Source organism: Centroberyx gerrardi, chromosome 4 (genome assembly GCF_048128805.1).
Source record: "Centroberyx gerrardi isolate f3 chromosome 4, fCenGer3.hap1.cur.20231027, whole genome shotgun sequence".
Lineage (NCBI taxonomy): Eukaryota > Metazoa > Chordata > Actinopteri > Beryciformes > Berycidae > Centroberyx > Centroberyx gerrardi.
The window spans coordinates 29,553,205-29,606,828 of NC_136000.1; the positions used below are offsets into that span (position 1 = coordinate 29,553,205).

The 53,624-nt window shown below is 42.8% G+C and overlaps 4 protein-coding genes across 5 annotated transcripts; 1 reads left to right on the top strand and 3 right to left on the bottom strand.

Annotated features, from left to right (window-relative positions):
- The first annotated feature begins 273 nt into the window (after nucleotides 1–273).
- Nucleotides 274–9,195, top strand: ciapin1 (cytokine induced apoptosis inhibitor 1). Its single transcript, XM_078283286.1, has 14 exons — nucleotides 274–402; nucleotides 2,411–2,573; nucleotides 2,759–2,902; nucleotides 3,183–3,262; nucleotides 3,588–3,746; nucleotides 5,425–5,475; nucleotides 5,676–5,838; nucleotides 6,029–6,172; nucleotides 7,790–7,869; nucleotides 8,191–8,350; nucleotides 8,466–8,542; nucleotides 8,662–8,780; nucleotides 8,866–8,953; nucleotides 9,082–9,195. The coding sequence occupies exons 2-14, from the start codon at nucleotides 2,417–2,419 to the stop codon at nucleotides 9,190–9,192; spliced, it is 1,533 nt and encodes a 510-aa protein (XP_078139412.1). The 5' UTR covers nucleotides 274–402; nucleotides 2,411–2,416; the 3' UTR covers nucleotides 9,193–9,195.
- A 611-nt stretch (nucleotides 9,196–9,806) lies between these two features.
- prmt7 (protein arginine methyltransferase 7) lies at nucleotides 9,807–18,334 on the bottom strand. Its single transcript, XM_071911252.2, has 17 exons — nucleotides 18,113–18,334; nucleotides 17,161–17,197; nucleotides 16,619–16,768; nucleotides 16,270–16,378; nucleotides 15,894–16,006; nucleotides 15,508–15,737; nucleotides 15,226–15,406; nucleotides 14,967–15,094; nucleotides 14,676–14,814; nucleotides 14,490–14,573; nucleotides 14,304–14,351; nucleotides 13,421–13,510; nucleotides 13,162–13,323; nucleotides 12,919–12,993; nucleotides 12,342–12,502; nucleotides 11,785–11,881; nucleotides 9,807–10,882 (listed from the first exon to the last, which is right to left on the bottom strand). Exons 1-17 carry the CDS (start codon nucleotides 18,205–18,207, stop codon nucleotides 10,724–10,726), a joined length of 2,058 nt encoding a protein of 685 aa, XP_071767353.1. The 5' UTR covers nucleotides 18,208–18,334; the 3' UTR covers nucleotides 9,807–10,723.
- A 300-nt stretch (nucleotides 18,335–18,634) lies between these two features.
- exoc3l1 (exocyst complex component 3-like 1) lies at nucleotides 18,635–32,687 on the bottom strand. Of its 2 annotated transcripts, none has more exons than XM_071911254.2 (15): nucleotides 32,545–32,687; nucleotides 29,936–30,108; nucleotides 29,545–29,764; nucleotides 28,292–28,513; nucleotides 27,951–28,150; nucleotides 27,128–27,346; nucleotides 26,713–26,783; nucleotides 26,076–26,193; nucleotides 25,322–25,447; nucleotides 23,711–23,811; nucleotides 23,466–23,582; nucleotides 22,250–22,520; nucleotides 21,278–21,433; nucleotides 20,525–20,658; nucleotides 18,635–20,392 (listed from the first exon to the last, which is right to left on the bottom strand). In XM_071911254.2, the coding sequence occupies exons 1-15, from the start codon at nucleotides 32,585–32,587 to the stop codon at nucleotides 20,206–20,208; spliced, it is 2,358 nt and encodes a 785-aa protein (XP_071767355.1). In that variant the 5' UTR covers nucleotides 32,588–32,687; the 3' UTR covers nucleotides 18,635–20,205. The 2 variants fall into 2 exon arrangements, with proteins under 2 accessions (XP_071767355.1, XP_071767354.1); XM_071911253.2 differs by having other exon boundaries at nucleotides 29,936–30,114; nucleotides 32,545–32,672.
- Nucleotides 32,688–36,299: 3,612 nt separating this feature from the next.
- On the bottom strand, nucleotides 36,300–53,342 carry anln2 (anillin, actin binding protein 2). Its single transcript, XM_078283139.1, has 23 exons — nucleotides 53,261–53,342; nucleotides 52,378–52,477; nucleotides 52,067–52,234; nucleotides 51,845–51,940; nucleotides 51,226–51,410; nucleotides 50,301–50,393; nucleotides 48,676–48,763; nucleotides 45,197–45,537; nucleotides 44,839–44,933; nucleotides 44,335–44,464; nucleotides 43,378–43,513; nucleotides 43,034–43,222; nucleotides 42,491–42,617; nucleotides 42,161–42,209; nucleotides 41,945–41,998; nucleotides 41,826–41,858; nucleotides 41,674–41,689; nucleotides 40,835–40,944; nucleotides 39,870–39,923; nucleotides 39,197–39,283; nucleotides 38,151–38,258; nucleotides 37,805–37,953; nucleotides 36,300–37,697 (listed from the first exon to the last, which is right to left on the bottom strand). The coding sequence occupies exons 2-23, from the start codon at nucleotides 52,469–52,471 to the stop codon at nucleotides 37,532–37,534; spliced, it is 2,568 nt and encodes an 855-aa protein (XP_078139265.1). The 5' UTR covers nucleotides 52,472–52,477; nucleotides 53,261–53,342; the 3' UTR covers nucleotides 36,300–37,531.
- Nucleotides 53,343–53,624: the final 282 nt, after the last annotated feature.

Here is a 53,624-nt window from a genome sequence, read left to right on the forward strand (position 1 = left end):
GATACACCTGTGATGAACCAATCAACGCTCAGCTCGAGGCGTTTCCCATCATCCTCGGAGCTGTGCAGTCGGTGGAGAGCAAGGAGGTGGAGAGCAGCTACAGCGCCTCGCTCCAAAAACTGCAGTCGCCTCGGTCCCGCGAGATTGCCGTGGCTCACGCAGTCGGGTCGGCGGTCGGCGGAGCAAGTCGGACAACTTTTCTAACCATCATGCAACGGACCAAGCAAGTCGCTGGTCAAAACTGCGCAGGACTTGCTCATCTCAAACGAGCCTAACGAGTGCGGTCGATCAAAATAGGTTTTATTCTATTAACTGAGCCGCCGAAAGTATTTAACACACATTATACAAAGCACCGGTCTATTGTGTTGTTCGCGGGTAGCCGTGTAGCGGATTCTTCCAGCGGTAAGAGCCAATTTTATGTAAAGATTTTTTTTTTTTTTTAATTAACAAAGGAATAATATACAAACATTCAGGTAAACAATAGCAGCACATACAGATCAAATTTAAGGACACAAATGTATATGAGGAACACAACAAATTTAAAAGACAATTGCATAAAAATAAAAACAGGAGTAACGTTACACATATACACAAATATAAACATATTTAGTCAGAGGTTTCAGGGAAAAAAGTTCCATAATGTTTCAATAGCTTATTACTTTTTTTGTTGTTTAATAAACTGAGTGATTTAAATAGAGAATTCAGTTCTAGGAGAAAAGGTGAGATCTTAGGTAGTGATTTAGAAAACTTTTGCGCCATCATCTGGATTATCATAGTAACATATAATATCCCTAAGATTAAAAGAGTAGACAGAGTTAGCAGCTTCAAAAAAGTGAGACTCTAGATCTGTCCAAAATTTTCGGGATATTTCACAATCAAAAAATAGGTGAGAAATTGTTTCTATATTATGTTTGCAGAAGGTACAAGAAATATCAATGTCTGTAAACTTAGCAATAAGACAATTAGCAGGGTATATCTTGTGTAAAATTTTGAAATGTACTTCCTTAGCCTCGTTTGAAATACAGTACTTATAAGGTAAGAGCCAAGCCCTTCTCCAGTTTATGTTATCAATTTGAGACCTCCAGAAAAACCTGCCTCTAGGAACAGTTTTATTCTTTCTTTGAAAAGTTTGGCGAATATGCTTGTTGTTACACTTTATATCTGTCAGTTCAATTCCATCCAACATCAGTAAAGGCTGTGTCATATTATTCTCACCATAACTTAAGTGGCTTTTCACAAGTTGAATTAATCCATTTGGAATAGCACGAGTTAAAGAATTAAATTCTCTGAAAGGAAAATTTTGTGTAAAGTTGATTAGCATAGCCGGCTTGGTTCTGCGTCACGCTGTTTGCTGTTGTCTAACGTTAGTGCTTTCACCTGTTAGTCGACAAGTTAACCCGCTAACTACTAGCCTTAGTTATTTCACATCACAAGAACAAAGGTGAAGCGAGTTACCATGTTCCTTAGACCATGAACCGTTTATTGTATATAGTATTGTAATGCTAGAGGGTCAAGTTCATGTCCAGTTGTTTCATAGCACTGACTCGTGAGGTAACTATGAGTCAGCTAAGCGGGGTCTCATAACACAGAGATAGAGGAGCCTGGCTGTTAACAGGCAGGGACCAGTTGTTTGTCCTTAACTAACATCTCTTCAAGTCTTTTGTAAGGTGTGAATAAATAATTGCCTAATAAATCCCAATAATACAGCGTTCACTGTGAATTGACTGATTTGGAAGTGATCTGAATCCTACTTTGTTTCCTGAAGCAACCTGAAACTGGTCTTTGACCTTCACAACCATTGAGTTTTATCAAAAAGCCTGGATGAAACCAGCAACCATGTCATACTTTCTTCACACACTTTCCTGTATAAGGCTATTTATATTACAAAATAATTAGGCTAGCTTTCTGTTTCATTATTTAATAATGTCAGTATGTAATAATGACTACACTGGTATTATGGGCAGTATTACAATAGTCAAACATACATAGTCATTTATAATAGACTTTGCTATGTAAAGCAGGCTTAGACCAATATATTGGGCTGTTGAATTTCTTTTATAATTGTATGACAAGAAAACATTCCTAGATTGTTGTAATTCTTTGAAAATAATTTAATTAGTCTTGTTTTCAATGTAGAGTTTTAGCGTCCCATGATGGTATAAATGCTGTTTCAGAGGCTTTTCCACCTTATCAAAAATACATTTATGGAGGAAACAATTTTTGATGCTGAATTTTTTTTTAACATGAAAATAGTCAAATTTAAATATACTTCATATCGGCACTAAATGTTAGCTACTGGCAGCTTCGATCCAAACATATCAGTATCGGCCTTCACAAACCCATACTGCTCAAACCCTAATGTGCAGCAGCTTTTTTTGGAAATACTTAAGTGATTCTGTACTTTCTGCAGGAGGCCATGGCAGACCTGGGCATCAAAGCAGGAGACAAGGTGATGTTGGTCTGGGCTCAGCCCTCGGCACCGACGGCCCTGAAAGAGCTGGCTGAGTGTCTGTTTGCCGCCGTCGGAGCAGACGGCAAAGTGTCAGTGGAGAACATGGAGATACTATTGCAGTGTGAGTGACTCTTCACCTGCTTTAAAGCGGCACTAGGCAAGATGTTTATGCAAAAATGCACCTGTCTTAGCCTAAATCACACAGTGGGGCTGCAACAGGGAAGAGCGTCCCATCTCCACTAATTGAGACGCTGTAGATTCACCGTATTTGACCAAATTAATTTCTCCTCTCCTCTCTCTCCTCAGCCTCCCATGCAGCGTCCACCTTCGACTGGGTGCTGTCCTCCCTCCTGGCTGACAGCTCCTCCATCCACAACTCAGAGACGCTAGCGGAGCTGGCCAGAGTCCTCAAACCCGGCGGGAAGCTAGTTCTGGAGGAACCAATCACAGGTGAGAGAGAGAATTTGTATTGGATTTTCACAGTTAAACAAGAACAATTCAGCCCTCCAAACTCGTTAGACTTCCTAGGAGGAAAATGCAATGCAGCGGCCCTTTAAGTCAGAACACGACAACATGGCTGCATACACTATAAACATTTGACTTTTTTGTCATCCTCAAAATACACAAGTTAAATTTTCTTAAATCTTACTTACTGCACCTTTAAAGGCCGGTCGCTTTAACTCCGAAGTCACCCTGCCGCCCTGATATGGTTGTGGTTTGTCTGTCCTAGGAGTTGAGGGCCGGAGCGTGAGGACTGCTGAGAAGCTCATGTCTGCTCTGAAGCTGTCTGGCTTCATGTCGGTGGCAGAGGTGAGCGTCCAGTCTCTACAGAGTGGCTCCAGTCCAGTATTACACAGCAGGGTTAAGCCTAGCACCACATGACGACTTCAAGTGCGGGTTTTAATAGATATATTGGTTTGCTGATATATGGAGCCAATATTGGGCTTTTATTAAATATATATCAGCCAGTCAGTGTCGTCCACCTCTGCTATGATCGACAGACTGATTAAAGAAATCAACTTCTCAAGTTCATATGGTACAGGCTGGTGTTGTGGATAATTTGAAGATCAGACTTAACAGTCCATTACCCATGTGCCTCTCTGGGGATTGAAACATCTCCTCCTTTTCCACGCAGCTCGGTAAAGAAGAACTGAGTCCCGAGGCACTGAGCTCCCTCAGGACGGCCACGGGTTACCAAGGCAACAGCCTGTCCAGACTCCGCCTGTCCGCCTCCAAGCCCAGCTTTGAGGTGGGATCCTCCAGCCAGCGTCTTTTTCACGGGACTCGATTCCCTGTTGCACATTGATTGCCTCATTGTTGTGACGTCCCGAAGGGCACGTGAAGTCTGCCAGACAGTTAGCCAGAATAAGACCAGACACGAAACGACATATGACATATGGCATATATATGCCATATTCCGAATATAATATTTGGGGGTCTTGCTTTTCTATTGAATTGTGATTTTGATTTATCCAAACTACCTGTACAATTATCCAAATTCCATAGACAGGCATAGACAGAGTTAACAATCACTTGTACAAATGATAGTCATATCTTTGGCAATTGGAATGTTGGAACCCATATATACAACTTACCCAATGACCCTAAAGGCTAAAGAAACTCATTTCAAAATGATGATTATATTCATGCATGGATATCTTTCAAATGAGTTGCCCCAGTGTTTGAATGTCTCCATGTAAAAAGTTTTATGGACGACTTTCCGTTAAACATTTCTGATTTACTTAATGTAATTATCATTATGGGTAAATACCATATTCATTCGTGCAAGTGGAAATAAACAAACGTTGCAGCCAGGTTGCAGCACGTTCATCTAGATTGGCGCGCTTTTATTTCGGAGAATTTAACCGGAAGTCGTGGTTTTTATTCCGTCTAGCTTGACGTTGGAGCTGCAGTCGAGCTAGCAGGCCAGTCAATGAGTGCGGTCGATCAAAATAGGTTTTATGCTATTAATTGAGTCGCCGAAAATATTTAACACGCATTATACAAAGCACCGGTCTATTTTGTTGTTCGCTGGTAGCCGTGTAGCGGATTCTTCCAGCGGTAAGAGCCAATTTTGTGTAAAGTTGATTAGCATAGCCGGCTTGGTTCTGCGTCACGCTGTTTGCTGTTGTCTAACGTTAGTGCTTTCACCTGTTAGTCGACAAGTTAACCCGCTAACTACTAGCCTTAGTTATTTCACATCACAAGAACAAAGGTGAAGCGAGTTACCATGTTCCTTAGACCATGAACCGTTTATTGTATATAGTATTGTAATGCTAGAGGGTCAAGTTCATGTCCAGTTGTTTCATAGCACTGACTCGTGAGGTAACTATGAGTCAGCTAAGCGGGGTCTCATAATTTGAGGTCATGTTGTTGTATTATCAGCAGAGTCCACACATAGATAGAGGAGCCTGGCTGTTAACAGGATGTGACTAGTTGTTCGTCCTTTATTAACATCATCCCTTCCCTTTGGGACTAGTGTCAATTCTCCAACACAGTCTAAAATGTGAATAAGTAACAATAAATCATAATAATTAGACTGATTTGGAAGTGAACTGAATCCTACTTTGCTTCCAGAAGCAACCTGAACCTGGTCTTTGACCTTCACAACCATTGAGTTTTATCAAAAAGCCTGGATGAAACCAGCAACCATATCATTACCTATACTTTCCTCACCACTTGTATAAGGTTACTCATATATTATTATTAAATTATTATCAGGCTAGCATTGTGTTTCATTATTTAATACTTTCAGTTTGTAGGCCTAATTATGATGACTAAACTGGTATTATGATCAGTAATAAAAAAGTCAACACTAGGGTTAGACCAATATATTGGGTTGTTGAATTTCTTTTAAAATTGTTTGAAAAGAAGACATTCCTAGGTTGTTGAAAATCTTTAAAAAGAATTTTATTAGTCTGGGTTTCAGTGGAGAGTTTTAGTGTCCCATGATGGTCTAAATGCTGTTTCAGAGGCTTTTCCACCCTGACAAGTATACATTTCTGGAGGAAACACTGAATCATGTAAATGCGTTTTATTTTTTGAGCATGAAAATGGTCAAATTTAAGTATATTGAATATCGGCAGTGACACTAAATGTTAGCTATTGGCAGTTTCTATCCAAAAATATCAGTATTGGCCTTATTCACAAACCCATACTGCTCAAACCCTAATGTGCAGCAGCTTTTTTTGGAAATACTTAAGTGATTCTGTACTTTCTGCAGGAGGCCATGGCAGACCTGGGCATCAAAGCAGGAGACAAGGTGATGTTGGTCTGGGCTCAGCCCTCGGCACCGACGGCCCTGAAAGAGCTGGCTGAGTGTCTGTTTGCCGCCGTCGGAGCAGACGGCAAAGTGTCAGTGGAGAACATGGAGATACTATTGCAGTGTGAGTGACTCTTCACCTGCTTTAAAGCGGCACTAGGCAAGATGTTTATGCAAAAATGCACCTGTCTTAGCCTAAATCACACAGTGGGGCTGCAACAGGGAAGAGCGTCCCATCTCCACTAATTGAGATGCTGTAGATTCTCCCTATTAGCCAAAATTCAAAATCCTTATATGTCCTCTCCTCTCCTCAGCCTCCCATGCAGCGTCCACCTTCGACTGGGTGCTGTCCTCCCTCCTGGCTGACAGCTCCTCCATCCACAACTCAGACACGCTAGCGGAGCTGGCCAGGGTCCTCAAACCCGGCGGGAAGCTAGTTCTGGAGGAACCAATCACAGGTGAGAGAGAGAATTTGTATTGGATTTTCACAGTTAAACAAGAACAATTCAGCCCTCCAAATTCCTTAGACTTCCTAGGAGGAAAATGCAATGCAGCGGCCCTTTAAGTCAGAACACGACAACATGGCTGCATACACTATAAACCAGGGGGTTCCCCAAATTTTTGAGTAGCCAGCCAGATGGGAAAAGTAACCGGCTAAGGGATGTTTGTGGCGGCAAGATACATTTTTCCCGTGATGCCACTTTTTACCAAACCTTAAATATGTTTATGAAAGCATGACAATTAAAATAACATGAATAAACATTTTTATTAAAGGCTCACTGCTCAATTGAAAAATAAACGGATAATCTTTATTAATTGTGAATGTTTAATGTACTTTCTTGAGTCAGTGCAGAAATGTAATTTTTAATTGTAGGAAATAAGTAGGCTAAAACAAAAATATTATAACAAATAGTAATAAATATAAGAACAAAGTTCATAATTTAGTCTTCTCAGAGCAATACTGGATCTCTCTCCTGAGTACTACTGCACTCACAGAACTGAGATCCAATAATTATGGAAACATAAATCAGTTGAAATAATGAGGAAATGCCCCAATTTTACATGGTCATAACACCTGCATACTGGGGCTTTAACAAACCCTCCTAAAACAGAAGCCCTATGATCTTTCCCTGTTCCTCCCTTTATTTCTCCCATTTCTATTTTGAACATTGGCAAAATGGAGTCAGTGTGCAAGTGGGACTTGTCAGGATTGGTTAAACTTGGGTGGCAACGTCAAAATCAAGGACCGGAATGGCTCGTGCAGATTAGACCCCCCCCCCCCCCCCCCCACCTGGAAAAAATCAGGTATTGACTACTGAATTTGAGAGCGGTTTTGGTTAGTCCGAGTAGGGTGTAGCAAAACCAGACTGGACAACTTTTTGTTAAGTGACGTAAGGTGAAACATTCGTTACGTTACGTAACATTACCATCGTTAATTTGAAAGAGACGGAGGTAAGTGTTGTGAGACATTCTCAAATTTTCTATCCAGTCTGTTTCCTCAACATTGCGGTTGTTCCTACCAGTTCTGCGGTCTTCGGCGCAAATGTTGCGGTTAAAACTATCAAGTCCATGCGGTGAAAAAAGAGAATGTGACGCCGCTGTCAGTGGCGGTTTTAAAGACCTTATGGATAAATTGACGCCTCTGGTTACTGGTGTCAAGTAAACCGAAAATACAGGCAATGGTAGACGCCATATTGATCTGAAGTAAACGTTACTATGGTTACAGACATTATTTACAGCCATCGTGAGATCGTAGGAGTGGAGTGACTCCCGTGTACCATACATATGCGCATTCACTCAATTCAGTTGTCACTACCAAATTCTGGCAGTGTGTTCGTAGGCTTAGTGACATTCAGTTATAAAAGTAGCCAGCCAGACAGAGGTGGGTAGACGGCTAAATAGCCGGCAGCCAGCGCTTGGGGAACCCCCTGCTATAAATATTTGACTTTTTTGTCATCCTCAAAATACACAAGTTAAATTTTCTTAAATCTTACTTACTGCACCTTTAAAGGCCGGTCGCTTTAACTCCGAAGTCACCCTGCCGCCCTGATATGGTTGTGGTTTGTCTGTCCTAGGAGTTGAGGGCCGGAGCGTGAGGACTGCTGAGAAGCTCATGTCTGCTCTGAAGCTGTCTGGCTTCATGTCGGTGGCAGAGGTGAGCGTCCAGTCTCTACAGAGTGGCTCCAGTCCAGTATTACACAGCAGGGTTAAGCCTAGCACCACATGACGACTTCAAGTGCGGGTTTTAATAGATATATTGGTTTGCTGATATATGGAGCCAATATTGGGCTTTTATTAAATATATATCAGCCAGTCAGTGTCGTCCACCTCTGCTATGATCGACAGATTAAAGAAATCAACTTCTCAAGTTCATATGGTACAGGCTGGTGTTGTGGATAATTTGAAGATCAGACTTAACAGTCCATTACCCATGTGCCTCTCTGGGGATTGAAACATCTCCTCCTTTTCCACGCAGCTCAGTAAAGAAGAGCTGAGTCCCGAGGCGCTGAGCTCCCTCAGGACGGCCACGGGTTACCAAGGCAACACCCTGTCCAGACTCCGCCTGTCCGCCTCCAAGCCCAGCTTTGAGGTGGGATCCTCCAGCCAGCTCAAACTGTCCTTCGGGAAAAAGCCAGGTCGGTTTTTCATGGTCGTTCCCTTGTTTTCTCAATTCGTATTTCGAATGTAGAACATGAATTTGTCGTCGCTGTGGTTTACGCGAAGCTAATATTTCCATGCGCGTCGTTTCAGCGAAGAAACCCGCTCTTGATCCCAACACCGCCAGCATGTGGACGCTCTCACTCAACGACATGAATGATGACGATGTGGTGAGTTAAGGATTTGTATTACTGTCTCTCCCCATGTAAAGACCCAATAAATATCTGCAGGACTGCACTGGAACACAAAGAATTAACGTGTTTCTTGCCCTTTCCTCCCTCTTCTTTAGGATTTGGTGGACAGCGATGCCCTGCTGGATGAGGAGGACCTGAAGAAGCCCGACCCGGCCTCCCTGAGGGCGCCCTGCGGAGAAGGAGCCGCCAAGAAGAAGAAGGCCTGTAAGAACTGGTGAGTACAGCACGTCGGGGAGTCCACCTCCGTCCAAGCAATATTATAGAAATACACAAACATCACGGTGAATCTGTTTGTGCAGCTCATGCGGTCTAGCCGAGGAGTTGGATCAGGAGAGCAAAGGCAAAGCAGCGCAGAAGACGCCCAAAGCAAAGTCGGCCTGTGGAAGCGTGAGTAGTTTGTGATTTGTGAATATTGTATGTTTATCACGTTTCAGCATTCTGTTGTCTGTCAGTCTAGTTGAGAAGTGATGCCAAGAAATAGGTCCCTGATCATCTGCGTTTCTTTTTCGCGGCAGTGTTACCTGGGCGATGCCTTCCGATGTGCCAGCTGCCCGTACGCGGGGATGCCAGCGTTCAAACCAGGAGAGAAGATTGTGCTGGACAAGAAGACCCTGATGGATGCCTAAAAACCACCACCACATCCTGCTACACATTAATTTACATTCCATCCACCGAGAAGCCCCGAAATGCCCCGGAGACACTCAAAAAAAAATGTATTCCCTCTGCAAAACTGTTGGTTTGAAAGATGCTTTTTTTTTCAGTTTCAGTTGAGTGTCTGTTTCCCTGGATCTCAGTGAGGCGGCTTCTGTTTGACAGGTTCAGTTTGAGCATCGCACTGCACAAAATCACTTAACACAAATCGCCTTGTTCTGGCTGCATTGCCAATCGGATAAAAAGAAAAAATCAAAATGCATTGTTGTTGCAGTTTGACTTATGCTTTTGCTAATTATGCAATAATGTGTGATAATTGTGAGGTAAATCTGGAGGGTTTATATTTAGTACACACAGAGCACTGACTGGCTGCATTTGTTTCTGGCCTTTTCATTATAAATCCTATTTACATCGGACTACTGAACGGATTATACAGTCAAAACTACACCATATTTCACATACAATTTCGCTTCACTTAAAGCTTATGTATATTTAGCTGTATAGATAGACATTTTGGGAAAAATATGTTTTCTTGCCTCAATGAGTGTTTCATTTTAGTTCAATAAACTGAAGCCAAAGTAATGTTTACAGATATTCTATTTATTTCATTGTTGGTAAATGTTGACAGTACTATCATTTGATGGTATATTCCCCTATATAAACACACCACTCACATCCATGTTAGAACTGCATTAGAAACTCAATCTACACCGAACTGAGCTTTAACTTTCCGAAACATTGTGAAATACCTTTGGGTTTGACTTCAGCACAGCGTTGTGCTTAAGCATTGGTCCTCACTGACCAATATCCCTGCTGTGTGTTTTTCACAAAGTCACTGTATATTATAAACCTGCTTCTCTTGACAAGAGTAATATCCTCAAACATAGGGCAACAATATAAAAACTTCTAAAACATTTCTGTAACGACACGCCACAGTCTTCAGCGATTCAATTCACAAGAACTGTCAGTCATTTTTGGTGCACAGTAGATGTTTTACACAACTGTAATGACCCTAATAGGCTGCTTTAACACGCCATTTTGCATCCCCACATGAACTGAACAAAATGCTTGCAAGTAGAGTTATACTGATATATCAGGCCTTAAATGAAAAAAATCTAAATGTCTGTGTGGTCCACCTCTGATATGATGGTTAAGATGTAGTTGATTGATTACATATTTATTGTAGAATTGATCAATGCTACACTGGTTGTCTATGAGGAGACCTTAACCTGAATTGATACTATTATTATCATCATCCTGGGTTTCAGTGTTTTAGTGTCCCATGATGGTCTAAATGCTGTTTCAGAGGCTTTTCCACCCTGACAAGAATAAGATTCTGGGTGAAACACTGATGACAATGGTCAGATGTAAAGATATTGAATATCGGCATAAAATATCAGCTATCTCACAAACGGATCACAAACGGAAACTGTGACATCAGGGGAAAGCACAACGTTGCAGTCCAGGCTGTCCCTTTGTCCACCTCCGGTCTACGATTGTTCCAGATCACAGCGACTCGACGCCGAACTCCATCTTGATGTCTCCTAAGCTGGGCTGGAAGGTGAAGCTGTACGACACCGAGGCTCTGCCGTCCCCCGAGCTTTCCCACGGCGACCCGAAGAAGTACACCCCCTGCTTCCTGTGTCGGCTCCACGCGCAGTCACCCTGCAGGGGAGGGAGAGTAAGAAAGAGTCGCACTGGTGTCACCCACTGGTTGGTGTCACCCAAGTCGCTCAATGCACCTACTACCAATTAATAGGATCAGTTATTAACAGTATTTTCTAGTAGTATTTACCACCTGAAAGCTGAGTGAACAGTATTTTCTAGTAGGATGTTTTATGTCTGTCTGCGTTTCTCACTATGTAATTTTGTAGAATTTAAGGCTTATGGAATCTTAAGTTATGTTTACAGGTGATGTGGTGTATAATTTGGTCAATATTTACAATCCATTTCTTTCTTTGCTGTTTTGTTGAGTTGCATTGTTAACTGAATGGCCATTGGTTAGTTTATATAGCCTGGTAATGGAAGTCATTTTATTTGCTGGTAATGTGGTGTAACTTGGTTTTCATTGGTAGAAATCACACGCTCAATAATAATTGTACTCCTGCCTATCTTCAGTAAATTCTCTGGAACATTTCCCTAGATGAAAATGTCTACCTACTTCTGGTCGAAAAATGTAACTGGATAGCAGTAGATTCATCTTGTGGAGAGAGAATATGAGTTTCTACAGGGGTGGAGGCAGGCTGAGGTTTAGAGAAGAGGGCTTGTGACCAGATGGTTTAAATCCATGGACCGGCTGAGAAAATCTGGGCAGGTGAAGTTAATAAAGAATGCTTCAACGACTGTCTAAATACATGTAAAATAAAAGACATATTAAATAGATCAAATGGATTACCTAGATTAGATCGATAGATGGGGATAGATTACCTAGATTACAATAGATTAGTAGTCAGAAAATGAGTGTAAAAGTAAAAAAAAAAAAAGTCTCGTCTTGGCAAGATAGAATGATCGATGTGTTGAGGGAAACAAGGCGGTGAAACAAGGTGATGACTAGGCTCCTGTGGTACCTGCTCACTGATTGGTCCAGTCAGACCCATACTGACAGTGATGTCATCGGTCAGATGGTACTCCATCCACAGCGCAACGCCGTGGCATCGACCAATCCTGAGAAGAAACAGAGTGTAAACAACTCAGTGTTCGGGACTGTTATCGGTTTCTTTTGGTTGCCATACTACACAAGAAGAAGTTACTCCTTTCTTTACCTTGAGTAACGCTAAATAATGAGGTAGATCTTGGCCTTTTGGACTAACAGTGCAGCTGTTTGGCTACAAAACACTTTGACTATGCTGAATGAGTTGTTTTGAGAAATTTAATGGCTGTTTATGGCTTTTTTGGGAAATCTAAACAACCCTACCCTGTTCACTTCAACTGTATATGCGAAAGATGAGATGAAACTCTGCTGTCTGTGTTTGGTTGTCATACAAACTTCAATGGAGTTTCGACTGATTTTCATTTTGGGGTGAACCGTTCCTTTTAAGTTTGTTTCTCTTGACATTTTCTAGTATATCTCAGAATGTGCCGTTTTAATACATGACTCGGTGTATGGTTTCAGAGGGGTGTGTACCTATTAAAGGGAAGCGAGCCCTGGCTGGTGATTGGCTGCTGAGGGACACACTGTGTGAAGTCAAAGGTCATGACGGCAGTGGGCTGGGTCAGGGCGTGGCAGGGGTATTCCCAGAGAGGGTGGGGCTCCGCCTCACGGGACTCATGGAAATCCAGAGATTGCTGAAGGGAAAGAGGTGGTGGTGGTGGGATTTTATTTAAATGCAGGGTTTCTGAAAAGTCACAACAGACTTGTTCATACCAGTTAGGAACACATGAGGAAATAGCGGAATATGGGCATCAGTCCAGACTGAAGTTTGCCCTTTGTTCAATTGTTATGCTAGGCTGTTTCTTGATTTCAGACTTTTGGAACCCTGTACAACCTCAGGTCTTCTCGACTGAAACGTCATGTTCTTAACTTCAAAGTGAATAAAACAATTTTGTTTTTAACGGAGACAATGCGACCCTCATCTTCTACCATGGACTACCAGTTTGAGCAAGACGTGTCTTCTACATGATGGAGACATCATCAGGTATCGGCGAAAGAGATCTCACTGGATGTAAAAAATGAATGGCTGAAAGAAAAGATGAGATTTTACCTGGACCATCTCATCCATGGGTCTGACGTCGAAGCCCTCGCATGTTCCGCACGGCGCTCTTATCCTCCACAAATCCTACGAAAATGAAATGAAATGAAAATGTGAAACTCCTCTAAAAGCTTATGAAAACCCTGAATGAGGAAGACTGGGGAAGTAAAAGACAGCAGTGAACACGTCTGATCTTTCTAGACCTAGGCACAACACATGAACGCATTTCTTTGCCCGGGTGTGCGTTTGTCTCACCTGGAACTCCACCGCCACCATGTGAAGCGTGGCGGAGCAAGGCAGGACGGTGGCGTTGGGCTGCAGCAGGCCTGCCAGGGCGGTGCGACAGTACCAGAAGAAGAGCGAGTGCCAGGGTAAGAGGCTGGTGCTGAAGTAGGGCTCGCCCATCAGAACTGAGATCTGGACAGATACCATATACAGTCACTATAAAACTATTCACATTTTCTTGGGTTACAAAATTGGGAACTACTGGAAAACTAATTAATTCCTGGAGTACCTGTTCTCCTCCCAAGTCGTTACTGGTCAGCTGGTCAGGCCTGATCTCCAGCAGCTGAACTGCTCCTTTCATGGAGTTGGCTTCTAACACCTGCAGAGCACAATGCATAATGTCAGCACTTCCTAGCTTGCCTCTTGGTTTTCGTGATGTTTTTTACTTTTTTTTTTTTTTTAACTTTATTGTATTCAATGCATTCATTTCTTTTACCTAAATGATGTACAGGGGTGGACAAAATACCAGAAACACCTGTAAGCATAGGAATATGAAGTCGCTAATAAGGAGTAGGGCCACGCTTTTCTTTTTTTTTGTTTTTCTTTGAGGGATTAAGGAGGTTTAATCTACTTCCTATAAAGGTTCAATGATGTTTAGATCTGCTGACTGGGGCCATGAAGGAGTTTGACTTCACCCTGCTGTTCATGAAACCACGCTAAATTTGTTTAGTGTTTAGTGTGTATGGGGGCATTATCATCTTGGAATGTGGGAACATCATGAGGGAACAGTGTTGGGAACATCATGATTCATGAGGGACCCTAGGGTGCTTTGATCCATGTTGCTTTGAAAACTCATATAAATGTAGTGATTGCCTTTGTAATTGTGATTTAGTTATATTACTATTAATCCATGATTTTATGGTTTTCTGTCAAGCCGTTTTTCTCTGTTTTTACAACAAGTGCTTTACAAAGAAAGTTCATTATTATTAGGATTACCTGCTTGCATATGACATGTTATCTCTGACAAACTACATATAGCATAGGAAATTTGCCAAAGACTACACTTGGCATATAGAAGACTAAGCAGTTCCATGTTGATTAGGGTCAGTTTTAGCATTTAGTAGCTTTGCCTATATTGGGATTGGACAGCACGTTAAAAAGGGGTCACTTACCTGCTCGATAACCTGTTTAGACATTCTGGAGTTTTCCAAACTGAACACCTGGATGGAGAGAGGTAAGCAGGACTTAGTGTGTGGCCATAATCGAATAAAACAACTCAACAAAAGAGTCTCAACATGGCATTTGGTTTAAAAAAAAAAAAAAGTATGTTATGTGCCAACATGGTCCAAGCGGGATACCTTCTTGGCTCCAAGCATGCGAGCAAATACAGGCAGCAGGCTTCCATCGCTGACCCCGAGACACACACTGTCTGCTTTCAAAACCTGCAATGAACACAGAACGGTTATTACCGAGACAAAACCGCAGCCATATCCATTAACACCGTCACATAAAGTCTGAACCGTGGCTAAATCCCCTTCACTTACGCTGCGTAGCGCGCTGACGTAGCTCTCCGTTCGCTGGCTGTCGTTGAGTTCGCTGAATCGCGGCCGGGTCCAGACCAAGTGGGCCTGGCAGGTGCAACATGGCCGACGAGGAGGGGCCTCGGTCTCTGTTTCCTGTTGGCTGAGAGGGTCGACAGCGAGACGGTGTCAAGCTGCTGTGAGGACGGACAGCAAGTACTCTCTTATACTCGATTTAATGTTAAAGGAGGCACAGATTCGAACGGTATTTCTAATTTGGGAGAGGATACTTATATTGTGTAAAAGCTGGTGTACCTGTGTGCCTGCAGGCCATACCACAGGCTGTAGTCATCATGGCAGACGGTCAGACTCAGATCTTCTCCCTCCGTCACCCTCCTCTCCACAGGCAGAAAGTAGACGCTCTGCATCCAGTGGTCGCGCCACTGAAACACACCGCACATCAAGTCGTACGTTTAGAAACGCACAGTTCACAGCCATTGTTGCCCAAGAGCTGAAGACCTCCAATATGGGGTTTTCAGCTCGAGACACCGCCAACGTCAACACATTAACCCACCGGAGCCATCTTGGGTTGCGGGTACGTCCAACTGGGAGCCATGGTGCAGACGATGCTTCCGCTGGGATCCATGTCGATGTCCCACCAGGACAGGACCACCTGGGCCCGACCGCTGGACTGAGCCACGAACCGGGAGGAGTGGGATTGGGGGGCGCTGCTCACCGGCTTACTGAAGTCCACGCTGGGAGGAGAGAAAGAGGAAAGAAGCAGTTATTTGGAACCCTACCTCCCTTAGCTGGGTTGGTTTGTCCAAACGAGAGCGCAGCATCTCTCTCTTAGTACCTGAACATGGTGCAGAGCGGGCCCAGGGGGGTGAAGCTGCGAGGGGGGACCTGGCTCAGCTGGATGTCGCAGACCGAATGGGCCCCGGCGCAGCGGGCCACGGCGGGCGGCGGTGCCAGCCGCGCCCCCTCCACCTCCACGGGCTGCAGCTGGGCCCAGCTCCACAGCAGCTCAGACTCCACCAGCTGGGCGTAGACCGTGGCCCGGTGGGGCACCGCCTCACAACCCTCCTGGTGGGGAGAGAGGGCAACAGAAGTGATTTGTAAGTAAAATTCCACGACTTTCCATAACGCTTCCATGACCTAAAAGCATTCCCTGATATTCCCTAAATGTCCCTCTCTGGAATACACCTCTCAACACACACACACACACACACACACACTGACCTGGACCAGATTCTGGTGAGCGTGTTCATAGCTGGGCAGGGCTCCCTCTCCTATCAGCTCGGTATCAAACAGTTCTGTGACCAGGATGTTGGCCCTGGTTTGCATGTCTCCATCTGTAACAAGTCACAAATCCAACACATGATCTCATCGAACCTGAGTTTCTTCTCAGGTCTGACTACCCAGCCGCTGAGAGAAAATAAACATTAAAAAACATATATAAGAATTTATAGTACTGAGGCTTCAGTCTGTAGACCTTTTCCAAGACACAAGTTCATGGAGAATCACATCTATATTCAACTAACAACTATAGGGAAGACAAAGGAATACCAGTAGTCATATAATGCAACTGTGCGTGTGTGTGTTGCTTCTGTCTGACCTGGCCCGACAGTAACTTCAGTGGAGTGTTTGTTAATAATCTTGATCTTGTCAGAGAAGCCATTCTTCTCCACAATGCACTGGGCTGCTTCAGCCATGGGCTTGAATACCTGGAGACAGAAAGACAGCAGAGACGACATCTGAAGCCTCGTCCTGTCTGGGATTTGATAGGCATTCTGAGTGAGTTAGCATAAAACAAATTGAAGTTTATAAAGCAATAGTAAACTTGTCATTCCCCATGAATGATGCAGCAGTTGCCCCTTTACCGGAATTAAACCTGCCATTACACACATCTAATATGTTCTCTGGATCCGTGAACCCTTCAGCACATACAGCAAGACTAGCCGTACCTCCACAGCGTAGCAGAAGTCTGCCCCGGCAGTGAGAGCCATCATGGAGAGCAGCCCGGTTCCCGTCCCGATGTCCAGCACGATGACCTTCTCACCCCGAGCCTGGACTCGGGCCACCGCCGCCCGGATGCCCTGGTAGTACTTCTCATTCTGGAGGAAGGGAAGCACATCAACTGTGTGGGTGGAGCAGTAAGGAACTGGTATCTGGTTGTTTTCCTTTGGTGTTCAGTCAACATCATAGATGGAATATAAAGTGGATATCAAAAGTCCTAAACCTACATGTGCCAAGTTGGTAGAGACTTATTCAAACAGACTTTCTGCTGTTATTCAGGCAGAGTGTGCTTCTACTAAGTATTGATAGAAGGATGTGCACAAAAGAAGTAGAACATCTGAAAGCGTGTGTAAACTTTTGATACCCACTGTAAGCACACGTCCTCTCATGCAACAGTTATAGCCAAACCTCCATGTCTTTGTCAGGCCTTAATTTTAACTACATGTAAATTCTCTCAGGAGAGGTACATATGAAATGCAGCGACACTCACCCTATCATGATCATGCAGCATATCCGCATAACAGGACCTGAAAGATAAATACACTACAATCAGGTTTGGAGAAAATGTATGCAGAACTGAAGAGTGGCTCCTCAAGATTCATAAAAGTTTTAAGTCAAGTCAGTTTTAGCGATGTATGTAAGCACGGCAGCATTAGGCTATATAGCCAGATTTTTATATGGAGTTTGGTCTGCGTTCTCTCCATGCAAGAAAATGGCACGCATCGGGACTATGGTGACAACTAAGTTTTACTGAGTTTGTTTATTTACCAGGCAAGCCATCGACTTTGAGCCAAAAAAAAATCGCTTTTAGACCCGTATATAATAAGTTCATTACACATAATGTACACATAAACATTGTGTGAGCAAACATACATCTAGCCTATGAAAGCATGCATTACTGCAGTCCAGATACGTTCAGTTATCTTTTATCGGACACAACGTCATGCCAAACTCCATACAAAATCTGCCAATTTAAAGTTACCTTGCTTCTCGACAGACATACACAATTCATAGAAAACTTTTATGAATCGCTGGGCTCCACTCTTCTATTCATACATGATGTATCGAATGAGCCAAGCAGCATTTACAGAATTTCAGCTTTTATAATTGGTACGCCGATTCTTCCAGTCTTCTTCAATCAATATACATCGCGGAGGGCGGGCGGTTGGGAGCAGCGGGAATTACTTCAAGAAACTGAGATTTTATTGAAATAAAGTGCTGCTTTGTGAATCATTTGTATGCCGAATTTACCAGTGGCTCATAATGATTCGTTAAAGGTCTTACGTCATGTTCCACGACATATGCAAGTTTGCCGACAGGCAAGGCAACATTAAACTACCAGAATTTTGAATGGCGTCGTTCTCTGCATACAGTGAGAACGGAACGTTATCGGGGCTAGCGCAGCATGCATGACAGTATGCTAGGCTAGTCGGCACTGCTACCTGGCTATCTCCTGATGATAGTCGTATTCCTCACTCTCCTCCACCCAGTCTAACGCTCCCGTGGCCGGGTTGGCTCGTCCACAGAACGTCTTCATCCCCGCAACGGCAATGAACAGACTCCGGTGGGAAGAAGGGCTGGTATGTCTTTGTTTTTCTCAGAATATCCTAGACTGTAACTACATTGAATTACAGCAGCAGCATTGCTTTCACGGGAGCAGCCATGTTTTCCCAACTACGTCACAAGCTCTTCTGGTCACGTGACTGAAGTGTTTACGATTCAGATGTATCTTTTTTCATAATTGAACGTTTATGAGATGGTTTTTCTTTGTTGTTGAAAGATATGATTTGAGGGAAAAGAAAATGAACACTACTTATAATACTAGCCAAATATATAAAATATCCAAAAATATATACACATATGGGCCTAAACATATTAAACACATTTTGACCTCCACTAACAGAAAAGCTGTGAAAACCATTAATTTATTCGAATTTTTCAAGATTTTTGTATGAACTTTACACCACCTGCAGGCATACCCATGTAATAATAATAATACTGAGAATCTTTATTTATAAAGCACATATCTAAAAGCAGAGTATACAAAGTGCTTTACAGGAAGGCATAAAAACAAGAAAAATAAAATATATTCGGACGAGGTAAAAATAGGAAACATGTTCAAAAGAAAATAGGTTAAAAGAAAAATAATACATAAATACAATAAATACACCAAAAATAAAATAAAAAACATAAGAAGTAACATAAAATTGGATAAAATGAAAAAACAATTACATAAAAGCAAGTCAATAAAAATGATAATAGTGAATTAGCAGCCTCAGTTCCTCAGGCAGGACGCTTCACAGTCTAGGAGCCCTGATGGCAAATATATATCATAACATATACAACCAATTCAATCCCTTACAGAATGCAAAACAGCCATCAGTACACTATATCCACTGCAGCCTCTTACATTTTTTTTACCACACTGTAACCATCATCGAACTTCCCACTGAGTATAACCAGACATGAGCACAAATGTGTTGCATATTGATTTTCATTTTACACCATTCCATCTGAATATATACACAATGACTCACCGGCTCAGTACAAAATAAACAAGTCATAAGTCAATTCAGCATCTCATAGTTTGTCTCTTCAACAGGAATACATAGAACTGGCTGTATCAGATGCTTTGTGGTTGAATACACTATCTATTTGGTGAGCTATTGCCTTGTGCAGCTTTAATGTCCAAGGTAAAAGTTGGGTCCTGTTACATCATGTCTGTTGCGTAAGTGGCTGAGACCATTACACATAGCAACATACTGGACAGGGTTGGAGCCATTCATGAATTGAATTGAGAATGTATGGTAAATTCCAATTCAATTCCTGGAGTTGGAGTTGGAATTGCACCCAGCTCTAAGGAAAAATAATTGGAATTGAATTGGAATGACAGGAAACAGAATTGAATTCCATGAAATTCCACTTCTAAGACATGTAATCTCAGAGATGTGGTAAGAAAAAAACCAAACTAAAAACTAACATGGAATTTCACACAATTTCATTGAATTAAATTCAACTTCCTGAAATTCCAATCAAATTGCAATACAAGTTTCTTGTAGGTTTTTTCCAAATTCCAATTCCAATTGCAATTCCTCAGCTGAATTGGAATTGATGAGTTCATTCAGGAATTGACCCCAACCCTGAAACTGATTGAGTGTTGCTGTGGTGATGAAGGAGGAGATGTTTACGAGTTTTACCTTTAATTTTATTCGGACATGAAACAGAATTTTGAGAATTTTTGAGAATGTCTTAGCAGCTGAAATTAGGGCGGCGGTAGCCTAGAGGTTTGAGAACCAGAAGTTTGCCAGTTCAAATCCCTGGAACTGCAGGGAAAATATAGGTGGGGGAAAGTGAAGGAGCGTAACCTTCTTCACCAGCTACTGTTGAGGTGCACTTGAGCAAGGCAGTTAAATTTACCAGCAACTAAAGTCCTGCCCATCATAATGAAACAGTAGGGGACCTGGTCGAAGCTCCATCCGAGAACCAAGATCCACCCTGAGCCACAGTTTCAGTTACAATTTCAGTTTCTCTGTAGTCACGCGCACTTGGCAGTAGGCAGGCAGAAGGACATGGTGGAGGGAGGAACCAGGATGTCGGTGAAGATGGGCCGGTATCCTGCAGGGAGAGGGGGGGCGCTCTGCTCCAGCAGGTCCAGCACCGTCCCTCTGATGTCCCTGGAGACGTCCCCGCGAACGTCCAGCAGCATGGACACATGCTCTTCACTGAGGACACAGCAGAAAGAACACATCAGCTCCCTGTTCAGGAATAATCCCTGGACTAGTCCTGACAGCTTAGAGCTTGATGTGTAGTAGCACAAAAAACAAGTAAAATGGTCAGGGGAGAGCAGGGTTCACCTGATGTCGGGGTATTTTGCTGCTAGTCCAGACACCTCCAGAGTGAGCATGCCGGGGTCTTTGAGTCGGATGAAGTCGGCCAGGACGGGCAGTAAGGCCAAAGGGTTCACTTCAGGCACTGACCCTTCACCTTCCTAAACAGAAAGACAGGTACACACAAGGGTTTGACCAATATGTTTTTTTTTTTTTTGGATTGAAGGCACCACTAGCTGATATTTTGTGGTGATACTGAGTACTGAATTTGGCCATTTTCATGCCCCCAAGTACATGTATTCAGTGCTTCCCCCATCATTTTATTCTTGTCAGGGTAAAAACAGCATTTAGACCGTCATGGGACACTAAAACTCTCCATTGAAACCCAGGATGATGCTACTACTACTACTACTACTATAGTAGTACTATAGTAATAACATTAATAGCAATATTAGTGCATACTTGTGTGGAATCTGATCAAAATGTCTCACTAGAATCAATTCAGGTTAAGGTCTTCCCATAGACAAGCAGTGTAGTATTGATCAATTCTACAATAAACATGTAACCAATCAAACTGAATCATATCAGAGGTGGATCACACTAACTGAACCAGATCTGATTTTTAACAAAAGGCCAATATCGGCCCAAGATATCAGCAAACCTATATATTGGTCTAACCCCCGTACAAGTGTTGACACCACCTCAAACACAAACACCATGATACTGCAACTTTGGTTGGTGGCAGTTGTCGAGGAAAAATTCAATAAAGTCCCTCCTCACCAGGCCGTGGAAGATCTCTCTGAACTGCTGGTCGTCCTGAACCATCCGCTGGGCCAGCTGCCTCCTTTCCTCAGCGCTCCGACACACCAGCCTCTTCTGCATTAGCGCCCTGACGTACTCCACCACCGTCAGCCACTGGGACTCCTCCTGGAGACGCTGTAGGGACATGGTGGGCGATAGAAATAGGATTCAGCAGGTATACTTGACCGTACATACTGGGTGTAGACCAATGTATCAGTTTGCTGATATTTGGGGCCGATATTTTATTAAATATTGGATATCCGCCTGTTTTAGAACGCAGTCACCCTACAGTAGCAAGCAGTCTTCCAACAGAGCGCTGTAGGGCATGCGTCTCCAGAGCATTGGCAGCGAGGAACATATAGAAGATAATGAGTTCAATATTGGACCTTTGGACCCTCAATGTACAATCGTTACAAAACACTTGGATTATGCTGCACGAGCTGTTTGGAGAAATCTGAATACTTCAATAGTTTGGGAGAATGCTGAGATGGAACTACTGTTTGGTGGTCCAATGAACTTCAATGGAGTCTTGACTGACACAGAGTTGAGTAGACAATGACTGAATATTCATTTTGGGGTGAACTATTCCTTTAAGGAGCTGCTAATCCACTTGTTTCATTAGTATGGCTTTCAATGGAGGGTTTTAGTGTTCATGAGAATTGTCAATTTTAATCAGAATTCTCCCAATTTTATACATAACTGTAATGAACTAGTAGGTTGCTTTAACATGAGCCATGTTGCATTCCCACATGACTTGAGCTAAATGCAAACAAGCAGTATTAGACCAATATTGGTTATCTTTCTGCCCATTGAGGTTTAACTCAACCAATGAGATTATTTCTGCCTCCAGAGCAGCTCTGCCTCTGAGAAACATTTGTAGAACTAAAACTCCAATCCGCGCTGTGCAGATACAACTGTGCGCATCATAAAAACAGGGCAAAGCTGTGTGACCTGCCGGCAGGGGGGGCGCACACGACCGTACAGCTCCAGATGACGCTCCAGGACCTGGCAGAGTTTGGGCGTGGGGTCGCCCTGGACCAGCCAGGGTCGGGTCAGCAGGCCCGGGAGGAAAGGCTGAAGGTCCAGCTGGAGTTGGTCCATCACCAGGCGACAGGCCCGTCTCACCGCCCGGTCCAGAGCGGCCAGCGGGTTGGGGGGAGTCCGAGAGAACTGGCCCGCTGACCGGGACGACTGCTGCTGCTGCAGGCTCTCTGTAGACGTCCTGGATGAACGGGAGGGGAGAGAGTGCATTATGAGGGGTCCAAGCAAGTAGTGCTGGAACTCAGCGCTGCCTCAAATTGTGCTTGGACCCTGCAATCGGCGCTTGCGGCTTTTTTTTTTTTTTTGGCTTGCTTTTACTATACTCTGTTTTTGTCCCCCATGATGAAATCAGGGGGAGGGACCATGGATCGGCCCCGGTCCATCCATACGTCACACACAATGTCTCGGACGCCACTGGTTGGATTTTGATGAAACTATGGGGAATGATGTGTGTAATTGTTCTGTTCCGGCATTTTCAAAATTACACTGACTGGTCTATGGGGGGCGCTACAACATTTGTTTACTTGCCTGTATCATTTGTGGGGGAGGACATGTTTACTTGTTATTTTGGTGTTATTCTGTAATTCCTTGTCCTTTAAATTTTATTTTATCTATATTACTGATTGTTGACTGTATTGTTGATTGTTTGATTTGAAAAATGTACATTCATGTACATTTGACCCCAAAGGACAGCACAAGAAAGTGTTATTTAAAACACTTTATTGTGGTCCTCAATGGTTTTTATTTATTGTTTACATTTATATTTTTATTGTAAAGCCCTTTGTAACTCTGTTTTGATAAGTGCTCTGTAAATAAAGATTATTATTATGTTATTATTGTTATGAGATAACCATAGATACACAAGGAGAGATGGGCCACTCAATTGGACACATGTGTCTTCCTATGGCAGATAGCTGATAAAGACCTAGGGGTGAAACATTTTGAGTTCAAGTTTCAACTTAGTAACAAATATGTATTATATGTATATATAATATGTATATTGGATGCAGTGTGCGGCATTCTCCATTTTCATTAACTTTGCAGGAGCTGCCATTGACGTTATCCAAACACAAGCTACTGTATCTCTCTGTGTCTTGTCCGCTCTGTCACTCTGCCAAAATCTTACTTGAGGATGATGCAGTTACTGATGGACGCCAGCAGATAGTGGAGGTAGAACTTGTTTTTGTTGCTGCTTGGATCCCTGCGATGCTCTTTCCCAAACTCCACCAGAGCCTCTCGGAACCTGGAGGTAAAGAGAGAGAGAGGAGGAGGAATGGAGGATGAATGAGGGGGGAAAGGAAGACATATTGGAAGCCAATTTCATATATGAGAGTAAAGACTATATGAGAAATAATTGGCACACACACGCACCTGTTTAAAAGGTTCTCCATCTCATATAGTCCCATCTGTATAGTCTGGTCTCGAAGGGATTCTCCGATCATCAGAGCCACCCGGGCGTTCTCCTCCAGCATCTACCACAGTCCAGACCAAAACACAGCCAATCAACACAGAGTAACCAGTACAATACACTTCATGACACATCACTGCTCAACAAATCCACAGCATCACGGCATTCCAGTTCAACCTTACCAGGTGCTGGAAAGCCACTTTCCAACCCAGACTCTTTTATGGAACAAAAACTTCCCACCCATTGGAGTTTCAAGACACTCCCAACAACCCCTTATCTCCCTCTCTAGGAGAGAACTATGTCCTCAGACTTGGAGGTGCTGACCCTCATCCCGACTGTCACAATCAGACGAGATCAAGAAGAAGCCAAAAGGATGACATCATCTGCAAACAGCAGAGATGCCACCGTAACGCCACCCAACTGGACACTCTCTAGACCTTGGCTGCGCCTTGATATCCTGTCCATGAATATCACAAACAAGAGAGGGGACAAGGGGCATCCTTGTCGGAGTCCGATGCCCACCTTGAACCAGTGTGACTTTGCTAAGAACGTGAATACAGCTCTCACACCAAATGTACAGGGACCGAATGGCTCACAGCAGCGACCCCGACACCCCACAGAATAACTCAGCGAACACAGTTGTAAGCCTTTTCCAAAACACATGTAGACAGAGCTAGCAGATTCTCCTGACCCCTCGATTATCTGTGGGATGATAAAAAGCTGGTCCACTGACCAGGAAGAAATCCACATTGCTCCTCCTGAATCTGAGTTTCAGCAATTGGCTGGAGTCTCCTTTCCAGCACCTTGGCATAGGCTTTCCCAGGGAGATTTCAGAATAGTCATGCAATCTCCCTGGGAAAGCCTATGCCAAGGTGCTGGAAAGGAGACTCCAGCCAATTGCTGAACCTATTTGCCTCAGGGAGTTTTTCCTTGTGTGCATTTAGGGTCTAAGGCTGGGGTGCCGGGTAGGTTAGGCTGTAGAATAGGTAGATTGTTTGTCTTGCTAAATCTGCTCTTGCCTACCTTGTGTTTTTCACCATGTTTGTCCTACATCATTTTGTTCACCACTGATTGTGTTTAGCTAGACCTAGCTAGACACATTCTCTGTAAAGTCCTCTGAGACATGCTTGTGATAAAGGGCTATATAAATAAACTTGACTTGACTTGACTTGATTTGTCAGTTACAGGCCACCATAGCTCAAGGGGACGGGACGGGTTGGTGGCTGTATCAGAGGCTTGTGTAGGAGGAGGTTCTATCAGTGTTGTTGCATTTCCTTCTGGTTGCCAGTTATTATTCATTCCACTTTAAGACTTTTTTAAGGTATATTAATGCCACTTTACATCATATTTAAGACCAATTTCAATGCCCAAATAATAGTACAAAAATGGCGGTATCAGAGTGAAACCAACCAAGCAACCAAGGAGATTTCTTACTAAGAAAAATAATGCACTTGAGTCTTGAGTTTTCAAGTCTTTTTAAGGACCAGCAGACACCCTGGTATGAGTGTGTAGGTGTGTGTGTGTGCATGCACGTGCCTGGATCTATCTGCATACAGTACGCATAGCATGTTTACCTGTGTGATAATAGTCGGCAGGCTGGTTTGGTAGAAGCCTTCGTGGTCTGTATCCGGCTCTTGGTCTCTCTGCCAGTCTGTTAGCTCCACCTCTAAAGCCTTGTGCATCCACTCTGATACACTCTTCTACAACAGCAACAACATGGACACACATACACACACTGTATTGAGTTAAATAACATAAATATCAGCATGCTATTCGACACTTCATTGTATCTTTTACAGGGTTCCTACACAGTTACCCTACAATTCCCTACTTTTTCATTTCTTCATTTGATTTGGAAATTTTCTTTGGTGTTGGTTAAGATTTTCCCTTTCCAACTAAGCCATATTATTCTTCACAGCAATAAATTTCAGAGCATGTGAGATGACAAGGGTCTAAAACTACTGAAAATATGGTATGTAGTTTTCCCATACCTTTCCAAACCTTATTAAGACCTGGAAATTACCCAAACCGTGTAGGAACTCTTCTTCACCAAGATACAGCCTGTAATCTGTGTAATCTTTAAAAAAAACTTCACATGCATCAAGACAGGACATACAGACAGAGGGATTAGACACTGTCTACTGTTGCCTCCCGCCCAGGGACTAAGGATGGAAATTAGCTTACAGCTATATGTGGCACAATGTATTTATTGAGCATTGTCCCTGTCAAATAAACAAATAAAATAAAAAAAATAAAAAAACACCGACACAGGTAAACGGACATGGGGTAAACCCTCTGACAGGTTCTATCAGTGTTCAGTCAACTCACCCGAACACTCTGTACATATTTGTTCTGCAGCTGCTCCAGTCCCTCCATGGAGATGAGAGGTCCCAGCTCTTCTTTCTCCATCTCAGCCACCAGCTCTGCATGGCCCATCATGTCTGGGCTGCCGAAAACATGGCTATCAGATCCCAGCAAGCATTTGACAGGCTCCGATGTGCAGGAGGTGACCAAGTTCAGCACCATCCCGAACGAGCACAACATTTTCGTAAAAATTTGTATTAAAGCTGTACTAGGCAACTTCGCAGTTTGGTAGCCCCAGGTTGCAGCGGGAGATAACTGAATTTTTGAAAGTCTTGATGACCCAGAAATTATGTAAAGTTATGTCAGTGTTTTTTTCTTTTGTTATCTTTGCTGGGATTCCCAAGTCAAGTCAAGTCAAGCTAAGTCACATCCAGTCAATGCAAGCCAAGTCAAGTCAAACCACATCAAGCCAGGTCAAGTCAGGCCAAGCCAAGCCAAGCCAAGTCAAGTCAGCTTCCCTATCCCTAAGAGGTAAATTCAGTTGACAGCAGCATCCACATTAAACAAACAGTTTTAAAACACAAAGAATTACACACAGACAGAAACACAAAGAATAAAATACTAAAAACCCTAAAGGTCATGAACATTTGTGGTTCCTCACCTGTTGTAGATGTGCAGCACCCAGTTGAGCACAGCAAAGATCTCTCCACTCTCCAGCTCCCAACTGCTGACCTAGGTGACAAATATCACTTATATGATGAGGTCAACATGAGTTTGCACTGAGGAAGTAGTAGTGAAAAGGTGATAAAACTATGAACTCTAGCTGGTGATCAACACATGGTGAAAAACAACCAATACAAGATTTTTTTATATATACTTTATTAAAAGAGCTTATTTCGGTGTAACATACTGGTTTCATGCTCATTTGTTCAATATTTTTTTTTAAAAAAGGGATCATTAAGATAATACTCTACTCTATTCTAATGTAATGTAATGTAATCTAGTGTACTTGCTGTGGAGACCTACCACTGCTGATCATGGGGCAGCATTGCTTTGTATTTTCTTGGTTCACTGACCTGTGCCAGGTGAGCATGTAAACAGCGGTGGCTGGCCCTCAGGTAGGCTCCCGTTAACCGGTAGTGCAGCGGGACGCAGTGCTCCAGCAGGTGGCGCACGGTGGCCAGGTCGGCCATGATACCGTGCTGGAGAGCGGAGAGGTGGCCCGCCAGGCCCGGACCACGCGTGTGCAGGTAGGACACGCTACGAAACCGCGTGGAAACCGCTTCTTCTAGTACCTGGTAGGTATGATAGGTGGGAGGAGAAAGACTGTAGCTTACAGCAACAAAAACACAGTACAGTTAAAATACTAATATGGGATAGCGATGCTGTATAGCTCTATTCTCATGATCTTGCTTCATTAGTTTGTTTGTTTCTCAATGGTCAGTCCTTTTCTTGAACGTTCACCCACTATCATCTATAGATTACATGTGCATTTTAGACATTTAGACAATGCTCTTATCCAGAACAACTTACAGTGAGTGAAACAGTGGAATGAGCTTCAATTCATGGATCACCAACATTTCAAGCAACCAAAAATGAGGAGTGCCAAGGTCAGGGCCTCAGTGTCTTTACAATATTCTTGTGACCATAGAACGATCATAGAAGAGTGAAGCACTAGATCTGAAACATTGGTATATGGAGGAGCTCTTGAACTGAAGAAACGCAGGAAAAACTTTAAATGATAGAAATTTGGTGGACAGGTGAAACATACAGGGTAGAAAATGAAATGCAAATGGTAGAAAAAGAAATGCCAATGGTAGAAAATGAAATGCAAATGGTAGAAACTGAAATGCCAGTGGTACAAACTGAACTGGCATGTTTGAAGCAGCTGATACTGACCTGGAAGAAGCGTTCTCTCCAGCAGCGAGGTCTCCCGGGGGGCAGGGGTCTGCTGTGGCCCCAGGCCCCTCCTCTCTCCTCCAGCAGCGCTCGGTCCAGGGCCTCCTCCCGCTCTACAATCCTCACCGCCGACACAAAAGGCGTGGGGTTTTGCCGGGCCAGAGCCAGACCGCTGCTCACCACCGCCCACAGCTCCTTACCTGCAATGACGTGGTAGTAGTTGAGGAGGTAAGCATTAGGGTTCAGCTGCTATGGGTTTTTGAAGTGATGCAGATACTTTCGGTCAGTTTGGTTTCCAAAATTTTAAGATGCCTGTCCTCCAATCTATAACATCTCCTTACCCAGGGCCTCCACCAGCCGCCCAACGCCAGAGAAATATTCGGCCACCAGCTCTTCGTCCTCGGCACTGAGGGCGCTTCCTGCCGTCCCAGCATGCCCTGCTGCCCCGTGGAGCTGCCAGAGGATGTCGTCCTGCCAGCGCTCCAGTTCCATGAGCCTGGCGTGGGCCTCCAGGAGCCGCCGGGACTCCACCAGGCGCTCAGTCTCCAACACCATGCTACGCACTGGCAGGAGGATGGAGGAGAGCAAGGGAGGGAGGATGGAGGGATGGGAGTAGGGAGGACAGGGGAAAAGAGAGGGGAGCTTCTGTGAATGAGGGGAGGTGGGGCAAAGACAGAATACACTCTTCCAGCTGCACTACTACTACTGATGTCCTTACAGGATTTCTGGGTTATGAAGTCCTTCAAACTTTCAAGCAATTATCACTCACGGCCACCAAAGTGCGAAGTTGCCTAGTGCAGCTTTAACAAAAAGGGTTCTATATTGTACCATAAAATGGTTCTTTATGCTTGTACCATAGCAGAACCCCTTTTGGTGCTATGAGGAACCCTTTTAGAAAGGCTCTCTATTGCACCATGCTCAAATGGTTCTGCATAGGATTTTTAAGGTGCTGTAGAGAACTATTTAAACACAACATGAAATGGCATTTCGAGAATGTCTTGATTCTGGAACTTGACATATTTCTTGACATTGACTGTTTGGGCAGGACATAATGTGGGGATTGATTATTCAAAAGTGGGTGCGTTGGACCATAGTAAAGATGGAAAGTGGCTCAGAAGAACTGGATGCTAGTAGGCCTCTAGTTGGTGATCATGATAGGGCATCACAACCACCAGTATAAACAAAAATCAGCTATATTCTCAGAAAAGCATTAAAGCCGCAATAAGTGATTTTTCTGACCACTAGAGGGCGACAGAAACCGCAACACATTTGTAAATAAAACACAGCAAAGCCACTGCACTACAGAGGCCTGCAAAGGACAAATGGGAGGATAAATGCTAATAGCTAAGCTAAAGGTACCTGCTGAGATGTGTCGCTGGTTACCAGTCTTGCTTTGCCAGAACTTCATCATCAATCAATCTTCATCAGTTTGATACTACTGATGTATATGATTAATTTAGTCAGAAAGATTTATGTCATTAAAAAGGTGGTAAACCCTAACCCTCCTCTACATCCCTGTTTAAGCATTTTAACTTTTTAAAGTTTATTTTCAGGCATTTCGCTCCAGCATTGTGTCCAGAAGGCAGCGGCTCACCAGAGTAAAGGCGTGGCAGGTTGCTGACGGCAGCAAGGAGCTGACAGTGGTTGACTGACACTTCTCTCAGCGTCTCCAGCGACTTGACCCCCTCTGCGTTTCGGTTGGACTCCAGTCCAGCCTTCCTCAGGGCGTGGGAAACCTCCTTCAGCTCGGCCCTGGCCTCCCGCAGCTGCTCCAGACCCCAGCCCACCCCCTCCAGGTACGACTGCACCACAGACTGGAAGGGAAACAGCGGTAACAAGCAGTATGACGCCATGTTGTATCATGGAGCGGCAGTATCAGAAGCAGTATGGATTCAAAACAATGACCGGCACAGGTTTCTTCTCCAGTGTCTGATTGTGTTCATGTGTACTTTTTTATTGTTGTTGGCAGGTGTGTGTGTTGTCACCTTGAGTCTGGAGTGTATGGAGGTGGTCCTCTGGCTCTCTCTCTTCCTGTACTGGCTCAGTCTCTCCAGATGCTCAGGCCGACAGAAAACAACTGATGCCCACTTCAGGGCAGCACCGCGGGCCAAACACTCCGCCCGCTCCACCTCTGGCCACACCTCTGCCGGCGGCACCACTGCGTCTGGACATGAGGCAGAAATAATCTCATTGGTTGAGTTAAAAAGAACCACAATTTTTCTGGCTAAGTAATGTTAGAATGAAGCCCAGTGAAAAAGACAAGAGGTAAGAGAAGAGGAAGCTGATATTATGAAGCCTAGTGCTCTGCTACTAACTGAAAAAATACAATATAGCCAAACTAAATTATCTAGGTTAGAGGTTCTCAATCCTGGTCCTCAAGACCCAGAGTACTGCTGGTTTTCTATCTTACCAGCTAGTTAATTGCATTCACCTGGTGTCTCAGGTGTAAAATAGACGCTGATTAGATGGCTAGAGTGAAAACAAGCAGGACTCCACTGATCTAGGTCAGCAAACTAGCCAAACTAGCCTATAGCTAGCTAGGAAAGCTAGTTAGCTAGCCTGCTGACCTTCCAAGATCATGAATATCATGGTCATGAATGAATGAAAAAAAGTCATTACCATTGTATGTTTTATTTATATTTTGAGTTCCTTCGTTGCTATTCAAGTTTGCCAGTTAGCTAACTTGCACTCTGAAAAACTGTTGTTCCTTGGCTCCGCCCACTGAGGTTTAACTCAACCAATCAGATTATTTCTTCCTCCAGAGCAGCTCTGCCTCAGAGAAATGTTTGAAGAAGTAAAACTTTGAACTTTGATAAGGTTTAGTCCCAGGGATCCATATGGGAATATTTTTGTTGTGGTTCATTTAGCATTGAATTATATAACTGTACATGAGGAGATAACAGTGGTGAGAGTTAAACCTCAGATTACAATAGTCAGTCTCATACATTCTCTAATTAGGAATAATTTGGAGTAAATTTAATTGAAGTGAAAAGTATTCCTTGTTTTGCTGCGGATCTCTTTTAACCCCCTCAAGGAGCCATGGGTGTCCCTGAACCACTGTTGCCAATTCCCAACCAAACTTAAGACAATATTTTCCATTGCCTCAAAAGGTTTCCCACTCATGAGCTCCTTAAACAATATGAACCATACAAATGATCATTTTGTTTTTGAGCATACTAAGCAGCAACAGCTTTGTTGTTAAGGGAATGTTATACACCATACAACTTGAATCAGTCATTTCTCTCAGTTCTCATGGAGGTACTCTTTTTTTAGCTTGGATAAGTGACGTGCTGCTGTCAGCTCTGTTAGTCAACCAGTCACACAGTCAGTCAGTCAGCGAGACAGGCAGTCAGCTGTGCAACCATCAGTGTCACATGACAAAGTCTCTGTTTGAATTACACGTCTTAATTGGTCTTAATTGAATAATGTACTGGTTAGTGACTCAGCGTAGAGTAATGTGCTGTGCTTGTGACTCAGCACGGGGCAGTTTCTCTGTTTGTGTATGTGTGTGTGTGTGTGTCTGTGAGAGAGTTTATAGTGTTAGGCTGACAATACTGTAACAGTCACAGGTTAGGCATGTATTGCTGAAAGTTCAGATTAGGGTTAGGAGTTGGCCAATGAATGTAGCCAACAAGCCATCCTCACAAAGATAGTCATTCAAGACTCTGTGTATGTGTGTGAGTGTGTGTGTACATGTTTGCATGTCTCAATTACACAAACAGGGCCGTCTCTGTCTCAAGAGGTGGTCATGGGACACTCGGCTATCTCCTACCAACACAAAATCTGAGCCCCGAATATGTCAACATCAGCAATTCTGCCAAACAATACGCCATCTCTCAGGAGGGTGATCAGCCTAATACTGCAGCATCATGGTCCAAGCACACAGCAGAACAGTACAGAGGAAGCTATAGCAGAGAAATCCTGCTAATTAGTGTGCTAATTAGTGAACCGGTTCGACCGATATGTGTTTTTGAAGGTGGATGCTATTCAGTATATATAAATATGAGCATTTTCCTACCAAAAAATGACAAGTATTCAGTGTTTCCCTCAGTGTATTCTTCTTGTCAGGGTGGAAAAGCCTCTGAAACAGCACTTAGACCATCATGGGACACTAAAACTCTCCACTGAAACCCGGACTAATTAAATTCTTTAGTGTTAGCAGCTCTTTAAGGCACCTATTCAATGGCAGGAGGAATTCTGAGATACATTACTGCCTTTAGATAAAGAACTAATTCACAAAAGCAATATTAAACAATTATATGAATAAATACAATGTGCAAAGACAATAAAATGGATGTAGCTGTGGTCAGGAAGGAACCATCATATCAGAGGTGGACGACACTGACTGTCCGATATCTGATATTTAATAATAGGCCAATATCGGCCTGCAAACCAATACATCAGTCTAATTCTTACTGGATAGATATTGAAGAGTTCACTGACATTCATGTCTATCATGCTTTGTTTTGCCTCCAGCTGTTGAGAGACTTTTGGAAGAAGTGGGTGTTGGTCATTCAGCAATGTTGTCAGTCTGTGTGTCTGGCTATGCATGTGTGTATGTGTGTGTGTGTGTGTGTGCCCATCTGCCTGTTACCTTCTGGTTTGTCACCACCATGGTTCTGATCCCCGGCTGACATTGAAGTTCAGTTTTCGTCCGCCCGTCCGCCCGTCGACTCTCCTCTTCCCCGAGGGCCCAGGGTGCAGTGCCGCGAGAGCTGGCTGGAGAAAGACAAGAAGAAGAAGAAGGAGGAGGAGAAGGAGAAGAAGAAGAAGAAGAAGAAAGGGTGGAGGAGAGAGGGCACATATCCATTCTACTGACGGCTTTCCTCTGTTCCCCCCTCTCTCTCTCACACACACACATGCACTCTCTCTCCCAGACACATCCTCTACTGAGAGGCCGGCAGGAAGGGAGGGAGCCGGAGGGGGGGAGGGAGGGGAGGGGAGGGAAGAGAATAATGCTGGAGAGGGGGGAGGGAGGGGAGGGGGGCAGGGCTAGGGAGGGCATAGGGAGATGTGCTGCGTTCAGGTCCTGTGGGGAAGATGGTAAATATGAACTCCCTACTAGAAAATACTGTTCACCTCAGCTTTCAGATGGTAAGTACTACTTGAAACTCGGAAAACTGGCGATGGACTCTGCTTTCTCCGGGGTCCTGAATTCTGACCTCACCAACAAGGAAATACCTGTAGTGAAGTGTAGGGAATGATGGATTCATTTCAAATAACACCAACAAAATTGTCTTAAAAAACTTTTTTTTTTTTTGTTTGTGGTTGACATTACAATGTTTGGTTTCGCTGTAAAACATAAACTCAAATGCATCGTCACTCAATGCATGTGTGTTCAGTGTGAAAAAGCCGATCGGGGGCAGCCAAAGTCTACAGAAAATTCCAATCATGGCGTCTCGACGGCTTCAAACGAGTTCAGCCGCACGAACCCTAACCCAAGTTGTCATTTCGAGCCTTCAGGTCACTACAGCGGGTTTTCCCACAGGACCTGAACGCAGCGCTAGAGAGAGGAGGAGAGGGGAGTGAACCAGAGAAACAATCCAGATGGTGACAGAGGGGAGAGAGAGAGAGAGAGAGAGGGGTGGGGAGCAGTAAGTGGACCTGGTGTTCCACAGAACCACTTGGGAGTTGGAGAGTCTCCTTGACCAGTAAGGAGAAACCAATTAACCACACACTAACAGGAAGAAACAATATATAACGCATAAGCCAGTAAAACCAAAACCCATGGTCCATGAATATTCTTTCACTGGGAGGCACTTTAAAGGTGTCACAGCACTAATTTTTTTACAGTCACGACTCGTTCTTCTAACCTTTTCGCGATATCCAAAATTTAATATCACAATACTGTCCCACCAAAATATCACGATATACGATATTATCGCCGTTCGGCTAAATTACATCAAATTTATTCTATTTTATTAATAATAATAAATAAATTTGATCTTACTATTCAAGCACTGGAGGAAACAATGGCCATTTGGTGCATTATTTCCAGGAAAACGGGCAAAGGGAAAAGGGAACCAACTGGAAGTAAAAAGACACATTTTTCACTATGATTATTTTTATTTTTTTCACTATCCTATCACTAATAGATTTTAGGTTTATAAGTTTAAAAGCTTGCACAATTGTGATCTAGGTGTGGAACAGCGGGCGTCATTCCATTCGCGGAAAATATTGCGATATTTCGCAAATATCGCAATATTTTCCGCGGCCCAAGCCAAGCTCGCAGGGGGGGGCCCATTGCGGTGTGGACGAACCCAGAAATGAAAAGCTTGTTTCTTTCTTTTGTAAACTTGGAGGAACACAGCGGACTATGTCAGTGAACTTCTTCGTCTGATCCTCTGCAGCTGTTCGGGGCAGCCGGTGAGCCGGGCTGCTACTCTACCTCTGAGGGACTCTTTTGTTTATTTGCGGGACCCAGTCAAAGTCCCCTGACCCCGACCCCCGCCGCCACCCTGTTTACGCCTCGCAAGGCTTCCCGGACCTACTTCAAAACACACTGAGGAGCGTGCCAAGCCAAACACTCAGTCTGGGGGAGAGGGGGGGTGGTAGTGGTGGTGCTGGGACAACTAGGACCATTATTCCTCTATTCTGGACTTCAAATTTCCTCATGTGCATTTCAATATTTGTGTGTTATGCGTGTTCTTCTCTGACTGATCTTGGAATTCCAAGTTGGATCTCACAGAGGATACGATATTGAGAAGTAAAGGAAAGGCACCACGTGTTATGAAAAAGTATGACTTGGAGAAAAAATGAAGGTTCTGTGTAGGGTTCGAAGGCTGGTACCAATACGAATACTTTTGGATTGAAGATGCCGATGTTTTATGACACTTACTCAATATCTTTAAATTTGACCATTTTTGTGCCAACAAATTCTGGGTATTCATAAGTATTCAGTGTTTCCCCCTGGAAGTTTATTCTTGTCAAAGTGGAAAAGCCTCTGAAACAGCATTTAGACCGTCATGGGACACTAAAACTCTCCACTGAAACCCAGGAGTATAACATATTCCTGCCTATTTTTATGGAATCCAATCAAAAGCTTAAGGGCTTCTCATAGACAACCAGTGTAGCACTGATCAATTCTACAATATGTAATCAATCAAACTGCATCATATCAGAGGTGGACCACATTGAACAGACCAGATTCCATTTTTAAGTAAAGCTCAATATTGGCCTCATATATCGGTCTAACTCTAGTTCTGTCGAGGCATTTGTGTCTCTGTCTGCTCAGTATCACCTTGTGTCTCTCTGCCACACAGGAACACGGCTTCCTCAAGAGCCGTGTAAGGAACGGTGCAGAGGTTGAGGCAGCAGGATGTTGTGCGGAGTGTATTCCTGTCAGGGTGGGACCGCATCGCTGAGGACAACAAGGCCGCTGACCCGCCGTTCCAGTCCGTCACCCTGACAGCCGGCCTCGCTGCGGTCAAGCAGTACTTCCACCAGTCCCATTTTGATGAAACTTGGAACTGGAAATTTTGGCATCGAGTTTTGATGTTTAAGAAGTTACACTGATTGATCTCATATGGGCGCTATAATTAAAGGTAAAAATTTCAAAATTTGAAAGGCCATAACTGCTACAGCACCGGTCTGATTTTGATGAAACTTGCAGAGATGATGCATCTTGTTACTGATTGGCCCAAGGGGTGCCTGCATCATTCGTAGGGGACAACAGGTTTACTTGTTTCCCTTAAAATTACGCACATTTTTGAAGAAACAGCCACTCTGTATCCCAAAATTATCCACATTATATACTGTCAAATCTCTAATGAATTTGAATCCAGCAAGCCAGTAAACCTAAACACCACCCAGAACCCTGAGCCAGCCGTAGTGAGGTGTTGGCCGTTTCTCCACAGCTGTGTGTGTGTGTGTGTCCAGAAAGCATAATGAAGCAATCCCCCTCCCCTTGTTGTTGTCATCACCTTGAGCTGCATAACGCTCAGCGCCACCTCCACCCACAGAGGGGCGACGGGAGGAACAGGAAGTCTAATTCTAGACCACTTCCTGTATGACATTCCTGACCCGGGCCGCCTTCCTGCCAGACTCTCCCAGGCTCGGTATACACAGATCTATGGCCCGCGCCGTCAAGTCTTATCGCACATATGCATACGAGGCCAAGTGATAGTTCCTTATATGTCGACGTAGTTATATAACCACAGGAAGGGATGGGAAGCATAGGAAGACATGATATCCATTTGTTTTGTCCGTTTGAGATATCCAATTAAATTTAGATATTGTGCATCTATTTTGTCATTGAATTATAGATAAAATATATCAGCTTTACTAGACCGACACTATAGATATCTATATATTTTGAATTTTCAAGCCATTTCATTCTATTTCTCTTATTTATTTATTGGTACCTTCAGTGAAGTGCATAGAAGGAGAGTTCACATGAATAACATTCAGAACAAAATGACAGACAGATAGGTGGAAACACATGGAAAACATCAGAAAACAGAATAGGTAGAACAAACTACATACACCGCAGCAACGTCACTATTATCCCTTCTTTTCCGTGACCAATATTCTCATCCACTATATTATACAGATAGGTTTATAAAAATGTGCAATAACACAAACCCTATGCTTTTAATCCATCGGGTAGAGGACGAGTCCACACTTCAGGACGCCGATGACAAGTTGTATTGAGAGAGGACTTGGCTATTCCTTTAGAAAACAGGCATTCAACTGTATGTTCTGTCAAATGTTTAGAAATAACAGTGCAAAAATCTCTGTTGGCTTGGTATGAGGAACAAAAGCCTGCACTAAATTCCTCCCTGAACACCTGTGATACAACTGGCCCCTCTTATCATAAAGTTACATTACACCAAACAGAGCCAGTACATCTGACTCCGAGAAATGCTCCCATTCCAACAATAATACACCTTCATTCTACACTTTAATGGTTTGTAGTGTCCTGGCATTTCAAATACATTCTTATGCTACTGATTAGTTGCGTAGAATTATCTTCCTGTCCTTCAATATTTATTAGTAGTGTATCTATATAAATTTATTTACCATTCCAGTTCAAATTATACAAAATAGAATATATACCTGAATAGATATGTATATTATCCTTAGAAAAAAGCCACAAGAGGAAGCTCCATCTCAGAGAGTTACTGAAAGTGACCGATTCATATCGCCCAGAAAAGGCTAAAGCAGCTGATTGCCGAAAAACGAATGTAAAATAAAATCAGATTCACGCAAAATTGCATAAACTAAAAATATCCCAAAGTAAATAAAAATGAATACCTATTGGTTATAATTGGATTATGTCTAACTTAAATCAGAAAACCAATAATAATGCGATAATCAAATAGGTATCTCCCCAAAATAAATCAAAATCAAATTAATCAAATACATAAAGCTCTGTATTAGCTACATTGATAATTGGGCAGTGCCATTTCAGCAGGAAAACAAAGCAGATATACAGGATGCTCCGTCTCCTGCTGCTGTGAAGGTGAGGAATCAAAACCCTGATGTTAGCTGGATCTAACTAGCTATCTAACTGGCCGTATGAAAGCGGGTTACAGGATGCTCTCATGCTCCCGGGCATGGGAACTGGTTTAGTGATCTGGTTACAGTATGCTCTCCCTCATGTTCCCACTGCTGGAGGTGTTAGACTGCCGTGTTCCTGTGTGGGCCGGCGGCGTTCGGCTCCATGTGTGAAAGTCCAAAAGCACCTGGTTGAGTTTCTCCATCCAGTCCAACCGGTCTTGCTTGGTGTCGGCTGAGAACCAGCACCTGAGCAACAAAGACGCAATTAGAACTCTAAAACATTGAGTATATTTCACATTTTCCTTTTGGCGATCAGAAAATACACTAGTAGTTTATGCATTATAGTGACTCACTTGGCTAAGGCATCCTGGCTGTCGCCCTGCTGCTGCGTCTGGACGTTGCTGACCAGCTCAAAGGTGAAAGGCCGAGCGCAGGAGTCCCTCTTGACGGGCTTGACGCACTGACTGGGAGAGCCGGACAGAGAGACGCTGCCCTCTGCTGCCTGGGAGGGCAAAATAAAAGACAAGGAAAAAGGAAGGAGGAGTGGAGGAGGTGTGAGTGATTCGTTTTCCATCCACATTCTGCATCTCTGGCCCATCATGGCCTCCCACCGCCACAAAAAAGCCAAGATCTTATATTGAGCCTGTTGGAGAGTAGCTCAATGACCGCTCTGTTGCGATTATGCTGATCTACTCGTACCTTGGATTCCCTGTCGTTGGGGTGGTTCCAGTAGTACATGTGATATCCTTCCAGGATGAAGAATCGTCGATGCCACACCCCAAATCCATTTATCACCTCAAACATGGTCTGGGGACAGAATGATGGGGGAGAGAGAAGGATGGATTTAATGCAACAGCAACTAAAATACAGCTAAAATAGTTTCCGATATATGATACAAGGAAAGACATCAATTTTGTCTGGTATTAACACGCTCTGTGGAGTTTAGCAAAGACAGAGGATACATGCATTTCCATTGGAGTGTAAATGCATTTATGCTCCTATATAATGTAGTCTTTGCAGACATCTTTCTAGGAAAGTGTTACTGTAATGAAAGACTAAGGAGCTTCCTGTTTTCTCCTTTAAATTAGATTCAAGTGGAAATAAGAAAAGGAAAGACAAAGAAGAAAGAAAAAGAAGAAAAGAAGAGAAAAAGAGTGAGAGAAAAAGAAAGTAAAAAATATTCATTTAATAAGTCATTTAGAGGATAATTCTGGTCATTTTCAATCTGGGCCTTATTTTCCTAGTTTTTGCCATCATGGTGATTGATTGTGTCAAAAGATTGCTTGGTCCTCTAGGTGTGTATTGGACAGCAGTGCTCCTTGCGAACTAGAGGTTGCTAAAGCTCTACAGCTCTCAATCGTCACGATGGCAAATACTAGGGAAATAACGCCCAGGCTGAAAATGATCTTTTAATCTAGTATTGAGTATTGACTTGTAAATGTCTGCTAATGTGGAAACCTCTGCTAATGTGGTGGATAAATTCAACTTGTTTGAAAGATTTTCTTGAATTAATTTTCTCAATACTAGTGGAAAGATCTGCCTTACTCTGCCTAGTTTCAAGATATTGACACTTCTAGAAAATTCCCAAAATAAGTGAAACTGCATTGGAAAGTGGAGTGGAATTACCTCACCCCAGTTGTTTTGGGAAAATAAGATTTTAAGACTTAACATGAGATTGCACGATTTTTTAAGCAGGACATTTTTGCGGTGTAGAAAGAGTTTAGGAGAAAAGCAGAACTACTGACCAGGAAGCCTTGGTGCTGTACACTGGAGTGGCTCTTGCTGTCCAGTCGTAGGTAGATGTTGCCCTCTAGAGGAGACAGGAAGGGCACCTGCAGTCAGAGGAGGGAAAGAGCAGGGTCACACACTGCTACACTGGCATGATAGGAGTACATTTAGTGAAGCAGGCAACAGAAAACAGTATTTTGAGGATTTTCATTCAAAAATGCTATTCATCTATTTTTGAGGAAGAAGGCTACCTGAAATTCAATCGTTTGATACTTCAAAAACAAACCATTCCAGCATCAGAAATGTCACTATTTTGGTCTTAAGATAGCTAGTAACTTTAACACACTTTCATAATATGCATTTAGCAGTAGGTGTCACTTTGTTCTAATAGTACATATGACATTTTGGACTGAAACTCATTACTTTGGAGGTGAAATGACTACTGTTAAAATAACTGAAGTTCATTATAGAACATCTATAGCAACATAACACATTCTTCATGATTTCTGAGATAAGACAGGGGAAAGAATGAACTAATGAGGCGAAACCCGTTCACACCAAGCACACGCTATTCAGTCTGGGGCGGATGTTAAATCGTATGAAGCCAAGAGTCAGAGGTTAGTCGCTCCAGAGGAGCAGAGGGAAATGGTGAGAGGTGAAGGGCTGACAGTGTTGTGAAAGAGTGAAAACCTTTTCCTGAAATTCATCTCCCAGGAGCCTCCTGATTTTGCCTTCAAGTTTCATCTGAGTGGAGAGAGCAAGACAGAGACAGAGAGACAGGGAGGGACAGACATGTTACATCACCAGTGACCCCACCCATATGCAGAAACTTAAAACATTGTGAGAAAAAGAGCAAAAGGGACGTGTAGTGATGCCTGTAGCACGCTTCTCTGGTGGTACTACACAGCCAGTGTTGTAGGTTATAAATGAAATGCAGAAAGTAGTGCACAACCTGGTGACAGTACATACAGTATGTAAAACAAGCAGGTGTTCAGTCCTTAGGTGGTTCAAAACAGACAAAGAGAGGATGACGAAGCTTTATTATCACCAATGGATAGCTTCCCTAGGCACCAGTTAGACTGAGTCAAATACTGGTAGCAAAAAAATAAAAAATTGTGGGCACTTTGTAGCCATACAAACTGTTGAACTCTCATTATCAATGCTAACAGTTATTTTATGATAATTGTGTCTAAGGTCCACGTGACCAGCATGTCTGCAATTGCACACAACAGCAACCACACAGACATCACAGAGGTATAAAAAAGGCCTGAGAGACTGTAGTATTTTCATTAGGTCCTTGTTGAACCACCATGTCTGAAATGCCTGTGGTAGGAACTTTTATAGTAAGTTACTGCTCCTTTGAGTTGTCACTGCAGCTGCATTGAGAAGACTGATTTCTTTCACATTTCACTGATGTTGCTTGTGGAAGCATTTGGCTAGCTAGTAGAAGATTCATTTCAAGTTCCCTTGTTTTCTGATAAGGCAAGTCGTGTCATTTTACAACATCAGATTGTTTAATTTATGTTTTGCATACTCATTATTGGATGTCTTCATTGTACGCATGCCAAAAAGTCGGTATTATTCCTTTAATGCATATGAGGATGCCGAAACAGTGTGAGCAGCACCAGCCAGGTAAGACCGCAGCGCCAAAGTACCTTATCCAGAGGGAACTTGCTCTGTCCCAGTGAGGCCAGGGTGATCTTATGGGAGCCCACCAGACAGAAGTTGCTGGAGCGACGGGGGTTTAGAGCGGGCAGGGTAGCAGCTGGAGGACAAGGAAGGACAGAATGAACACTCATCACAAACTAGATGTGTTTTTATCTACAATATTTGCACTAGGATCAGTGTTTTCCCTTATTCAGTCATTCATTTATTTATTCCCCCACTGCTGGAAAATTACCTCTACCTCTTTATGACACTAAAAAATAGAGTGCCATAAAACTGCATATACTATAACGGCAAGTGTCCCAACAAAAAGAGACACTTTTAAAATTGCAGCAGGTATCGGGGAGTAGATTTTGGGATTGAGACCAAAATTACTCCTGCTCTCCACTGCTACAAAACATGTCTGGGAAAACACTGATGCTGTCCATTGGCTTGTCATGTTTGTGTATTTTTATTTAATGAGGACAGAGTGTCATTCCATTTTGAGGAACTGGAGGTAAAGTGCCAATAGCTGCGTTTCCATCCAAGAATTTTGTTGCAAATTATGATATCGAATTAAAAAAAGGTTTAATCGAAACAGCAAAATTCGATAAAATTTCCCGAATATCGCAAGAAAGTTTTTACACTCGTTCACAGCGGAAAATGTCTTGAAATTATGCAAAGCTTTGGACTTGCTAAAATGTTGTATGTAAAATATCTGTCCACCACAACCTCCCGGATATATCATACATGCTATCTACATAGCTAGTGAGCTGGAAAACTAACAGTGAAAACTCCTTGTTCTAAAACACATCTTGACCAAGAGAAAAAAACAACTTACATGTCATACTGTTGTTTGATCTCTGCTGAAAACAAAAGAGAAGATTTAGATAATATATCCTTGAGAGATGCAAAATACATCCACACACACACACACACACACACACACACACCACTACTGTATGTTATTTGTCTGGGCATGAAATAAAACAGGATACTCACTGTGATAGTATTCAGAAGCTTTCTTGGGGTGACCTAAATGAGTAAAGACAACCTAAGTGAATTACTGCGCTTCATAAATCCATACCCGCTCATTATTTGTCAGAAAATCACTCATTTACCCGCGACTTGGTGGTGGTGCGGTCAACGCTGCAGCTGTTGCCTGAAGTGTGTGACTGGATATCAGGAAAAACAGAGGTACATTAAAAATCCACACATTACCTCAAATCCATCTGTGCTGTGTGTTTGACTGCATTTCTAACAGTGTAACAAAAGGATGAAATAACTAAATTACTTTTATGTCAATCAAATCAAAAAAATATGTGAAATGTTCTTACCAGGCTGTAGACCTCCACATCAATCTCAAAGTTGGAGCGAATATCCTTCCTGAAATATTAGGGATATATGAAAAGCAATGAATTCCTTTATTCTATAAATTCCCATTGCTATTGTAAATTATCCCTGCAACAAACATGCTTATGACTGTCGTGAAAACCTTGTATTTCAAATGAGTTAAGGTTTTTAGTTTTTTGCCTCTAAGGCCCATGGATTTTGAAACTGAGAAAATAGGCTCATGAAAAGAAGCACATTGTTAAAACATAATAGCATTGTTGTCATATGAGGACAACTGCATGTCCACAAGCCACAGCTGAAGAAAATCTGCTTACAGAGTGATGGAGGTGGGGAAGGAGATGGTGTCTCCATTCTGGGCATCGGCAGCCGTGGCCAGCGGGGTGGCGACGATGTTGCAAGGCCCGTAGCGGATTAGGACGAAGAAGTAGTGACTGGGCCGACCTTTAGGGGGATGTTAAAAAACAAAAAGACGTGGAGATGGACGTGCACAATCAACCATCTCTAAGGGACAGGTCAACCACCATATTTGTGTTAAATAGGTCTGATATATAAGAATGAAATGCTGTGGAAATCAACTCAAGGTTCATTTCTTTAAAATGACATTTATGTTTTTAGTTGTTGCCTACAGAGTTGTCTGTTTGCTATGTCAAGTTACACACTGTAAGACAAACAATTGCTTTAATCATTGGTCCCCCAACTGTCAATCTTACACACAAGCAACACTGTAAGGACACTGAGGCCCTGACCTTTGCACTCCATATTTTTAGCTGCATTTTAGCTATATTACCACATCAATAATGTTAAATTTCACATCAGTAGAAACACACAGAAGTAGAGACATTTCCATATTGTAGTACCTGTCCGGTTGCGTGAGGAGCAGACAAACTCCACCTTGAGAGGCAGTTGGACGTTGCCGATGCTGACGGTCCCTCTGCAGGGCTGCTGGGAAATGTAGTCCCTGTCTCCTCCTGCTGCCTCCTCAGACTCTGAAGTCCTCTCCTCCCTCAGTCTGGTCACCTCTGCCAGCAGGGCGGAGCGCTTCTCACCTGAGACAGAGAGACAAAACCCAAGAATTAAAAGGAACATAGAAAAGGAACAAAGTGCTAGTAAGGCAGCGCCTTTTCTACAAAAAAGCAGAATAGTGTGAACATGGTTTAAATCTATGGTACAGAAAGATTCACACAAGGACTGGTTCACATACAGGAGACTAGCAGGAGTTTCTCAGCTTCAGCCTCCTCCAGTGAGCCTCGTCCATGCTCCTCATCAGTACAGCAACTCAGAGCCTGCAGGGTCTGGTTGATCACTGTCTGCAGCTTCCCTGCTTCTTCATTTAGAGCCTGGACAACCACAGGATAACACTCAACATCAGGGAAAACACAACACCAGGGCTTTATTCTGCCAAATTAGAAAGTCAATTTTCTTCTAAATTCAAATACTGAAAAAACTGACATAGTTTTAGTATTCATGAATGCTCACTGATTAGCAATTGAAGTGCAGTTTGAATTGATTGAATGAACAGCGTATTAGCCAAGAGTCCCAGAGGCCATTGCAGTGGGGATGACATAGTTAGATTTTCTCCTGAACACTAATTTATCTAGTGTGAAATCAGATTGAAGTTAGCCTTCTTTAATAAATTATTGCGTACTGACTGATACAAAATGTTGTGCTAACTCAACAACAGTATTACTCCCTGCCTGAAAACAAATTCACAAAACAAAACACAGTGGTTTCAGTGAGTTCTCAGAAACTATACTAGAGATATACCCATTGTATCTGCAGTATTGGAATCAGTGATGATCCAGCTCCCAAGTACTCTGAATCAGCTATTTTTATGTTAACCTATTCTGAATAAGCCATTTTTGAAAGTCCATCAATAAGCTGTTTGACCAGTGCAAAAAAAAAAAAAAAAAGTGATATGCTCTAGCCTGTTATGTAGCCTATTTGTACTTCATTATTATAATTTATCATTAGTCTTTATTTGCTTGAGGCTTATTGTGCATAATTTTATCAAATCATTAATACACATAATTAATATATTTGTAGTACTTGGATTGGTATTCACATTGGCCAATCTACTTAATAAAGTACTCGGCACTATCAGTTCTGACAAATTGGTCTTGTTACACCTAAAAGAAACAGTTAAAATGTTACTACAAACCACGATTTTGTCCTTGGTTTTGATAGAGGGTTGAGGGCGGGACTTCTCTTGGGCTCGCCTCTGAATCCCAGGAGTAACACTTTGAATGGTGGGAAGCTTACTCTGTCTTTGTGTGCGGTAAGCATCAATACTGTCGGTCAAAAACAGAACAAGAACAAATTATAGAAAGGTGAGAGTATAAATCAAGTACATAGTCAAATTTAAAGTATGCTGAACAGTAGAAACACAAATTGAGGTTTATTATTGACTGTAAAGCTCCCAATCATCATAGTGTCTTGCATGCTCGGGTTGACTGGCCTGCCCTGTCCACTCAAAGAGTTACTGAATTGTACATCTTTATCTATAGGGTCATCCCGGGTTATGCTTCCTCTATATCTCCAAAAACTTGGTGGCAATTACTTTTTACAAGTATGCAAATGTAGAGAATTCAAGCCTGAGAATTCAGTCGGGGTCTAATGTGAACAGAAACACCATATGTGCAAATTGCTATGCTGCTGTGATTACCTGTATAGAGGAACAGATTCGGCAGGAGGGGTGGTGGTCTCTTCTGGAGTCAGGAGCAGAGATGAAGGATTGGACTGCTGGCTGGCAGCCAATCGCTGTGGGTGGGAAGATGGAACATTTAGATGCCATATAATCAAGATATAAAACCACAAGCATACTGGAGGGCACTCAATAATCTTTCTAAAGTGTAAGCAGTGCACACAGATTCTCAGCTGCAGCAATGTGTTTGTGAAGAACTGAAGAGATAATATGCTTTCCAGGTCCTGATTTCATCAGGTTTCATCAAAAGAATAAAAATAATTTTGTAATCTTTGACTATATTTGAGTGAAAAACATATTTGTTTGGTATATATCTTACCAGAGGAGTGACCACAGCCTCTACAGACTTGCTGAGAGGAGAGAGGATCCCAATGGGAGGGAAAGTCAGCAGCTCGTCTCCGCTGGTTTCAAGCTTCTTGCTCTCATCACACCCTTCCTCCTCTTTGGCCTCCTCTTCTTCCTCACTTTTCTCCTTCTCTGACTCGGTGTCCATCTTGTCCTTGTCTCCAGAGCAAGTGCCAATGCCACTGTCGCGGTCCTCAGTGTCTTCGTCATGCCTTCTCTCATCCTCCATCATTCCAGCATATTCCAGCACCTCGCCAAACATCTGGTCAATCATCTCGGCGGTGTTGGTCTCATCGTGAGAGCTCAATTCAGTCTCTGTAGAGAGGAACATCACAATATGCACAAAGCCACTTTCTGAAACTAATAAAGACACTGATTTCAACAACCATAGCTGGTTGGTTAGTTGGTTCCCAGATCACTAAGTATTCAAAACCAAGCACACTCTGAACACTTGAAATAGACGAGCACCAAAGTATTTCTTTATTCCCTCAAGTCCACCTGTGCCATCCCTACTATGTGCTTTTGCCATTGGCTTCTCTACTTAATAACTTATGCCCAGATGCATATTTCTCACCATACATAACCAACCGTGTTTCTACCATTACTGAAACTACACCAAAAATGTGTCGCCTTTAACGTAAACCCAATGTGTACAATTTACTTACTTACGTCTTCCCAATATTAAGTATACTTCATCCATTTCTGTCCTACCTGCCCCAAGGTGTCCTCAACCATCCAAAGTGCCCATACCTATGTCTTTCTAGTCAACAGTTTTCATCTCACCTGACAAACTAGTCTCTCCCCTGGACTCAAAGGAGGTATTCGTCTCAGACAGGGTTGAGTCATTGATTAGCTCAGGCTCCAGGATGAAGGTGACTTTCTTTAGGCTTCCTCTGCCCTCTACCTTGTGAGCCTCTTCTGTTTGGTTTTCATGTTTCAGCCCATCTGTGTTACCCTGCCCTCCATCGACTGCATCTTGCTCCATTTCTACTTTCTCCTGACGGTCTTCTGATGCCTGGACCTCTGTCAGAGTCTGCACTTCATCATTTCTATTAGTGTCCGCTGGGTTGGCCTGAGCCTCTGCCACAGCCTGTGCTATATCTACAGCATTTCTATGGAGCTCAATGTCCCTTGTCTGTGTTTCTGCCATAACCTGAGCTGCATCTGCATTATGAGACTGTCCTGTCTGTTCCCTGTCTGACTCCAGATCCATGTCTTCTTCTTTTATATTGACAGTCTGGGATTCCTTGGACTGCTGATCCTTGTCTGTGGTGCATCCTTCTATGTCTTTCTGGCCTTCTTTTACTGTAGGGAGATGAATGTCTCCTGTGTGCACTTTATCTCCTTTAAGGAGCTCTATGTCTCCTTGGTCTCTGTTAAAGCTAGGCTGTAGAGATTGCCCCATGGCCCCTTGGTCTTTGACTGAGTCAACTAAGAAGCTGATTTCTGACTCAAAGTGTTCCTCTTTTGATTTAATGTCTTCCTTAAGTTCCTGGGTTTCAGGAGGTCCAGCAACCTCAACATGGACATTAACCATAGGACATTCCCTATCCTGGACCTCAGACTGTTCACCGTGATCTGCAACATTGCTTCCTTTCTCTTTTTCAACTGTGGATGATTCCCACCGCCCTTGCTCCTCTTCAGCGCACCCATCTTCCTCCTGTTCTTCAGCTATGGTAGGCTGTCCCTCCTCAAACACCTTGTTGTAAGGGTATCTCCACAACCTCAATTCCTCATCTGTTGAAGGCTCAATTTCCTCTTCAGCATATGAAGAACCATCAACCTCTTCATCTTCAACTGAAAGCAGCTCTGACCCTCTCTTTTCAATTACTTTGGAAATCTCTCGAGTCTCCTTCATGTTGGACTCATCACTAAGAGATGACTCTAACAAACGTTGCTCTTCATCAATAGGCAACTCTGATAAACGCTGATCTTCACCAAGAGGCGACTCTGATACACTCTGATCCTCAGGTTGATTGAAACCTAACTCCTCCTCTTTTCCAACAGAAGCCTCCTGCTCTCTCTCTTCCCTCTCTCCTTGAGCTTCATCCTCCTCCCATTCCATTTGCAGCTGCCCTTCATTAGAGCTTTCTAGCTCTACAGATGCAGCAGGGGCTATGGAGTCACAAAGTGCCTTTTCACCTGTTGAAAAGTCAGTCTCACATCTCAACACCAGGAAACTGAGCTCCAAACTTAACAGCAAGTACTAAGTTTTGTTATCTATCAATTTTAACACACCAGGAGGTCTCAAAAGGTATTACAAATCCTCAATGTAGGATTCTTCGAATAATAAGTTCTCTACTAGTTTGTGTTCTTTTTCACTGAAGAAGACAAATGAACCAAGGCTGTTTTTGGAGTAACAAAAATAATGTACAGATTAACACAGAAATACATATGGCATAATGGAGCATGCAAGGAAAGAAATCCACTTTTTACTCCGTGACCAGTGTTGGGGAAAGTTACTTTTGAGAAAGTTTACTTTACTTTACCCTAAATAGTAACTAGTTACATTACTAAGTTACTACTAAGTACTTTCACATTACCCACTTAAAATCATGTCTTTAAAATATGCATTCTGCTGATGTCATCACTCTTATTGTATAGAAATCATCACTAAGTAACAATCTACTGTTATCTAAAGAAAATATCAAGGTAGCTTTCAGTTACCTGGTTCCACAGTTAACTACCGGTAGTCAGATCGCAAAGGGAAGCGTTAACTGATCTGGTTTTGTCTCAAAATAAACAGCAGACAACGCTCACAAGCGCTTTCAATTCAAATCTTAAGGTAAAAATTAAAGTATTACGCTACATGATGTTATTAAAAGCAGACTATACAGTAGACTGGCGGGGTGCGGTGGAGGCTTGTAGGTTACGACTCGCTTTCAGAATAAACACAACAATAAACTGCAGAACTTGGAAATATTCGCATTACTTTGAACTGATGGAAGAAAAGGGTAAGAACATTATTGTTAACTGTAAGTTTAGCTTTCACTATCATACCTAATTTATAGGTCTACTTTAATTTGCACTAAACATTTAACCATTTGAAAGAAAAATAAAAGTAGCGAAATGTAAGTTTGAGAGTAAAGTAAGAAAGTAACTAACTGATTATATAAATTGCAAAATTAACGCGTTAAGTTACTCGTTACCACAAAAAAAGTAATCTGATTACTCTGTGTTACTATGTAATGTGTTACCCCCAACACTGTCCGTGACTTAACAATTCTAGGTGGTCCTGGCTTAATTTATACAGTATGGGAAACTGTCCCTTAGCATCTTTCTCTGAACACTGGTTTCATTGATTTACAGTAAGGCGATTAAAATACTATTCTAATGCTGTCTAAAAGTGGCTTGACTTGTGTCTGTGCTATGGAGACAAAATCTATTGAATTTCATTCATTTTTTTTCAGGATTGCATGGGGGAATGCCGATTTCCTTTCAGAAGGGTCTTACCTGTCGTATTCTCCTGTAGCTTCTTTGCGCCAGATGTAGGAGCTTCAATGAAGCTGCCATCTTTAATTTCTGCATCACCATCTACCTGCTGGAAGCAACACTATTAGCACCAGGACTCAAGAATAGGTTGGAAAGAACTAGGACTGAAAAACAGACATGAATGTAATTAGGGACAGAAAAATGTAACGGACAGGGTGTATGTGACAAAACATGCATTTGCAACACTTTTCTCTGTGAAGTGGCCCGTCACCCGGTCAGTAACATTGTGTGGCACCGCTAATGACCCCAATTTGACACACCAAACAAGACATTTACTGTTCATTACCACAGGAAAGATAATCCCTAGTCTTCAGTGACAAACCCACTGACCCAAAATCACAACACAGACTTACAGTAAATAGGTGCACAACTTAAGAAGTGACCTTTCTTCCTCTAAAGGGAAAACTGGGGCCATGTAAATGGGGTAATTTTGCCAACAATTACCAACAGTACTTTGATATTTTCCTCTTTCTCTGTTATCTAAATAGATTTTCTGCCAATTCCTACTCCTGCTGAAAGCAATATTGCCCATGTCCATTGGCACCAAGTGTTGACTATGTGTAACAGCACAAAGTGACCAGAGAGTGTAGAGCTATCTGGCAGGAGACTCACATCCCAGGGCTGTAAGGGAGGCCAATGGACTCTCATCCTAGATCTAGGAGCAACCCAGGAAGAGGAGAACGAAGGGCCAGGAGGGGTCCTCGCCTGCTAACATTCACACAGGCCGGTGTATGAATCAGTCTATGGCAGCAACTTAGAGAATTTTTAATGCAGATTTTGAGGGCTATTGAGTGATTTCAATCTCTCCACAAAATGTGGGGAACCATTTTAATCTTCTTATGATGGCCCACATTTAGATCCAAAACAAAATAATAGTGTTTTGTATAATTAGATATGTTTCCATCCTACTGTCACGTACATTTTTAGCGACATTTGTAAATGTAACAAAAAATAAAACTGAAACTTGGATACATTTCCATCAGCTGGGTTATAGTGAATAAACTGGCTTCCTGAACATCCCAAATACTCTACACCAACTAATGTTCATACAACCACAATACGAGCCTTATACAAGGATGTGACAGCAAGTATGACATTTATGGTAGGTCTTGGTGGCCATACAGACAAATGTTGCTACGTCATTTATTTGACAAATGATTTTCCATACTATTTATCATTTCTTTATGGATGAAAAACTCAAGTGAGTGTGAAAACAACATGGATGGAAACACATTTAATCTGTATATTTATACTGTGGTAATGTAGTCCTGAGGGAGACAAGGTAATGCCTATCATGTGCGAATGGTGATCCAACTAAATGAATAAAATCATGAAGTTGCACATAGGTCTGGTATTCTATCACTATAGCCACTTGTTGATCCATCAGCATTAATACACATTTAAAACTGCCAAAGCTTTTAAAGAAGCAGTGGGCATCCTGGTCTATCCTGTATTAGAAGCAAGGAAAATCAAGCAAACTGATTTTTAAACTATTTAAAACCAAGTACAACAAGAAGTAACTGACAGTCATGGCACATACACATTTGAATGTTTGACAAGCAAAACCGGTAAGATGACAAACACACCTCAGCCAATGACGGGTCAGAGTTACTCCTTTTCAGCCAGGCATTCTCACTGATTGGTTGGGATTGCAACAGGCGCAACTCCTGCTCCCGTTCCTGATTGGTGGAAACATACAAGACATCAGACAGAAACTCAACAGGAATCTTGAGAACGGAATGACTTCAACATTTGAGTATGAGCAGCACACACGTCTGAATAAACACACAATAGGAGACTGTGAGAAGCACAAAAGATTCATCTAAGTCACCCTACTCACATTTGGTTAGTACAAACAAAATCAAAAGCAGCACTATCCACAATCCCAAACAATAATCCATATGAAGGTTACTGCAGCTCATACTAGCTTTAGGTAAATACGACTTATTGAGATATAAAGTTTAGAAGTTCACTGATGCCAAATTTCCAGAACCGACATGATAAGTACTTTTTAAGTAGATCGGCCAACATGAGTACCAATCCAAGTACTAATCAATTTAGTCATTCATGCTGCCTGATTATGCACTAATCACCGTATAACAATCCTCAGGCTCAGTCAACATAAGCTAGAGGATATAGCTTCTGGGTTTTTTTTTATAAACACTGGTCAAACAGCTTATTGACAGACGGCTCAATCAGAATCCGACAGATAAAGAACAGTGTGATAGGTTAAGCCTCATATAACAGAATGGCTTTTAGCATGCACAGCCAAGGCTCTTCTTTTAAACAAGAAATGCTTCACAAATGGCATTATTTTCACAGGAGACATTTTTCTTCCCACTGGAAAGGTTTTTACGGCAAAGCACATATTAAAGTATGGATATTGGCTTCATTTGTCGATCTGAGTATGAGTACTTGGGACCTGGATCGGCATCGATCCCCCACAGATAATATTGGTGCACCTGTAATACAAAGCCACAGATCTGTTCTCAGCTGAGTTGACCAACCAACCTGGCGAATGCGGCAAGCTTGCTTAGAGCTGGGCGTCACACTGCCCTGGAGTTTCTGCTGGATGCCCGACACAAAGTTGGAGAGGGTGCGAGGGCAGGAGTTGGCAGGGCCCGGTGCGAGGGCGGGGCTAGCCTGGAAGACGGGGACTTTGAACCGCGCCACTCGCTGACTGAATTCTCCCTCGCCTGGAAGAAAAACATAAAGATGTAGTCTCAGATGCTGCTGCTATCGCGCTAAAATGTGTTATCGGTATATGAGAGAATATCCCCAACGCTAAAATGTGATTTCAGGAGCCTTGTGTAACTGTGGATCTGTATTCTGTATTAAACAATACTTAAAGTTTAGATATTAAATATCAAAACAGTGAAAGGGTGGTTCATTCCTAGTCCCTAGTTATGCTGAATAGAGGGATAAGAAATAGGGAATATAAGAGAGACGGAAGCTTAGACCGAAATAACGAATAAAAAACATACAGTCAAAGAATGTGATTTGAAGGGCAGATATGAAACAACTTAACACCACCAAAAATAGCACAATAAGTATCACATTATAATTATGATTACCACTATCAAAAAATCTATGTGTGTGTGTGTGTGTGTGTGTATCCATCCATCCTCACTGAGGAGATGCTCTCTGAAGCCCCTGTCCTGGATGATGACTGATGGGCTGTCCGTCCCAGGATCTGACAGGCACCTCTGGGCCAGAACAGCTCCTCCTGAAATAACAAACCTCTGCTGTTACAGACCGTCTGAGTAAACAGTGCTTGGCATACATACAGGTATTTGTGGCAGTCAATCACACTGTCACACCGAGCCTGCTTCAGAAGTAAAGCCCGTCTTACCCTCTCGCCTCTGGGTGAGCTGCTGGACTCGGGACCGGATTGAGGGGACGGCCGGCGTGTCGGGCTTCATCTCCAGCTCAGCCAAGCGTCCAGAGGAGGACGGTTCAGGACTGCGGTTCTCCTGACCAGCCGTCTCCAGGCGCCGCCGCTTTTGGCCATCATTAAGCTCTGAGATAGAAGATGGAAAGACACACAGACAAGACATGAGTCACAACTGTGAATAATTGAGATGACCGTTGAGAATGTGTAGATACACTTTATTCATGCACAAAAGTGTACATGCGCTCTTGCTAATACACACACACATATACCTGGTGGTGAGAGGACATTGTCTTCAGAATCTGACAGAGGCGCTCTCTGTCTCTTCAAGGTTAAGTTACCATCGTTGCCGTCTCCAGGTTCCATACTGAGCTGTAAACAGAGAAACATAACAAGGGCTGGATATGTATTTTAAATTTTCAGCTGTCACTGTTATCCAGAACAACTGTGGAATATGCTTAAATTCACCAAACAACCAGTCTTAATTAGTCAAAGGATCAAAGCCACAGCAGGCAGCTAACATGTTCCTGTGTCACTAAAATGGCTATTACAGAAGTATTTAGTAAAAAAAGAAAAGCCAGACAGAAAAAAAACTGACACTGAAAAGCACACACCTAAAATTGTGTTCTATGAAAAACACTTGACTAAGCCTAACAGTTTGTGAGCCAGCCTACAGTCAGCCACAGCGCCCAGTTGAGCAACATTTCTTCTACAGAATAATTTCAAAACAGGTAGAAGAAACGCCAACATTAGGTAAAATGTTTCAACACATTCTCCCAAAGAAAGGTGACAACGTGAAACGTGACAACGCCCAGTTCAACAACATAGTCTTTGAGTTTACATAGGTCACTTCTGAAATGAAACTGTTAACAACTCATGGTTCAGTTGTTATATCTAGTTAACATTACCATGCCAATAATAACTCGGTGGATAAACTTAATTTTATTGGTATCCCGTCTTACTGACAATCTGTAATTTGACAAGTTAGTTAATGTTAGCAACACTGTCATTTGCGTTAGCTCATTTCGTGCTAGCTAAAGCTGGTTAGCTGAATGGTTACATGCTACCGATAGCAGGGACAAAATGTACTTGTTAACGCTTTAACATAGCTAGTAGAGTTAAGTTAGCAAAACTCACGTCGTTTTGTTGTCTTACCTGAGGAGAAGTATTTGTGAAATTACAGTTGCAAGACCTAAGTTAACGCTAACTAAAGTTAGCTAACTGCTGGGGACCCACAAAACACAACCTTCTTGTTGTTTTAGGTTACTGAAGTCTCCTCCTTCAGCTTCAAACTTTGAATTTCAGCGGGTCTTCTGACGTGGATGGCGCACGCAGCAGTCCCGTAAATACTCATGACCACCGCTGGTCTCGAATCAGATTTTAGACCGCACACCTCACTTTCACACAGCCGCTTGAGAACTCTGTAATCCGACTCCAAATCTGTAGAAAGGCAGGCATCCGGCATGAACACCCGAAGCGAGGCCGTTTTACCGTAGTACAAAGAGTAAACGCGCAAATA

What these genes read in the sequence shown, in the direction of transcription:
- ciapin1 (XM_078283286.1), top strand. Translation starts at nt 2,417, where the DNA reads ATGGCAGACCTGGGCATCAAAGCAGGAGACAAGGTGATGTTGGTCTGG. An exon ending in CATGGAGATACTATTGCAGT is followed by an intron (nt 2,574 to 2,758) that starts GTGAGTGACTCT and finishes CTCTCTCCTCAG; the next exon opens with CCTCCCATGCAGCGTCCACC. An exon ending in GTCCTTCGGGAAAAAGCCAG is followed by an intron (nt 8,351 to 8,465) that starts GTCGGTTTTTCA and finishes GCGTCGTTTCAG; the next exon opens with CGAAGAAACCCGCTCTTGAT.
- prmt7 (XM_071911252.2), bottom strand. Translation starts at nt 18,207, where the DNA reads ATGAAGACGTTCTGTGGACGAGCCAACCCGGCCACGGGAGCGTTAGAC. An exon ending in ACTTCTGCTACGCTGTGGAG is followed by an intron (nt 16,379 to 16,618) that starts GTACGGCTAGTC and finishes TTCTGTCTCCAG; the next exon opens with GTATTCAAGCCCATGGCTGA. An exon ending in ACGACTTGGGAGGAGAACAG is followed by an intron (nt 13,324 to 13,420) that starts GTACTCCAGGAA and finishes GTATCTGTCCAG; the next exon opens with ATCTCAGTTCTGATGGGCGA.
- exoc3l1 (XM_071911253.2), bottom strand. Translation starts at nt 32,587, where the DNA reads ATGTCAGCCGGGGATCAGAACCATGGTGGTGACAAACCAGAAG. An exon ending in TGGTGGTGACAAACCAGAAG is followed by an intron (nt 30,115 to 32,544) that starts GTAACAGGCAGA and finishes CCTCATGTCCAG; the next exon opens with ACGCAGTGGTGCCGCCGGCA. An exon ending in AATATGTACAGAGTGTTCGG is followed by an intron (nt 25,448 to 26,075) that starts GTGAGTTGACTG and finishes TTGCTGTTGTAG; the next exon opens with AAGAGTGTATCAGAGTGGAT.
- anln2 (XM_078283139.1), bottom strand. Translation starts at nt 52,471, where the DNA reads ATGGAACCTGGAGACGGCAACGATGGTAACTTAACCTTGAAGAGACAG. An exon ending in ATGTGGAGGTCTACAGCCTG is followed by an intron (nt 41,999 to 42,160) that starts GTAAGAACATTT and finishes CCTGATATCCAG; the next exon opens with TCACACACTTCAGGCAACAG. An exon ending in CCAACGACAGGGAATCCAAG is followed by an intron (nt 37,954 to 38,150) that starts GTACGAGTAGAT and finishes TTGCCCTCCCAG; the next exon opens with GCAGCAGAGGGCAGCGTCTC.